Genomic DNA, 69,301 nt, shown 5'->3' with positions numbered 1-69,301 from the left:
GCTGCAGAGTCACAGACTGATTTTGTGGGTCCTTTCATGCAGGTGTGTCCATGAGAACAAGTGTCCCAGCTTTCCTCTAACCTTTGTGGCTGTGGGCAGTGCAGTCTGTGGGGCTGGAGAATAAGCTGGTTTTCCCTGAATCAGATGCCATCATTAGGACACTTGGCTATCTCCCTGAGGTTTTCTTCCAAACTTCCCTCCAGGATGCAAACCAGCCCTTAACAACTTTGTGTTATCTGAAATCCCCATGGAGAAGTGGAGAGATGCTATGACAGAGAACATTCTTTTGGGTTTGTGAAATGAGACCTGTGTGTCCTGGGCTAGAAGTGGGGTGCTGAGACCTTGAGAAAGGGTGAGGCGTTTAGTTGTCTGCACTGGATCCCTCTGCTCAAAGCAGTGTCTGGTTTTTTTTCAGGGTAACACAAGAGTGAGATCAGCCCCCATCTCATGGAGAACAAGCTCATAGCAGCTTTTAGGGAACAAGTCGTAGGGACAGACCAGCTCCCCTCAGTCTCCACTAAGCCCCAGGCAATCCTTTTGCCTCACAGGACTCGCTCTGCTCTCCCTGAGTGCAGCAGAAATGCTGAGGGTTTCTGACATCCAAGAACACTCCCCAGGTGAGATGGGGGGAGCTTTAAAAACCCCAAACATTTCAAACTGCCATCCACTATCCCCATTCCTTAGCACTGGGAGTGCAGATGCTGACAGGCCCTTCTGCACTAGGAGCAGTTTGATCTGAGAAAGTTGAACACCAGGACTGGCCCCTGCCCCACCGTTCCCGTGAACCCACTGCTGCAGAGCAGGGCTGACTCCTCAGCAGCCAGCGGGCAGAGGCCCTGCTCCTCACAGCACACTCAGCCAGAGCTGCAGCCACAGAGCTGAAGGAAGGTCTCCTGTAACAGGAGTAAGTGGGGGGGTGGGGGATGGGGCAGAGTGTGTCAGAGTGAGGGTCTAAAAAAAAGCTTTGATTTTGCTCAGAGAAATGACCCCATCATTGACTCTTCCTGTAGGAACAGGACCCCACGCCCAGAGGCAGCAACCATCCAACAGCAGCACCATCACCAAGTTCCTCCTCCTGGCATTCACAGACACAGGGGAGCTGCAGCTCTTGCACTTCTGGCTCTTCCTGGCCATCTACCTGGCTGCCCTCCTGGGCAACGGCCTCATCATCACTGCCGTAGTCTGCAACCACCACCTCCACACCCCCATGTACTTCTTCCTCCTCAACCTCTCCCTCCTCGACCTGGGCTCAGTCTCCACCACTCTCCCCAAAGCCATGGCCAATTCCCTCTGGGACACCAGGGACATCTCCTACACAGGATGTGCTGCCCAGCTCTTTCTCTTTGCGTTCTTGGTAGTAGCAGAGTACTGTCTTCTCACCATCATGGCCTATGACCGCTACATTGCCATCTGCAAACCCCTACACTATGGGACCCTCCTGGGCAGCAAAGCTTGTGTCCACATGGCAGCAGCTGCCTGGGGCAGTGCTTTTTTCAATTCTCTCCTGCACACGGCCAATACATTTTCACTCCCCCTCTGCCATGGCAATGCTGTGGACCAGTTCTTCTGTGAAATCCCCCACATCCTCAAGCTCTCCTGCTCACACTCCTACCTCAGGGAAGCTGGGCTTATTGTGGTTAGTTTTTCTTTAGCATTTGGGTGTTTTGTTTTCATTGTGCTGTCCTATGTGCAGATCTTGAGGGCCGTGCTGAGGATGCATTCACAGCAGGGACGCCACAAAGCCTTTTCCACGTGCCTCCCTCACCTGGCCGTGGTCTCCCTGTTTATCAGCACTGCCATGTTTGCCTACCTGAAGCCCCTCTCCATCTCCTCCCCATCCCTGGATCTGGTGGTGGCAGTTCTGTACTCGGTGGTGCCAGCAGCAGTGAACCCCCTCATCTACAGCATGAGGAACCAGGAGCTCAAGGAGGCACTGAAGAAGCTCATTCAATCCGTAGCCTTTTAGCAGCAATAAGCTGCCCGTGTCTCTTCACCAGTGATTTCCAATGTATCTGGGGAACCTCCTGTGCTTTGGGAGTGTTATCTGTGATAATTCTCTTTCTCCAGGAATGTCTGCATGCAGTCCGCTTCTCCAGAGGCATGAACCCAGTCTGTCTGACCCAAAGGTCTTTGCACATGTGTCTGACCCAATGACACAGCTGGCCTCCCATGTCACATCTCTGTAATAAAAGGGGGTTTCGTCAGTGCCGGTGTCTGGAGGTTTGGCTCTTCTTCCAAAGCTGAGGTCAGGAACAGGCTGAAGGGATTGCCCCAACAATGTCATGCTGCTGTTCTGGTGTTCTCCATGGGCTGAGGGCAGTAGGGCTCAGGGCAATGTGTTAGGGAATGGGACTGGAGGGAGCTTTCTCTGGTGACCTCCCTATTTGGCCGCTCTCCACAGGTTTATGGCTGAGTTTTTCTGCATGGCCTTTTTTGCCTCCTCCTGCTAGGCTCAGGGCCTGCACTGGGGGAATGGCCAGCCCTGCTCGACCTCTCTCCTTGTCCAGACCCTGGCAGAGCCTGGGTCAGGGCTGTCTGTGAAATCCCACATGGGATGCAGATAGGGCTGGGTAGGTTCTAGGACGTGGGTGAGGCTGTGTCAAGTAGGAGGAACAGAGGGGGGACAGGGCACAAAGGGATGTCATGGAGATCATGCAAGAGAAACTGTTCCTCACACCAAATACACCCTTTGCCATGCTGTGCCTGCAGAGTGGGGCTGTGGGACCACATGGGAGGCAGCGGGGCTGGGCCGGCACAGGACAGGGCACTGACAGGGGCTACGAAGCAGCTGCCAGGGGGTGACCACCTGGAGTTGGTGGCTGCAGGAGAAGTCAGGAGCAAAGAGAAGAGCTTCAATTGCTGTGTTAGAGACCAAGGCTGAACAAGGCAAATGCAGGGCTGCTGCTGAACGAGGATGGTGATCTAATAAACAGGAGACACCAATGGGGCTGAGGAACTCAAGGCCTTCTGTGCCTGAGTCTTTCCTGAAATGTTCTCCCAGGTCTCTGTGCTCAATGAAGGGGTTCAAGGAGGAGAGCGCGTACTGGCAGGAACCTCATGAAATCCCACAAGGACAAATGCCAGTTTCTGCCCCTGCCGGGGACTCACCCTGGCAATGGCACAGGCTGGGGGCTGCCTGGCTGGGAGCAGCCCTGTGGGAAAGGTCCTGGTGGTCAGCGAGCTGGAGAGGAGGCAGCCGTGTGCCCTGGCAGCAAGGGAGGCCACCAGCATCCTGGGCTGTGTGATCAGGAACATGGTCAGGAGATGGAGGGAAGGGATTCTCTGGAATATTCCATCCAGATTTCAGATCCTCAATTCAAGAATGATATTGGGAAGCTGGAGTGGTTTTAGAAAAGGCCCCTCAGGACAGCTATGGACTGGAGCACTTTGCCAGTGAGGAGAGGCTGAGGGAGCTGGGCTTGTCCAGCCTTGAGAAGGGAAGGCTGAGGGGGACGTCATCCCAGCCTGCCAGTCCCTACGAGGAGGTCATGGAGAATACAGAGCCAGGCTCTTAATGATTGTGTTCTTAGTGATGGTTGGGAGGAAAAAACAATGAGCATTCAGCCTGGAGATAAGGAAAATGTTTTTCACCATGAAGCTGAGCTCCTCACTCCTGGGCTCTTCTTCCCAAGATGAAGTCCCTCCATGATGATGTGCCAAGTGTGGATCTGAGGCTAATTTGGCCTGAGGTACTCTCCTGAAAGTGAGGGACAGAAATCAAAGCGAGATTCAATGACTTTGAACTCCAATGCAGTCCAAAAAGGCCTTGCACAGGCATGGAAGAGGCCGAGGATCTCATTGCCTCACTTCCCCACCCCTTGCCTGGTAAGGTCTGCCCCCAAGTCTCCCTGGTCCTTGAGTCCCCCAGCAGCCTCTGGGGTAGCAAAGCTTCAGCCATGTGAGAGCAAGCTGCAGCTGGGGAGCACTAGTGCCAGCTGGACACAGGCAAGTGCCTGGGAGCAGAGGGGATGCACCCAAGGGGGCTGGGGGAAATGGCTGCTGTCATTGCAAGGCTGCTGCCCTTTGGCTTTGAAATGTCATGGCAGCTGGGGGGAACATAAGGATCCTTGTTAGAAAGTCCAACCGATGGCCAGTTTCTAGAGGCGTCCCTCCTGGAGAAGTGCTGGGGCCAGTGCTGTCTGACATCTTTAGTGGTGGCCTGGACAATGGGACAGAGTTCACCCTCGATGTGTTTCTGGATGACACATAACTGGGGGGAGCCCTCCATTGAGTCAGGGGCAGGGAGGGGAACTGGATGATGCCCAGAAATATCTCCCACATTGAATTACTCAATCAATCTTTACCTGGAGTTCTCTGTGAAGGCAAACTAGGTAGAGGAAGGAGAAAGGGCAGAGAGGCTGAAGAAGTGCTGGGAAATAGGTCACTATAGATAGAGTAGATTTTCAGAAGAAAATTTCTCCACTGAGAGCACTGGTAGGAAATGTATTTTGATGACCAGCTGCATATAAATATGTTGGCAGAGGGGAAGTAATGCACTGTGCTCATGTGGTCCTCCCAAATACAAAAATAAAAAGAAGAGAACAGCCAAAATACCTGACATTCTGCAAATGAAGAGTGTTTTGAGTTGTTGCCTAGAATAAGTTTTAAGTAGGTTTCAACTCAAGACTAAGACCTACGTTCAGGTCTGGATTCATTTCATAGAATCATAGAATCATAGAATCGTCAAGTTTGGAAAAAACCCTTAAGATCATCAAGTCCAACCGGTAACCTAACCCTGCCAAGTCCATCTATACCATGTCCTCAAGCACCACATCTATCCGTTCTTTAAATACCTCCAGGGATGGAGACTCAGCCACTTCCCTGGGCAGCCTGTTCCAATGCTTGACCACCCTTTTGGTAAAGAAATTTTTCCTAATATCCAACCTAAACCTCCCTTGGCGCAGCTTGAGGCCGTTTCCTCTCGTCCTATCACTCGTTACTAGGGAGAAGAGACCGACCCCCACCTCGCTATAACCTCCTTTCAGGTAGTTGCAGAGAGCAATAAGGTCTCCCCTCAGCCTCCTCTTCTCCAGACTAAACAACCCCAGCTCCCTCAGCCGCTCCTCATAAGGCTTGTGCTCCAGACCCTTCACCAGCTTTGTTGCCCTTCTCTGGCCACGCTCCAACACCTCAGTGTCCTTGTAGTGAGGGACCCAACACTGAACACAGTACTCGAGGTGCGGCCTCACCAATGCCGAGCACAGGGGCACTACCACCTCCCTGGTCCTGCTGGCCACACTATTTTTGATACAGGCCAGGATGCCATTGGCCCTCTTGGCCACCTGGGCACACTGCTGCCTCATGTTCAGGTGGCTGTTAACCAACACCCCCAGGTCCTTCTCCACCAGGCAGCTCTCCAGCCACTCCTCCCGCAGCCTGTAGCGTTGCATGGGGTTGTTGTGACCCAAGTACAGGACTCGGCACTGAGCCTTGTTGAACCTCATACAGTTGGCCCCGGCCCAACGATCCAGCCTGTCCAGGTCCCTCTGCAGGGCCTTCCTACCCTCCAGCAGATCGGCACTTCCACCCAACTTGGTGTCATCTGCAAACTTACTGAGGGTGCACTCAATCCCCTCATCCAGATCATCAGTGAAGATGTTGAACAGGACCGGCCCCAGCACTGAGCCCTGGGGAACACCACTCGTGACCGGCCGCCAACTGGATTTGGCTCCATTCACCACCAGTCTCTGGGCTTGGCCGTCTAGCCAGTTTTTAACCCAGCACAGAGTGCACCCATCCAAGCTGTGAACAGCCAGCTTCTCCACAAGAATGCTGTGGGAGACAGTGTCAAAGGCCTTACTAAAGTCCAAGTAGACAACATCCACAGCCTTCCCCTCATCCACTAAGCGGGTCCCCTTGTCATAGAAGGAGACCAGGTTACTGAAACAGGATCTCCCTTTCATAAACCCGTCCTGGCTGGGCCCACATGCAGAGGCTGTTACTATCTGAGCTGCCCTGGGGTTACAGATGTACCCATAAGGTGCTTGGAAATGTGACCCAGGGCTCCCTTCTGGAGCATTAGTTGGTCACCAGGAAATCTCCAGGCATCTCAGTTGAGACATCTTCTGTCTCTCCCTTTACTACAAAGGGAAGCCTAGACAACTCGATTAGAGGTAGACAGCTGCGTTGAGGTGTTTGGTGCTGGGTCAGAACAATCTTGTCCCTTTCTGCACCTAAAATAGAGTGACAATTCATGCACCGTGGAGGGAATGTGAAGGGAGTGTGTCTTGCTGATTTAGGGACTCCTTCCAGAAGTGCTGGTAACACAAAGATGTTGGCCATGCAGAAACAGAGCGTTTCCCTGAAGGCGGTCACCCTTCTTCTCTGGAACGGTTGAGAGAGCTCAGCCCCTCAGAGCGTGACCGGCTGTGTGAAAGGGCGAGCAGTGGCAAGGCCAGTCCTTGGCAGGGAGTGTTTTAGGGCACTGAACTCCATGTGAGACACAACCATACTGTTTTTAATGTTACAAGCCTGATTATGACAGAACAATTCAGAAAATGTCAAAAAATCAAATGAAGCAACGAAGAAATTAAGGAAACAATTTAAAGGGAAGGAAATGTTCTACTTCTGTGGTGGGGTGATGCTGGTTGGATGCCAGGTGCCCACCAAGCCACTCTATCACTCCCCCTCCTCAGCTGGACAGGGCGGGAAAAATATGACAAAAAGCTCGTGGGTCGAGATAAGGACAGGGAGATCACCATCAATTCCTGTCATAGGCAAAACAGACTCAACTCGAGGAAATTAATTTCTTTTATTGCCAATCAAAAGTCAGAGTAAGATAATGAGAAGTAAGAACAATCTTGAAACGCTTTCCCTCCCAACCCTTTCCTTCTTCCTGGGCTCAGTTTCCCTCCCAATTTTCTCTACCTCCTCCCCTGCGAGCAGCGCAGGGGGACAGGGAATGGGGGTTGTGGTCAGTTCATCACACGTTGTCTCTGCTGCTCCTTCGTCCTCAGGGGGAGGACTCCTCACACTCTTCCCCTGCTCCAGCGTGGGGTCCCTCCCATGGGAGACAGTTCTCCATGAACTGGTCACACAGCTCAGCTAACATTGGTGGTGTCCTCTCCTGGGCACTTTCCAGACCAGACCAGACCTTTCCTGGCTCTTCCCATCTCCCCTGCTCTCTCCCCAGCCCAGCCCATTCCAGTAGAGCAACCCAGCCTGGGCTGGCCCCACGACAGTGCCTGCCACAGCCCACAGCCCCAGCCCCTCTGAAGGGAACAGAGAAGGGTCAGCCTCCCCATCAGGCCCAGGGCTGGAGGCTCACCATGGCATGAGCAAATGGAGGTTAGGGAAACTGCAGGAAGCATGGTCTGTGGTCCAGGAGATGCCACAGACTGACCATGCCCCATCATTGCCAGTCCCCCTCCCCACGCCAGCACAAGAGTCCTGGTCAGGGCACAGAGCAGCCTGCCCCAAGTGGATGCCTGCAGAAAGAGGTTTCTCTTTCTCATGGATTCCTCCCTGCAGGCACAGAAATGCTCCCTTGCTCTTTTCCCTGGACATCCCTTTCCCCTGGCCAACTTGTCTTGGTTCCCACCCCGTGCTCTCCACAGGCCCCTGAGCTGGCAGTGCTGCTCTGAAGAGACCAGGTCCTGCTGTTGTCCACAGCCATGGCTCCAGAGAAGCAGCAGCCCCAACGTGAAAGTGGCAGAAAGGATCTGCCCACTGAGGCAGCAAGGGGCATCCCTGAGGTCCACGAGTGCCTGCTCCTCCATGTGGCAGCTGGGCTCGTGGCTCCTTGACCCCTCCTGTATTCTGGGGCTGCACCCCCAGCTGCAGAGGAGTTGTACGAGATGGGAGCAGAGTCAAAGAATTTTCTGCTGGATTCTTTATTGTGTCTACCTAAACAGGGAGCCTGGCTGTATATCTATGTGAGGTCTTTTACGTCAGAAAACAGTGGCAAGGCAGTAATAATATTCTTTAAGTGGAAGAAATATATGACGTAAAATAAACAAAGAGAAAACCAAGACACATATGATCAAAAGAGCATGCGAGCTTTTCCAGAGGATGATGACCACCTTACTGATGCTGCAGTACTCTGTGCTCAAAGAGTTTCTTCAGGGCCTCCTTGATGTCTGTGTTCCTCATGCTGTAGATGAGGGGGTTCACAGCTGGAGGCACCACCGAGTACAGAACTGCCACCACCAGATCCAGGGATGCGGAGGAGATGGAGGGGGGTTTCAGGTAGGCAAGCATGCCAGTGCTGACTAACAGGGAGACCACGGCCAGGTGAGGGAGGCACGTGGAAACGGCTTTGTGGCGTCCCTGCTCAGAGGGGATCCTCAGCACAGCCCTGAAGATCTGCACACAGGACAGCACAATGAAAACAAAACAAGCAAAAAAGAAGAAGGTGCTAAATATGACAAGCCCAACTTCCCTGAGGTAGGCATCTGAGCAAGAAAGCTTGAGGATGTGGGGGATTTCACAGAAGAACTGGTCCACAGCATTGCCTTGGCAGAGGGGGAGTGAAAATGTATTGGCAGTGTGCAGCACAGCATGGAGAAACCCCGTGCCCCAGGCAGCTGCTGCCATGTGGACACAAGCTCTGCTGCCCAGGAGGGTCCCGTAGTGCAGGGGCTGGCAGATGGCAACATAGCGGTCGTAGGCCATGATGGTGAGAAGGCAATACTCTGCTGACATCAAAAAGACAAACAGAAAGAGCTGGGCAGCACATCCCATGTAGGAGATGGCCCTGGTGTCCCAGAGGGAATTGGCCATGAATTTGGGGACAGTGATGGAGATGCAGCCCAGGTCGAGGAGGGAGAGGCTGAGGAGGAAGAAGTACATGGGGGTATGGAGGCAGTGGTCGCAGGTGATGGCAGTGATGATGAGGCCATTGCCCAGGAGGGCAGCCAGGTAGATGCCCAGGAAGAGCCAGAAGTGCAAGAGCTGCAGCTCCCGCCTGTCTGTGAATGCCAGGAGGAGGAACTCGTTCATGGAGCTGCCATTGGACATCTGCTGCTTCTGGGCATGGAAACTGCCAAAGGAGATAAACCAGAAAAATTCAGAGAAGCTTCTCTTAGCAAAATTTGATTCCTTCATTGTGAAATAACTAAGGGAGCTTTTCTTTCCTGGGGGAGTGTTATGCAGCTCCGAGGCTTCAGCTCTGGTTTGTGCTGGCTGAGTGTGCTGTGCAGAGCCGTGCCCTCTCCCCAGGGGCTCCTTGAGGGTCAGCCCTGCTTTACAGCAATGACCCATGGAGGCAGCAACAGCCCAGGGTGTTTGGAGGGAGGGTTCCTGGGCAGGAGTCCCCTGTGCTGCACTAGAGCGCAGGGGGCAAGCTCCGAAGGACGCTTTCTTCCACAGAGGAAGGTGGGAGATGAGGTGCAGCAAATGTATCTCATTACACTGTGTTTTAGTATTCAGACACCCCCATCCCACTTGGGAAATACTCTGGAAAGGGTAAAATTCCCCCGTTGCCCCATTGCTCTCAGTGTAAACCTGCGTCAGTGCTCCCATCCAGGAGGGCTGCTCTGTCCATCAGCCTGGTGCCCAGCTGCTCTGGGCTTGCACCACTCCCAGCTGGAGGAGGACTGCACACAGAGGTTGCTCTGAAAAAGCCACTGGTCTGTACTGGGAGCAGAGGGGTCTTGTTCAAGGTGCAGATTTCAAAACACCTCTCCTTTCCAGCACAGCTCTGCGGAGTATGATGAAGAGGACAGGACAAGGATGCTGCTTTGTTTGAGTAGCTAAAGTGCTCTCAGACATCACCAGGGTCCTACAGGAGAGCTGTGCCCTTCTGGAGTGATGCTCACAGCCCCACAGGACTCCCTGTCCAGCCTGATCAGGTGTCTGAAGGTGATGTCTGCGAAGGGAAGCAGGGTCTCAAGCCAGGAAAATGAAGAGAGGGCTTGGGCACCTTGGTCCCATGGAAACACCTCCAGGGCAGCGCCCTCCAGGTCAGGGCCAGAGCAGGCACTCAGCACCCCCACCCCTTGCCCCACACCACCACCGTTACTGCCAGGGAGCCCAAGAGCAGGAAGAAGAGCAGCACAAGCAGGTGGAGGAACAAAGAAAAACCCTGTGACTCTCCTCCTAAGGGAAGCAAGGAGAGGAGAGGCAGCCGGGCACTCAGGAAAGCCTTCTCCTCACCCAGCAGGGCACAGCACCTCCCGGTTAGCAAAAGCCCAGGGCAGTCGCTCTCAGCCCCTTTGCCCTGCAGAGGGAAGTGGCCCTGTGTCAGGGGAGACGCCCCTCTGCTGTGCCAGAGCTCTGGCTGCAGAGGAGGCACCTCCTGCCCTGGACCACACAGCCTTGAGGGCAGAGGCTGTGCTGGGTGGGAGACGAGAGCAGGGGTCTTGCTCAGAGGAAGGTGTCTGCACTGGAGGGGATGACAGTTAGCTTTCCAAAGTCTCCCTCCCATGACATTGCTGGTTGGAGTTTCCTACAACACTCTGCCCATGTGTTTGCAGCCTGGAGCTATCCCTGGTGGGAACTGTTTTCTCCCTCCAAGTTTTCCCTGTCAGGGATCACAGACCCCATCACCCACTCCTGTCTGCTCAGCTCTGACCTGAAGAAACCTCCCAGTTCCAGGCACTCTCTAGAGGTACTCCCCGTTTGCAGGCAGTGAGGAGCAGGGCAGACAAACCCTGCTGAGGCCAGCAAAGGTGATGCTGGTGCTCTCTGGAGGTAGAGGAGGGGATGGAAACAGTTGATTTGCCTCCCACCAGACCTCCTGATCTCTCAGGGTGGCAACTCAGGACTCTCAGTCTCCCTCTCCAAACGCAGCAGCGTCTTTCCCCTTTTTCCAGAAACAGCAGGAAACGGAAAGCACAGCCTCAGGAAAGGTCTTTACCTTCAAGGGATCCCCTGCCTTGCTCTTCCTCTGGAAAAAGCTCTGGCTGCACACCCGGCCTTCACCCCTTCACCCTTGTCTACCATGAGCCCCTGGGCTGACAGAGCCCGTAGGCTGTAGGCTGTGATAGCTTTAGGAGACCCTTCCAGGAACGGCAGCTGCATTGCCCTGCACCAAGAGACTTACCGTGACAAGGGCTGGAAAGGTTTCTTCCCTTGCAGCTCTCCTCTCTCCTCCCGCTCCAGGCTGCCTTTAATCTCTCTCTGCCCTACTCCTTTTCCCAAATCCCTGCCACGCTTGGCAGAGGAGTTGCTCCTTGGCCGAGCTGTCTCTCTGCACTGCTGCCTGCTTCCCAGGAGCTCCCTCCATCCCAGGAGCCTGTCTCAGCCCAGGAGGAGGGGACCTGCCCAAGACGTCACTTGCTCTGCCCCCCACCCCACTCGGTGCTCCCTCCAGGTGTCCCTGGGGCTCTCCAGGAACCTCCTTGGAAGGAGACTGAAGGAATCACCGATGCTGCCTGTCTCACCTCCGCAGAGACGTTGCTTTGCAGCAGTGCCCTTTCTCCTCTCCAAGACACAGTTAGGTCTGAGAATCCCCCTTCCTTGGCCCATCATGAGACAGGACACCTGGACACTGGCAGGGAGGCATCTCCTTTACCCATGCTGAGGGAAGGCAATCAGCTGAGGCAATGGAGGCATCTCCTCCTGGAGCTGTAGTCCTGCAGCTGGAAGGGACCTCAGCTCCCTCCCGTGCCTGCCACAAACCCACAGGAGGTGAGATTCCTCTTGCTTCAGTCATGGTGTCTGCTAAAAATAGGCACCTGCACTCCTTTTCTGTGGTCCCATGGGCATTGATGGAGATGGAGACCAGGAGTTCAAACAAAAACACCTGGTGACATCTGAGGTGCCAGATGTTGTCCATGGTAATGGAGCAGTACTGAGAGATTAGGAAACATCTGGGGGCATCATCCTGCAGCCTGGTGAGGATGCCAGCTGAAATGACGCCAGATGCCCACATTTAGGACATCACCCCCTGTCCCTACTCACGCTGTTCAGGGCCGCCTAGAGAGGTGTCCAGCTGACCAAATGGAGTTCTGTGCCAGAGGGAGAGGGAAGTCTTTCTCTTTCTCCCCTCCTTTAGCTGTATTGACGAGCTGTCCGTTGCCTCTAACAAGAGTTGTCTCACACAGCCCCACAGAGCCTAACCTAATTCAGGGCAGCTGCTCATTGAATGGCCAAACACAGGCCTGTAGGGCTCTGTGAGACGCCAAGGCTCTCCACCAAAACTGACTGTGGGTGGCAGGGACAGCACAGGACCTGCAGGAAGGCCATGTCCACTCAGAGCGGGTGCATGATAGACAGCCCAGGGACCATCTCAGATTCCTTCAGTGCTTGTGTGCAAGTGACTGATTGCCACCCCTGTCCCATCTCTATCCAGCAGATGCAAGGCACCGCATGAATAAGAAGCACATTGCACTGGGCTCTCCACTTGTGGGCCTATGTTCTCAGCTTCTTCTAGTTCTCCTCTGCCCCATCCTTTACTCACCCTCTTGACGATACAGTCTTCAAAGAGCCCAGTGAATTTCGAGTGTGCCTAGATCACAGGATGTCCACACCCAAGGACGCTTTCAGCAGCACCTTGTCCTTCCAGGAGATCAGTGCCTCTCTCCACCAAAGGCCCTGCAGGGCTGCAGAGACACCGCAGACAGCAATGCCCTCTCCTGCCAGGGCTGCCCAGCCCAGCCCTGTTTCTCTCTGACCTTGGGGACAGCAGGCATTGCTCTCTATTGGGGCACCTCAAGTCTTTCTTACAATGCCGTCTGCCATCCACTCCAGCATGTCTCTGCCATGCAGCAAAGCTTTTGCGTACATGGGCTCTTGGGTGCTTGGTGTCCCTGTTCACCATGACAAGGCTGAGGTTGGCCTGGAGCCACAACTCACGGGCTGCAGCCCACATGTGCAACACTCTCCTCTGACTGGGAACAGGCAGGAGGAGCTGGAGCCCCGAGGTCTGTCACAAGCTGTGACTTCTGAGGCACAGTGGGACACCTCAGCCAGTTAGGGCAACATCATGATGGGAGATAAAGAACTGGTGATCAAGGGGAGGAGGTGGACAAGCTCTTACTTAAGCCACTCCAGGAGGTCTCCAGGTCAGTGACACGGGGCTCTTTCTGGGGATCTTTATGACCCTGGCATTCATTGGAGGGGGAACACAGCACTGTGAAAACAGACCAATAGGTTTCTGGAAGGTGTTGGAGCAATTTCTTTGCAAAGCCACCAGCTGGACCAACAGAGATGATGCTCACCTGGATCAGGTCCTTGCAAACCATGAAGAGAGGTCAGGGACGTGAAAACGAGTGTCATCCTTGACTGTATTGACCATGAAAAAGGGGGGTGCAGCTCTTGAGCAGCCTGAGGAGGGAAAGGAGCAGAGTGTAGGTGTCAGACCTCAGAGGAGAAGACTTTGGCCTGTTCAGGGGGCTTTTAGTGGGGATCCTGTGGGCAGCAGTGAAGGGCAGCACAACTCAGTACAGCTTGTCTTTAACGAGAGAATCACCCACAAACAGCAGCATTGAGTACACAGCTGACAAGACCAACTTGGGTGAAGAGGGAACTCATGAGGAAACTCAACAGGTAATGGAAGCAGAGAGGAGGAGGGTGCAGAGACTCACTTCAGAAGGAGGAATTTAGAAGTAGGAGTGGCTTTTTCTTTTTTTTTAAGAACAATTTTGGAAACCAGGGTGGGTTGAGTTACAGGAGCACAGATGCCTGGTGTCACCCTCCATCTGCAGTTTCCATTGGAGGATCCAGGTCTCCCACGGCCCCTTGTGGTCACTCCCAGTCCCAGGTGAGTGTATCAGGCACACCAGGACCTCCTGAAGTGGCACTGGAGGCTTCTGGTCAGGAACTGAGCTCGGCCTGCAAAGATGAGGCAACTTTCTCAACATTTATGTAGTACGGGAACATTTTCATCAGCTGAAATGTTTGAATACTTTTCATAGAGAGAGAATGTTTTCCTGTGCTGCCATCATGAAACTCTCCAGGATGCTAATGGCTCTTGGGAGAAGAAACCTTGATCTTCCTGGCACTTGCTTGACCACTGCTCTGTCCAGTATGGAGTGTACAGAATCTCACTAATCTTCTACCTATTCCCACATGTCCTGATTCAACTGACCCTTTCTCAAGTCATCTTCTCCAGCAGATTGTCTGCACAGATGCCTTTTTGAGTGTCCATCTGGTTTTCTTCTTCCCGTTACTCTCCATTCCCTCAGACCCCTCCCAAGTACCCAGGTGCTGCTTGGAGCTTCAGGCAGTTGAAAGCTTGCTGCTCCTGTCTCCTGACTGTCTCTGTAGCCAGCTCCTTCATTGCCTTTCTCTCTGTCCTTTCCTACTAATCTCACTGCAGATTTTCCCCTCCAAAGAACAAGTGGGATTTAGTGGAGGCAACGTGGACTTCATGGACAGCTGACGAATGTTTTTTATTCTTCACTGAACCACTCTTCCTTTTTTTGTTTTTGTTCTTGTTAACGAAGAGAAATGCTGTGTCTCTGTGCAGCCACTTCTCCAAGGAAAGCAGAAGGAAATGGAGGCTGAGACATTCAGCTCCAGCCTGAGTGGGAAAAGCTTCGAATTTTAACATGAGTGATGTGAGTTTTTGGTGACCGGTGAGAGAAATGGCAGGTTGGGGTGGGGTGGGTGGGATGAAGAGTGTCTCTAGAGTGTCTAACAGAAAGGGTCTGGCTTTTCCCACATGGTCATACTTCATCATGAGACCCTTCGGATCTATATGACTTGGAGATTGTCAATATTGTTTATTCTGTAAGAAGAAAAACAATGAAAATGCACAAATCTTTTTAAAATGTTATTTCTTTTTGACATCTTCTCATTTAGACTCTACTCCTGAACTGTCCCTAATGAACCACACAAGAAGGGAGGCATTAAAGAAAACTGCAGAGTGCCATGGCACGTTAGGGTATCTGCATTTCCATGGGCCCTCTGCTGCCAAGTTCCTGAACTGCAGCTACCGGAAGGATAATGAACAAGCTGCTGAAGAAGCCTTCAAAATCTGATTAAAATCTCCAGGACTCTGAGGGTGTCAGTGGGTTCCCTGAGGGCCATCACAGCTGAAGCCATGAAGGGAAGCAGGGGTGGAGGTACCGCTCCCCGGGGGCTGCCTTAAACTGGCAAGAGGTCAGCACTGGTTCCAGGTGACAAAGGCAATGGGCAGGTGGCTCTGCTGCCACGTCAGCCCTTGATGGGTTTCATCCAGAAGGATGGGCAAGCTCTGATCCCTGGCACCTGGGAAGGGAGATCCTTTTCCTCATGCATTGCTCAGGGCTCTTGATGGAGCAGTGTGATGTGGGGGTGGGTGATGACGAGTGCAGGACAACCCTAGGAACGCCTGGACTCTGTGGGGGAGCACTGAGGCCATGGGACTGTAAGGAAATGGTGTCCCCTCATGGCTCTTGGTGGCAGTGACAATGCCAAGGTGAGAGGAGAGAGATCTTGGTTGTGTTGGGCAAGTCCCAGCCCCACCAAGGCCCTTAGTCATCTCCAGCACGGGCTCTCCCATGCTGTCCCATGCCTTTAGCAGTTCTCCTGCAGACTTTGGCCACCCCCCTGCTTCCCCACCTCACTGTGTACCTAGGCTTTACAAATGTCTTTTTGTCCTCCCTGCCTTTTGCTTCTAACACAAAGCTGTGGTTTTCTGGGGATTTGCCAAAGCTGTGAATCCCCAAGCAACACATCCAGCTGCTTTCAAAGCTAATGCTCCTCAGTCACCTAAGATATCCCAGCACTGTACTTACTTATCATAGAATCATAGAAAGAATCATAGAAGCATAGAATGGTTTGGGGCCATCTTCAGCTAGATCAGTTTTAAACTAAAAGAGGGGAGATTCAGACTAGATATAAGAACTTTTTTTCGATGACGGCAGTGAAACACTGGCACAGGTTGCCCACAGAGGCTGAGGAGCCCACAGAGGCTGAGGAGCCTCCATCCACGGAGGTATTGCAGACCCACCTAGACAAGGTCCTGAGCAACCTGCTCTAGCTGACCGTGTCGCAGCTGGGGGGTTGCACTTGAACTCCAGAGGTCCCTTCCAATCTCAACATCTCTGTCATTCTGTGAGTGTGAAGGAGAAAAGAAAGATGGAAAGAAATGAACAACACATAGCCTTGATGGCAAACACAGTGGGATCCTGTGGAGAGGGCCCACGCTGGAGCAGGGGAGCAATGTGAGGAGGAAGGAGTGGCAGGGATGTTCTGTGCTGACCATAGCCCCCATTCACCATCCCCCCAGCTCCTCTTGGGGTTGGGATGGGTAGAAGAATTGGGAGCAATGGAGTAATTTGAGCCTGGGAAGAAGGAGTGGGGTGGGGAAATGGTCCTGAATATTTTTGCTATGCTTTCTCTCTATCTGAATCTCTTCTAATTGGCAATAAATTCACTTGATCTTCCCCAAGTCAACTCTTCTTTGCCCATGACAGTAATGAGTAAGTGATCTCCCTGTCTTTATCTTGACCCATGAGCTAGTCCATCTTATCTTCTCCCTTTGTCCTTTTGAGCTGGGGGTGCAAGTGAGCAGCTGGGTGGGTGTCTGGCTGCTGGCCAAGGCGAACCCACTACAGGACCACCACAGCAGGACTGCTGTGTCCAGCCTGGGGCTCAGCAGCACAAGGAAGATCCTGACAGACTGAAGCAAGTCCTGCAGAGGCCGGAAGGATGGCTGGGGCCTGGAGCAGATAATGGACAAGGAGAGGCTGAGAGAGCTGGGTTTATCAGAAATCCCTCAGAGCCGAACACCAGAGCAAAGACCCAGGCCACCTGGTAAAATCTCTTTTAATGGAGATTTTCAAAATTGGTCGAGAAAAACGCCTGATTGAGCCGGAGCTGTCTGAGAAGAGGCTTGGCTGAGAGTCCAGCTCTTGCAAGAGCTGTGGGGTTTGGTGTGTAATGGCTGTCAGAACCTGCTTCCCTTTGTATTACTAATGGCAGTGGAGTTGGGTGTCACTGAGCCCCAGAGGAGGATGGGGGTGACCATGCAGCAAAGGTCCTTCCTGAAGGCTGGATTATTGTGCCCAGAGATGGAAATGGCCGGTGGGTGGGACTGGTCTGGGACAATTTTCCTGGGGCAGCTTTCCCAGGGTGTCCTGGAAACATGGCACAGACCAGGACCCTCTCTTCTGCACCTTGGATGCCTTGCTTCCTTCACCATGACACCTGGCTCTGCACTGGGAGTGCTGGCTGCCCCTACCCCGCACACTCACACACCTGAGCTCTGCACTGGTGGTTTTCTCTCCCGGGCTCTTTCCAGCCCAGTCCAGACCCTCCCCACCTCTCCCCACTCCCCTGCCCTCTCCCCAGCCCAGCCCAGCCCAGCCCAGCAGAGCAGCCCAGCCTGGGCTGGCTCCATGGCACTGCCCAGCGCAGGCTGCTGCAGAGCTCTGGGCACTCACCCCACAGCCCCAGCCCCTCTGAAGGCCACAGCAGCTGCTGGGGGGCAGACAGCGGGGTTCAGGCTCCCCATCAGCCCCACAGCTCATGCTGGCCACAAGGCCATGAGGAAACAGAGGCTAGGCACTCGCTGCTCTCCTGAATTCATCTTGTAGGTGATCCTCAAGCCTCACTGAACTTGCTCCCTCCTCTGCTCGCACCAGCCCCACTCCCCAGGGCAGCACCAGAGTCCTGGCCCTGGGGGTCCTCAGGCAGCTCCTGCAGCTCTCCACTCTCCCTTCCCAGTGTCTTTAGGGTTCCCAGTGACCCCCATGAAACTGCAGAGTCCTCGATTTAGTGCTGTAGTGTGTATTCCTCGATTTAGTGCTTTACTTTTGCGGGACTTCACCTCTGAGGGTGTTTCACCTTCTGAGTCTCCATTCATTCCAACCCCAGGGCACGTGGTGAGTCCCATCCTCTCCTGACCCCTCCAAATTCATTTACACAGAGTCGGGTACATGCCATCTGTCCAGTCATGCATGAAGCAACCTGAGGAGATAATGGGGAGCTGATGCACCATCTCCACTGCATTGAACACCAAGAAGAGAGCCTTTAAAAGCAGAACACTTGGTCCAGTGGAAACCAACCTTACCATGAGCTTATTCCCAAAACCACTGAGAACACAAGGAGAACAGAAACTTTAAAAGACCAATTCCTTGGACATTTTCTTGGCATTGCACCCAAGAGATCCCCTTTAATTGAAGAGCTCCTGTCTGACAGGCCAGACACAACAGGATCAAAACTCCACAGGAGTAGGAACCCAGAAAATTATCTCTAAATAGAATGATTGCAAGAGAAAAAAGCAGACTAATGACCTAAGATAAACTCTAGGAAATGTGGAGAGGAGGGGAGGCAGGTTATTGTCAGTGAAACAGCACCCATTGGATCAGTTTCCATAAGGCATCCCTGAGGTCCTGGTTCCTCATGCTGTAGATGAGGGGGTTCACTGCTGGAGGCACCACTGAGTACAGCACTGCCACCACCAGGTCCAGCAAAGGGGAGGAGATGGAGGGGGGCTTCAAGTGGGCGAACACTACAGTGCTCAAAAACACAGAGACCACGGCCAGGTGAGGGAGGCACGTGGAAAAGGCTTTGTGGCGTCCCTGCTCAGAGGGGATCCTCAGCACAGCCCTGAAGATCTGCACATAGGACACCACAATGAAAACAAAACACCCAAAGCCCACAAAGACACTAACCACAAGAAGCCCAGCTTCCCTGAGGTAGGCATCTGAGCAGGAGAGCTTGAGGATGTGGGGGATTTCACAGAAGAACTGGTCCACAGCATTGCCTTGGCAGAGGGGTATGGAAAATGTACTGGCAGTGTGCAGGAGAGCATAGAGGAAGCCAGTGCCCCAGGCAGCTGCTGCCATGTGGACACAAGCTCTGCTGCCCAGGAGGGTCCCGTAGTGCAGGGGTGTGCAGATGGCAACGTAGCGGTCATAGGCCATGACAGTGAGGAGATACAATTCTGCTGACATCAAAAAGACAAACATAAAGACTTCGGCAGCACATCCCAAGTACGAGATGGCCCTGTTGTTCCAAAGGGAACTGGCCATGGCTTTGGGGACAGTTGTGGAGATGGAGCCCAGGTCAAGAACAGAGAGGTTGAGGAGGAAGAAGTACATGGGGGTGTGGAGGCGGTGGTCACAGGTTACAGCAGTGATGATGAGGCCATTGCCCAGGAGGGCAGCCAGGTAGATGGCCAGGAAGAGCCAGAAGTGCAAGAGCTGCAGCTCCCGTGTGTCTGTGAATGCCAGGAGGAGGAAGTAGGTGATGGAGCTGCTGTTGGACATTGTGTCCATCTGCTCATGAGGATCTGTTCAAGGAGGCAAAGGAAGGGAGAAGTTAGGGCTGAGTGCTTTCAGGAAAATCTACTCACTTTCTTATATGAAGCCTCCAAAGAGCCTTTCACTTTTCGGGAAGAGCTTTGGTGAGCTGTGGTTGGTGCTGGCTGAGGGTGCCCCAGGGAGCAGCAGGCTCTGCTGGGGGCTCTGCAAGGGTCAGTCCTGCCCTACAGCAACAGGTAAATAGGAACTCGGGGTGATCTCAGATTAAATCCAATCCTGATATCAAAGAGCTTTTCAGCATTGTGGCTCCCACTTCACCTGACTGCAGAGCAGAGCTGTGGGCAGTTTGGGTTGTGCCTTCTGCTCTAGTTGCCCCAGCACAGCTGAGGAGCGGTTGCAATGCAGCAATGCCTGGCATTTCTGCTGCACTGCAAGGGAAACCTTGTGGGTGCTGAGCTTGGGCACAGGGACTGTCCCTTAGTGCAGAGTGAGGACAGCCGCTCTGTCCATCAGCCCTGCTCTCAGCTGCCCTGTGCTGGCAGCTCTTCCACCTGGAGGACTCGGGTGTTCCCCCCAGAAGAAAGAGGCCAGTGCTGGGAGCAAAGGAATCCAGTTTCACATGCAGTGCAGATCTCCAGCCCCCTCACCCCATCCCATCGTACCTGAGGAGGATCTCAACTCTGCCCTCCCAACCAGGGACACAGAGGGCTCATTACAGCTGCCCGCATGCAGCATCCCAGCAGCATTTCAATGGCCTTAGCACCGAGGTGTCTTCTCCATGGGGCTCCTGCAAAACACAGAGATGCCCTGGGAGAGCTGTGCCCTATGGGATGGCAGCCTGCAGCCCAGCAGGACCTCCCAGGGACAGAGTCAACTGTCCTGCATTTGTTACATCCTGAAGGGAGGGTGAGATCCGTGCCAGCCGCACACACTGCAGTACCCAGAGCCCCACAGGTGAACAGGGTGCGACCTGGATGCTTTTCCTCCATTGCCATATGTGCATGACAGCACACGCAGCGTTGGTGTCTGAGCTGCACTTGAACCCTCACCCCCCACACTAGTGAGTGTAACAGTAAGAACAAGGGCGGCAGGGAGAAGAGGAGAACATGCCAAAGGAGCCCTGCCAAGGGGGGCAGGAGAGGGAGACACAGTCACACACTTGAGTTTTTCTCCTCTGTGGTCATCAGCTGCTTGGAAGAAAACTCATGGCCAAGTCCCCATGACATTAAGGGCAGAGGCTCTGCTGTGTGAGTGAGGAGACCAGGGGGTTGCTCCATGGGAAGCACCTGCACTGCAGGGGGTGGCAGGGAGATGCCTGAATCCCTCCTCCTACAGCATTGCTGGCAGCAGGTCTCCCTTCCTTCCCACGGCTCTGCAGCCTGGAGCTCTTGGCCAGTACTTGTTTGTCTGTCCCCAAGTGTCCTCCCTCTCCATGCTCAGAGCCCATCCCAGGTGCTGTGTGCTCAGCTCTGCCCTGCAGGCACCTCCTGGCAGCAGGGCACTGCCCAGGGGCATCTCTGGGTGTGCAGGGGCTAAGGAGCAGCTCAGACAAGTCCTAGCAAGAACTGGGTCCTCATTGCCTACTCCAGACAGAGAAATAAATTCCCATTTCCCACTGCCCAGCTAGCCAACCAAGAGAACACCACTCAAAGCAGAGATTTTTTCCCTTTCAAGTAGTCCCTTGTCTTGACATCCATCTTTACAACGAACCTGTGCAAATATCCTCTGAGTGATGTAGAAGTCTGAGCAGCCCTGACCCACGCTGCACCCTCTGGACAGCAGAAGGTTCCTGCCCTGCCTGGCGTCCCTCCTTCCAGAGAGCTTTTCCCCAAAGTGCCGTGGAAAACTCCGCGGGCAGGCTGAGTGCTGACCCGGTCAGAGAGCAGAGTCCCTGCCCCAGCACACAGTCCCCTGGGGTGCAGTGACCCTGCTCTGAAGGACAGCCCTGGGCACACAGAGGTGCACACCGAAACCCCGGAAGGTGGCCTTTTCTTTCTGATAGTGCAGCAGGCAAGTCCTCCTCTGAAGCACGTCCTCCTCCTCTACATTACAGAAACTGTGAAAGTCCTCCTGAAAATCCCACAGGCTGTGGGATGTAGCAGCCTTTGGAGATCCCTCCAGCAACACCAGTTACATTGTCCTGCAACCAGAGACTTACCATGTAGAGGGCTGTGAAGATCTCTCCCATGCAGTGAGCTCTCAGCATCATCCCACTCCACACTGCCTTACAGTCTCTCTGCCTCACTCCTCTCCTCTCAGCACTTGCAGACAGTGCCATCAGCCCTGCTGCGCTTTGCAGAGGAGCTGCTCCTGGGCAGAGCTGTCTCTCTGCAGTGCTGCCCACTTGCCAGCAGCTCCCTCCATGCCAGGAGCCCAGCCCAGCTCAGCAGCAGAGGCCCAGCCCAAGGCACCACTTTCTCTGCCCCTCTGGGCTCCCTCCAGGTGTCCCTGGGGCTGCAGGGGAACCTGCTGGGAAACAGGCTGAAGGCATCACTCATGTTCCCTCCCTCAGCTTCTCCCCTGCAGTGTCATTACTCCTATTAGAAAAATAGTTGGGCATGAGAATTACTTTTTTTGTCCCATCCTTAGAGAGGACACCCAGGAAGGTGCCAGGGAAGGATCTAATTTCTCCAAGGTGGTAGGATGTGTTTGGTTGAGTGAATTTAGGCATTTCATCCTGGGTCCTTAGACCTGGGGCTAGTAAGACATGCAGCTCTCTTTTGCCCATGCCATCTCTGCTTTTGCACAGACGGGTTCTTGGACACTTGGTACCAGGTTTCTTTACGGCAAATATGAGTTTGCTGGGTCCCACAGCTTTGTTGCTTCAGTCCAAATGTGTGCCCGTGCCGTCAGCCAGGAGCACAGACAGGATGAGTGGGAGCCGTTAATGTCAGAGACAGAGCTGTGATACTGATGGAATAAACTGCCAAGGTATGGTGGCGTCCCAGGTTTTGGTTCCCTGCAATGCCAGAGAGACATCGGCAAGCTGGAGGATCCGCAAATTTCAGTGGCGGGCCACAGAGATGGCCCAGGTTGGAGCACTGGTCCTGTTAGGAGAGGCTGAGGGATCTGGGCTTGTTCACCCTGGAGAATGGAGGGCTTTGCGGGGAGGATGGAAGAGACTTGCATTGCCTACGGTGAGGTTCCCAAGAAGACACTGTGGTGCAAGGCAGGAGCACAGGAGGCAACGAGCTGGAACACGAGGGGGTCAGGCTCAATATAGGGAGAAACTTTTGCAAGGTGAGGACAGCCAGACATGGGAAGCCATTTCCCAGAGCGTGTGCGCTGCCTCCATCCCTGGAAGTTTCTCAGACCCATCTGGATAAAACCATGAGCAACCTTGTGTGATCCTGCGTTGAGAAGGATGTTTTCTACAGGTATCTAGCCAGGTCCCTTCCAGTCTGAATGACATTCTCATTCCTCACAGCTCTGTGTCCTCAACATGAGGGAAAGCCCTCAGGTTCCCTCTGACTGTGGAAATAATTCACATCAGGTAGAAGGCAGCAGCACAGGCACCTCAAACAGTCCCGATGCCATCCCCGGCCTCATCTTTAATTTACTGCTTCCCTTTTCCCCCCCTCTCAAATTCTTCACTGTTCTCATTTTCACACCTTCCAAAAAGGCCAGCCTGCCCTGGCTGGCTGGGAGGGAGCTTATTGTCTTCATAGCAGCCCGTAGGGTTCCACGTCTAGGATTTCTGACCAAAATCTTTTTAGCTATTCTATGTTTCTCACGCTGTCCTTCCAATGAGTGGGCTGTGGTTTTGGCTAGAAGTTAGGAGGGGAAACTGCCAGGACAGCCGACCCCAAATGACCAAAGGGATGTCCCACACCATATGACATCATGCTCAGCAATAAAAGCTGGGGGAAGAAGGAGGACGACGTTTTGGCATTTCTCTTCCCAGGTAATTGTTACTCGTGATGGAGCCCTGCTTTCCTGGAAATGACTAAACACCTGCCTGCCAATGGGAAGGAGCGAATGTATTCCTGATTTTGCTTTGCTTGTGGGCACAGCTTTTGCTTTACCTGTTCAAGACTCCTCATCTTGACCCATGAGTTCTTCTCACTTTGCCATTCCAATGCTCTCCCAACCCCTCAGGAGAGGGGAGTGAGTGAGTGGCTGGGTGGGGGCTTAGTGGCCACATTACAGACTTATTTCTGTTTTCATTAAAAGCAGTAACAGTACCATGCTCTAAAATTTCTTCTTGAGGATGATAAATTTAATTTCTTTCATTTTATTTTTGTCATTCATTCTGAATTCACAAGATAGCTGTAACTTAAGAGTATTTAGATTCTGGCATGAAATTTTTAGAACAGTGCTTTTTCTCTCATTGCTAACCCTTTCTTACCATTTCATGGTAATACCTGTCAGACAATGTTGCCCTTAATTCAATTCTGCTGTCTGTCTTTCATCCTCCTTTGACGTGTGTGTGTGTGAAGAGTTCATTGTTTTACCAAAAAATGTCAAGGGGCAGATCCCAAACTGCTGAAATGGATAAAGCAAGGCAAATTTTTCTATGGTGGACACTGACACAACACCGTTATCTCCATTTGGCATCTCTGAAGACCTAACCCTTCCACAGAGTGCCTGGAAGGTCTGGAGTGCCTCCATCTGCCCTGTCCGTCAGCATCAAAGGTGAAATTACTCCAGTAAGAGGTGTTGTTTTCATTCTTCTCCAGCCTAAACCACCACATGGGTCAGGAGATATTCCAGGACTTCTCAAGGGGCATCATATTCCTCTGGACCAAAAAGTGGAATCTCAGGGGTCATGGCACGCCAATACTTGTGTTCAGGGATCTGCTCAAATGACCCCTCTCCATTTCTGTAATGTTGCTTGAGTTTACTCAAGGAACCCTTGAATGAATCCCCATCCACTGCTGGTTGTCGTCCTCCACAGGAGGAGAAAAACAGGGGCATCCCCTCAACACAGGGAGCATCCCCCAGACTCATCCTCTCTGCCCATCTCTCCAGCAGAGCCTGTTTTCCTCCACTGCAGAAACCCACATGAGCAAGCTGTCCCACCACATCTCATTTCATCCCAAACCATCACCGTTGTGTGCCAAGCCACGGGGGTCCAGCTGCTCCTGCCTGCGACCCACCTCCTCCTGGCTGTGCACGGTTTGGCCGCAGCAGCTCAGCTGTGGCACCAGGGTGGAGCGCAGACTTCTCCCAGGGAAACCTGAGCAGTGATCCTGACCAGAAGACCACGCTACAGTCAGTGGTGCTGCGCTGCACGTACAGCCTGGCCTTCACGCCTGTGCTGTGCTGCACAGATCCCTTGGCCGCAGGACAACCTCAGCAGCTCATTGTCCCAAGGGGCCTGCAGGCAGCTCCCACTCAGTACCAGCCCTTACGCCTCCTGCGTGGCCTTGTCTGTACCTAACAGTGCAGCAAGGAGTTCTCATGAGAACATCCTTTCTCTCTGACTGTAGAGATGAGGAAAAGAGTTGTTTTCTTGTAAGAAAATCTAAGAGCAGCTTGAATGACTCCTTTGGCATGTTCTCCTCTTCTCCTTCCCACCCTTCTTCTTACTGTTACACTCACTGGTGTGAGGGGTGAGGATTCAAGTACAGCTCAGACACCAACGCTGCGTGTGCTGTCATGCACATATGGCCATGGAGGAAAAGCATCCAGGTCGCACCCTGTTCACCTGTGCGGCTCTGGGTACTGCAGTGTGTGCGGCTGGCACGGATCTCACCCTCCCTTCAGGACGTAACAAATTCAGGACAGTTGACTCTGTCCTTGGGAGGTCCTGCTGGGCTGCAGGCTGCCCTCCCGTAGGGCACAGCTCTCCCAGGGCATCTCTGTGTTATGCAGGAGCCCCATGGAGAAGACACCTCGGTGCTAACGCCATTGAAATGCTGCTGGGCGGCCGCATGTGGGCAGCTGTCATGAGCCCTCTGTGTCCCTGGTTGGGAGGGCAGAGTTGAGATCCTCCTCAGGTACGATGAGGTGGGGCGAGGGGGCTGGAGATCTGCACTGCATGTGAAACTGGATTCCTCTGCTCCCAGCAGTGACCTCTTTCTTTTGGGGAGAACACCCGAGTGCGATAGTTCTCCAGGTGGAAGAGCTGCCAGCACAGGGCAGCTGAGAGCAGGGCTGATGCACAGAGCGGCTGTCCTCACTCTGCACTAAGGGACAGTCCCTGTGCCCAAGCTCAGCACCCACAAGGTTTCCCTTGCAGTGCAGCAGAAATGCCAGGCATTGCTGCATTGCAACCACTCCTCAGCTGTGCTGGGGCAACTAGAACAGAAGGCACAACCCAAACTGCCCACAGCTCTGCTCTGCAGTCAGGTGAATTGGGAGCCACAATGCTGAAAAGCTCTTTGATATCAGGATTGGATTTAATCTGAGATCAGCCCGTGTACCTGTTTACCTACTTGTGTAGGGCAGGACTGAGTCCTGCAGAGCCGCCAGCAGGGCCTGCTGCTCCCTGGGGCACCCTCAGCCAGCACCAACCACAGCTCACCAAAGCTCTTCCCGAAAAGTGAAAGGCAGTTTGGAGGGGCTTCTATAAGAAAGTGAGTAGATTTTTCTCAAAGCAGTCAGCCCTAACTTCTCCCTTCCTTTACCTCCTTGAACAGATCCTCATGAGCAGATGGACACAATGTCCAACAGCAGCTCCATCACCTACTTCCTCCTCCTGGCATTCACAGACACACGGGAGCTGCAGCTCTTGCACTTCTGGCTCTTCCTGGCCATCTACCTGGCTGCCCTCCTGGGCAATGGCCTCATCATCACTGCTGTAACCTGTGACCACCGCCTCCACACCCCCATGTACTTCTTCCTCCTCAACCTCTCTGTTCTTGACCTGGGCTCCATCTCCACAACTGTCCCCAAAGCCATGGCCAGTTCCCTTTGGAACAACAGGGCCATCTCGTACTTGGGATGTGCTGCCGAAGTCTTTATGTTTGTCTTTTTGATGTCAGCAGAATTGTATCTCCTCACTGTCATGGCCTATGACCGCTACGTTGCCATCTGCACACCCCTGCACTACGGGACCCTCCTGGGCAGCAGAGCTTGTGTCCACATGGCAGCAGCTGCCTGGGGCACTGGCTTCCTCTATGCTCTCCTGCACACTGCCAGTACATTTTCCATACCCCTCTGCCAAGGCAATGCTGTGGACCAGTTCTTCTGTGAAATCCCCCACATCCTCAAGCTCTCCTGCTCAGATGCCTACCTCAGGGAAGCTGGGCTTCTTGTGGTTAGTGTCTTTGTGGGCTTTGGGTGTTTTGTTTTCATTGTGGTGTCCTATGTGCAGATCTTCAGGGCTGTGCTGAGGATCCCCTCTGAGCAGGGACGCCACAAAGCCTTTTCCACGTGCCTCCCTCACCTGGCCGTGGTCTCTGTGTTTTTGAGCACTGTAGTGTTCGCCCACTTGAAGCCCCCCTCCATCTCCTCCCCTTTGCTGGACCTGGTGGTGGCAGTGCTGTACTCAGTGGTGCCTCCAGCAGTGAACCCCCTCATCTACAGCATGAGGAACCAGGACCTCAGGGATGCCTTATGGAAACTGATCCAATGGGTGCTGTTTCACTGACAATAACCTGCCTCCCCTCCTCTCCACATTTCCTAGAGTTTATCTTAGGCCATTAGTCTGCTTTTTTCTCTTGCAATCATTCTATTTAGAGATAATTTTCTGGGTTCCTACTCCTGTGGAGTTTTGATCCTGTTGTGTCTGGCCTGTCAGACAGGAGCTCTTCAATTAAAGGGGATCTCTTGGGTGCAATGCCAAGAAAATGTCCAAGGAATTGGTCTTTTAAAGTTTCTGTTCTCCTTGTGTTCTCAGTGGTTTTGGGAATAAGCTCATGGTAAGGTTGGTTTCCACTGGACCAAGTGTTCTGCTTTTAAAGGCTCTCTTCTTGGTGTTCAATGCAGTGGAGATGGTGCATCAGCTCCCCATTATCTCCTCAGGTTGCTTCATGCATGACTGGACAGATGGCATGTACCCGACTCTGTGTAAATGAATTTGGAGGGGTCAGGAGAGGATGGGACTCACCACGTGCCCTGGGGTTGGAATGAATGGAGACTCAGAAGGTGAAACACCCTCAGAGGTGAAGTCCCGCAAAAGTAAAGCACTAAATCGAGGAATACACACTACAGCACTAAATCGAGGACTCTGCAGTTTCATGGGGGTCACTGGGAACCCTAAAGACACTGGGAAGGGAGAGTGGAGAGCTGCAGGAGCTGCCTGAGGACCCCCAGGGCCAGGACTCTGGTGCTGCCCTGGGGAGTGGGGCTGGTGCGAGCAGAGGAGGGAGCAAGTTCAGTGAGGCTTGAGGATCACCTACAAGATGAATTCAGGAGAGCAGCGAGTGCCTAGCCTCTGTTTCCTCATGGCCTTGTGGCCAGCATGAGCTGTGGGGCTGATGGGGAGCCTGAACCCCGCTGTCTGCCCCCCAGCAGCTGCTGTGGCCTTCAGAGGGGCTGGGGCTGTGGGGTGAGTGCCCAGAGCTCTGCAGCAGCCTGCGCTGGGCAGTGCCATGGAGCCAGCCCAGGCTGGGCTGCTCTGCTGGGCTGGGCTGGGCTGGGCTGGGGAGAGGGCAGGGGAGTGGGGAGAGGTGGGGAGGGTCTGGACTGGGCTGGAAAGAGCCCGGGAGAGAAAACCACCAGTGCAGAGCTCAGGTGTGTGAGTGTGCGGGGTAGGGGCAGCCAGCACTCCCAGTGCAGAGCCAGGTGTCATGGTGAAGGAAGCAAGGCATCCAAGGTGCAGAAGAGAGGGTCCTGGTCTGTGCCATGTTTCCAGGACACCCTGGGAAAGCTGCCCCAGGAAAATTGTCCCAGACCAGTCCCACCCACCGGCCATTTCCATCTCTGGGCACAATAATCCAGCCTTCAGGAAGGACCTTTGCTGCATGGTCACCCCCATCCTCCTCTGGGGCTCAGTGACACCCAACTCCACTGCCATTAGTAATACAAAGGGAAGCAGGTTCTGACAGCCATTACACACCAAACCCCACAGCTCTTGCAAGAGCTGGACTCTCAGCCAAGCCTCTTCTCAGACAGCTCCGGCTCAATCAGGCGTTTTTCTCGACCAATTTTGAAAATCTCCATTAAAAGAGATTTTACCAGGTGGCCTGGGTCTTTGCTCTGGTGTTCGGCTCTGAGGGATTTCTGATAAACCCAGCTCTCTCAGCCTCTCCTTGTCCATTATCTGCTCCAGGCCCCAGCCATCCTTCCGGCCTCTGCAGGACTTGCTTCAGTCTGTCAGGATCTTCCTTGTGCTGCTGAGCCCCAGGCTGGACACAGCAGTCCTGCTGTGGTGGTCCTGTAGTGGGTTAGCCTTGGCCAGCAGCCAGACACCCACCCAGCTGCTCACTTGCACCCCCAGCTCAAAAGGACAAAGGGAGAAGATAAGATGGACTAGCTCATGGGTCAAGATAAAGACAGGGAGATCACTTACTCATTACTGTCATGGGCAAAGAAGAGTTGACTTGGGGAAGATCAAGTGAATTTATTGCAAATTAAAATTGATTCAGATAGAGAGAAAGCATAGCAAAAATATTCAAGACCATTTCCCCACCCCACTCCTTCTTCCCAGGCTCAAATTACTCCATTGCTCCCAATTCTTCTACCCATCCCAACCCCAAGAGGAGCTGCGGGGATGGTGAATGTGGGTTATGGTCAGCACAGACCATCTCTGCCACTCCTTCCTCCTCACACTTCTCCCCTGCTCCAGAGTGGGCCCTCCCCACAGGATCCCACTGTGTTTGCCCTCAGGGCTATGTGCTGTTCATTTCTTTCCATCTTACTTTTCTCCTTCACACTCACAGAATGACAGAGATGTTGAGATTGGAAGGGACCTCTGGAGTTCATCAAGTGCAACTCCCCAGCTGAGACGCGGTCAGCTAGAGCAGGTTGCTCAGGACCTTTTCTAGGAGGGTCTGGAATACCTCCATGGACGGAGGCTCCTCAGCCTCTCTGGGCAACCTGTTCCAGTGTTTGACCACCCTGACAGTGAAAAAGTGTTTTCTTGGGTTCAGAGGGAATGTCATGTGTTTTTATCTGTGTCCATCACCCTTTGTCTTGTCAGTGGGAACTACTGAGAAGAATTTGGCTCCCTTGTCCTCATTCCTTCCCATCAGGTATTTATGCACATTCATAATATCCCCCAAGCAATGTTTTCTCCTGGAAAATTAGGGAAAAATTTATATTTTTTTCTAATTTTTCTCTGGAGTACTCCATACAGGATAGACATGGACCTGTCGGAGCTGGTACAGGGAAGGCCACAAAAGTGACCAGAGGGATGGAACCCTTCTGCTATGAGGAAAGGCTGAGAGAGTTGGCGTTGTTCAGCCTGGAGAAGTGAAGGCTCTGTGACTGCTGCCTTTCAGTAATTAAGGGGGGTTTATATGAACAATGGGGACAGACTTTTTAGCAGGGCCTGTAGTGATAGGACAAGGGGTGATGGTTTTAAACTAAAAGAGAGGAGATTCAGACTACATATAAGGACTTTTGTATGACGAGGGCAGTGAAACACTGGCACAGGTTGCCCGGAGAGGTGGTAGATGCCCCATCCCTGGAACCATTCAAGGTAAGGTTGGATGGGGCTCTGAGTAACCTGATCTAGTTGAAAATGGCCCTGCTCACTGCAGGGGGGGTTGGACTAGATGATCTTTAACTGTCCCTTCCAATCCAAATCATTCTATGCTTCTATGATTCTTTCTATGATTCTATGATAAGTACGGTGCTGGGATATCTTAGGTGACTGAGGAGCATTAGCTTTGAAAGAAGCTGGATGTGTTGCCTGGGGATTCACAGCTTTGGCAAATCCCTGCAAAACCACAGCTTTGTGTTAGAAGCAAAAGGCAGGGAGGACAAAAAGACATTTGTAAAGCCTAGGTACACAGTGAGGTGGGGAATCTGGGGGGGTGGCCAAAGTCTGCAGGAGAACTGCTGCAGGCATGGGACAGCTTGGGAGAGCCCATGGTGGAGATGACTGAGGGCCTTGGTGGGTCTGGGACTTGCCCAACACAACCAAGGTCTCTCTCCTCTCAGCTCTCAATATTGTCACTGCCACCAAGAGCCACACGGGGACACCATTTCCTTACAGCCCCATGGCCTCGGTGCCTCCTCATCCCCCCATAGAGTCCAGGCACTCCTAGGGTTGTCCTGCACTTGTCATCACACACCCCCACATCACACTGCTCCATCAAGAGCCCTGAGCAATGCATGAGGAAAAGGATCTCCCTTCCCAGGTGCCAGGGATCAGAGCTTGCCCATCCTTCTGGATGAAACCCATCAAGGGCTGACGTGGCAGCAGAGCCACCTGCCAATTGCCTTTGTCACCTGGAACCAGTGCTGACCTCTTGCCAGTTTAAGGCAGCCCCCGGGGAGCGGTACCTCCACCCCTGCTTCCCTTCATGGCTTCAGCTGTGATGGCCCTCAGGGGGCCCACTGACACCCTCAGAGTCCTGGAGATTTTAATCACATTTTAAAGGCTTCTTCAGTGGCTTGTTCAATCTCCTTCCGGTAGCTGCAGTTCAGGAACTTGGCACCAGAGGGCTCATGGAAATGCAGATACCCTAACATGCCATAGAGCTCTGCAGTTTTCTTTAATGCCTCCCTTCTTGTGTGGTTCATTAGGGAGAGTTCAGGAGTAGAGTCTAAATGAGAAGATGTCAAAAAGAAATAACATTTTAAAAAGATTTATGCGTTTTTATTATTTTCCTACTTACAGAATAAACAATATAGACAATCTCCGAGTCATATTGATCCCGAGGGTCTCATGATGAAGTATGAACATGTGGGAAAAGCCAGACCCTTTCTGTCAGACACTCTAGAGACACTCTTCATCCCACCCACCCCACCCCAACCTGCCCTTTCTCTCACCAGTCACCTGAAACTCACATCACTCATGTTAAAATTCGAAGCTTTTCCCACTCAGGCTGGAGCTGAATGTCTCAGCCTCCATTTCCTTCTGCTTTCCTTGGAGAAGTGGCTGCACAGAGACACAGCATTTCTTTTAGTTAACAAGAACAAAAACAAAAAAGGAAGAGTGGTTCAGTGAAGAATAAAAAACATTCGTCAGCTGTCCATGAAGTCCACGTTGCCTCCGCTAAATCCCACTTGTTCTTTGGAGGGGAAAATGTGCAGTGAGATTAGTAGGAAAGGACAGAGAGAAAGGCAATGAAGGAGCTGGCTACAGAGAGAGTCAGGAGACAGGAGCAGCAAGCTTTCACCTGCCTGAAGCTCCAAGCAGCACCTGGGTACTTGGGAGGGGTCTGAGGGAATGGAGAGTCACGGGAGGTAGAAAACCAGATGGACACTTAAAAAGGCATCTGTGCAGACAGTCTGCTGGAGAAGATGTCTTGAGAAAGGGTCCGTTGAATCAGGAGACGCGGAAATACCTAGAAGATTAGTGAGATTCAGTACGCTCCATACTGGACAGAGCAGTGGTCAAGCAAGTGCCGGGAAGATCAAGGTTTCTCCTCCCGAGAGCAGTACACATCCTGGAGAGTTTCATGATGGCAGCACATGAAAACATTCTCTCTCTATGAAAAGTATTCAAACATTTCAGCTGATGAAAATGTTCCCGTACTACATACATGTTGAGAAAATGTCCTCATCTTTGCAGGCCAAGCTCAGTTCCTGACTCTTCATGGTTTGCAAGGACCTGATCCAGGTGAGCATCATCTGTGCTATGGTCCAGCTGGTAGCTTTGCAAAGAAATTGCTCCAATACCCTCCAGAAACCTAGTGGTCTGTTTTCACAGTGCTGTGTTCCCCCTCCAATGAATGTCAGGGTCATTAAAGTCCCCACAGAGAGACCCATGTCACTGATCTGGAGACCTCCTGGAGTTGCTTAAGTAAGAACTTGTCCACCTCCTCCCCTTGATCACCAGTTCTTTTTCTCCCACCACAATGTCACCCTAACTGGCCTCTGCTCCGATCCTCGCCCACAAGGGCTCACCCAACCTGTTGACTTTCCCAGCAAGGAGCTCCCGACATCCAAGCAACTCCTTCACACAGAAAGTATTCCTCTTCTCATGCTCCCAGCCTGTGTCTCGTGAAGAACCTTTATCCATCCATTGCAGCACGCCAGCTGTGGGAGGTGTCCCACTGTGCCTCAGAAGTCACAGCTTGTGACAGACCTCGGGGCTCCAGCTCCTCCTGCCTGTTCCCAGTCAGAGGAGAGTGTTGCACATGTGGGCTGCAGCCCGTGAGTTGTGGCTCCAGGCCAACCTCAGCCTTGTCATGGTGAACAGGGACACCAAGCACCCAAGAGCCCATGTACGCAAAAGCTTTGCTGCATGGCAGAGACATGCTGGAGTGGATGGCAGACGGCATTGTAAGAAAGACTTGAGGTGCCCCAATAGAGAGCAATGCCTGCTGTCCCCAAGGTCAGAGAGAAACAGGGCTGGGCTGGGCAGCCCTGGCAGGAGAGGGCATTGCTGTCTGCGGTGTCTCTGCAGCCCTGCAGGGCCTTTGGTGGAGAGAGGCACTGATCTCCTGGAAGGACAAGGTGCTGCTGAAAGCGTCCTTGGGTGTGGACATCCTGTGATCTATGCCTACTTGAAATTCACTGGGCTCTTTGAAGACTGTATCGTCAAGAGGGTGAGTAAAGGATGGGGCAGAGGAGAACTAGAAGAAGCTGAGAACATAGGCCCACAAGTGGAGAGCCCAGTGCAATGTGCTTCTTATTCATGCGGTGCCTTGCATCTGCTGGATAGAGATGGGACAGGGCTGGCCTCACTGCAGGGGTGGCAATCAGTCACTTGCACACAAGCACTGAAGGAATCTGAGATGGTGCCTGGGGTGTCTGTCACACACCCGCTCGGAATGGACATGCCTTTCCTGTAGGTCCTGTGCTGTCCCTGCCAGCCACAGGCAGTTTTGGTGGAGAGCCTTGGTGTGTCACAGAGCCCTACAGGCCTGTGTTTGGCCATTCAATGAGCAGCTGCCCTGAATTAGGTTAGGCTCTGTGGGGATGTGTGAGACACCTCGTGTTACAGGCAACAGACAGCTAGTCAATACAGCTAAAGGAGGGGAGAAAGAGAAAGACTTCCCTCTCCCTCTGGCACAGAACTCCATTTGGTCAGCTGGACACCTCTCTAGGCGGCCCTGAACAGCGTGAGTAGGGACAGGGGGTGATGTCCTAAATGTGGGCATCTGGCGTCATTTCAGCTGGCATCCTCACCAGGCTGCAGGATGATGCCCCCAGATGTTTCCCAATCTCTCAGTAGTGCTCCATTACCGTGGACAACATCTGGCACCTCAGATGTCACCAGATGTTTGTGTGTGAACTCCTGGTCTCCATCTCCATCAATGCCCATGGGACCACAGAAAAGGAGTGCAGGTGCCTATTTTTAGCAGACACCATGACTGAAGAAAGAGGAATCTCATGTCCTGTGGGTTTGTGGCAGGCACAGGAGGGAGCTGAGGTCCCTTCCAGCTGCAGGACTACAACTCCAGGAGGAGATGCCTCCATTGACTCAGCTAATTGTCTTCTCTCAGCATGGGTATAGGAGATGCCTCCCTGCCAGTGCCCAGGTGTCCTCTCTCATGATGGGCCAAGGAAGGGGGATTCTCAGACCTAACTGTGTCTCGGAGAGGAGAAAGGGCACTGCTACAAAGAAACGTCTCTGCGGAGGTGAGACAGGCAGCATCGGTGATTCCTTCAGTCTCTTTCCAAGGAGGTTCCTGGAGAGCCCCAGGGACACCTGGAGGGAGCGCCGAGTGGGGTGTGGGGCAGAGCAAGTGACGTCTTGGGCAGGTCCCCTCCTCCAGGGCTGAGACAGGCTCCTGGGATGGAGGGAGCTCATGGGAAGCAGGCGGCAGTGCAGAGAGACAGCTCAGCCAAGGAGCAACTCCTCTGCCAAGCGCAGCAGGGCTCTGGGAAAAGGAGTAGGGCAGAGAGAGATTAAAGGCAGCCTGGAGTGGGAGGAGAGAGGAGAGCTGCAAGGGAAGAAACCTTTACAGCCTTTGTCACGGTAAGTTTCTTGGTGCAGGGCAATGCAGCTGTTGTTCCTGGAAGAATCTCCTAAAGCTATCATAGCCCACAGGGTCTGTCAGGAGGACTCCCAGTCCAGGGGCTGATGGTAGACAAGGGTGAAGGGGTGAAGGCCGGGTGTGCAGCCAGAGCTGCCCAGGGCATTTCAGAGGGGACTTTTGCAGAGGAAGAGCAAGGCAGGGGATCCCTTGAAGGTAAAGACCTTTCCTGAGGCTGTGCTTTCAGTTTCCTGCTGTTTCAGAAAAAGGGGAAAGGCGCTGCTACCTTTGGAGAGGGAGACTGAGAGTCTGACCTGCTCCTTACTGCCTGCAAACGGGCAGTACCTCTAGAGAGTGCCTGCAACTGGATGGTTTCTTCAGGTCAGAGCTGAGCAGACAGGAGTGGGTGATGGGGTCTGTGATCCCTGACAGGGAAAACTTGGAGGGAGAAAACAGTTCCCACCAGGGATAGCTCCAGGCTGCAAACACATGGGCAGAGTGTTGTAGGAAACTCCAACCAGCAATGTCATGGGAGGGAGACTTTGGAAAGCTCCCTGTCATCCCCTCCAATGCAGACACCTTCCTCTGAGCAAGACCCCTGCTCTCGTCTCCCAACCAGCACAGCCTCTGCCCTCAAGGCTGCGTGGTCCAGGGCAGGAGGTGCCTCCTCTGCAGCCAGAGCTCTGGCACAGCAGAGGGGCGTCTCCCCTGACACGGGGCCGCTTCCCTCTGCAGCGCAAAGGGGCTGAGAGCAACTGCCCTGGGCTTTTGCTAACCGGGAGGTGCTGTGCCCTGCTGGGTGAGGAGAAGGCTTTCCTGAGTGCCCGGCTGCCTCTCCTCTCCTTGCTTCCCTTAGGAGGAGAGTCACAGGGTTTTTCTTTGTTCCTCCACCTGCTTGTGCTGCTCTTCTTCCTGCTCTTGGGCTCCCTGGCAGTAACGGTGGTGGTGTGGGGCAAGGGGTGGGGGTGCTGAGTGCCTGCTCTGGCCCTGACCTGGAGGGCGCTGCCCTGGAGGTGTTTCCATGGGACCAAGGTGCCCAAGCCCTCTCTTCATTTTCCTGGCTTGAGACCCTGCTTCCCTTCGCAGACATCACCTTCAGACACCTGATCAGGCTGGACAGGGAGTCCTGTGGGGCTGTGAGCATCACTCCAGAAGGGCACAGCTCTCCTGTAGGACCCTGGTGATGTCTGAGAGCACCTGATCTACTCAAACAAAGCAGCATCCTTGTCCTGTCCTCTTCATCATACTCCGCAGAGCTGTGCTGGAAAGGAGAGGTGTTTTGAAATCTGCACCTTGAACAGGACCCCTCTGCTCCCAGTACAGACCAGTGGCTTTTTCAGAGCAACCTCTGTGTGCAGTCCTCCTCCAGCTGGGAGTGGTGCAAGCCCAGAGCAGCTGGGCACCAGGCTGATGGACAGAGCAGCCCTCCTGGATGGGAGCACTGACGCAGGTTTACACTGAGAGCAATGGGGCAATGGGGGAATTTTACCCTTTCCAGTATATATGTCCCAAGTGGGATGGGGGTGTCTGAATACTAAAACACAGTGTAATGAGATGCATTTGCTGCACCTCATCTCCCACCTTCCTCTGTGGAAGAAAGCGTCCTTCGGAGCTTTCACCCTGCGCTCTAGTGCAGCACAGGGAACTCCTCCCCAGGAACCCTCCCTCCAAACACCCTGGGCTGTTGCTGCCTCCATGGGTCATTGCTGTAAAGCAGGGCTGACCCTCAAGGAGCCCCTGGGGAGAGGGCACGGCTCAGCACAGCACACTCAGCCAGCACAAAGCAGAGCTGAAGCCTCGGAGCTGCATAACACTCCCCCAGGAATGAAAAACTCCCTTAGGTATTTCACAATGAAGGAATCAAATTTTGCTCAGAGAAGCTTCTCTGAATTTTTCTGGTTTATCTCCTTTGGCAGTTTCCATGCCCAGAAGCAGCAGATGTCCAATGGCAGCTCCATGAACGAGTTCCTCCTCCTGGCATTCACAGACATACGGGAGCTGCAGCTCTTGCACTTCTGGCTCTTCCTGGGCATCTACCTGGCTGCCCTCCTGGGCAATGGCCTCATCATCACTGCCATAGTCTGTGACCACCGCCTCCACACCCCCATGTACTTCTTCCTCCTCAACCTCTCTGTTCTTGACCTGGGCTGCATCTCCACCACTGTCCCCAAAGCCATGGCCAATTCCCTCTGGGACACCAGGGACATCTCCTACGCAGGATGTGCTGCCCAGCTCTTTCTGTTTGTCTTTTTGATTTCAGCAGAGTATTGTCTCCTCACCATCATGGCCTACGACCGCTATGTGGCCATCTGCAAACCCCTGCACTACGGGACCCTCCTGGGCAGCAGATCTTGTGTCCACATGGCAGCAGCTGCCTGGGGCACTGGGTTCCTCTATGGTCTCCTGCACACAGCCAATACATTTTCACTCCCCCTCTGCCAAGGCAATGCTGTGGACCAGTTCTTCTGTGAAATCCCTCAGATTCTCAAGCTCTCCTGCTCAGATGCCTACCTCAGGGAGGTGGGGCTTCTTATGGTTAGTCTCTTAGTAGCATTTGGTTGTTTTGTTTTCATTGTGCTGTCCTATGTGCAGATCTTGAGGGCCGTGCTGAGGATCCCCTCTGAGCAGGGGCGGCACAAAGCCTTTGCCACGTGCCTCCCTCACCTGGCCGTGGTATCCCTGTTTGTCAACACTGCCATATTTACTTACCTGAAACCCCCCTCCATCTCCTCCCCATCCCTGGACCTGGTAACGGCAGTGCTCTACTCGTTGGTGCCTCCAGCAGTGAACCCCCTCATCTACAGCATGAGGAACCAGAAGCTCAAGTGTGCTGTGTGGAAACTGATAACTGGATGTTTTTCTGGAGCAATAAACTGCCCATCGTCTTCTTCATAGCTGTTATAACGTAACTCATTACAGGCGCAGCCTGTCTTCTGTATTTTTTGTCGTTGGTGGTGGTTTTTTACTTGGGATAAAGCTGTTGTCCACTTTCTAATTCATTCTCTCCTTTGCTTTTCTGATTGAGTGGTAGTTAAAATGAGGAGCCATGCTCTCTGTGTGTTTAAACAAAATAAAGAGCACTTCAGTGACTATTTTTTTTTACCTGAGATCCTTCCTCCAAGGCCTTTTTGGAGCTGCAGGGAGAGTTCCTTTATGCATGGATGGAGGGGAAAAGAGTCCCGGCATGGCAGCACTGCCAGGGAGCACCAGCACTTGGTCTTCAAGAGCTGTTCTCTTGCCACTTCCAGACTCTCTTCCTGATTCCTTGTGTTGGTGTCAGCCCTGACAGCTCTGGCAGCGTGGTGACAGTCGTGCTGTGTGGTCATCCTCTGACCGCAGGCAGGGACAGGCAATGGGCAGTTCTGTGACAGAGCTGGCCTCCACAACAGCTATTCCATAAAGAAGTTTGATGTCCTCAGGGCAGTGTCTGAAGGCTTAGGTCTTCTTCCTAAGCTGCTGTCAAGAACAAGCTCAAGAAAGTGCCCTAGTGAGGAAAACACCAGTGAACATCTAATGTGTGTGAGTGTGCAGGGCTGGGGCACATAGCAGTGTCCCTTGCACAGCCAGGCCTCCAGGGACAGACTGGAAGGACCAGCAGAGCAGGGTCTGGTCTGTTCCCATGTTTGCCTGACACCCTGGGCAAGGTGCCCCAGGGCAATGGCCACAGACCAGCCCCTTGCAACCACCATTCCCGGCACTGGCCTCTCGCTCCAGCTCGGAGAGGTTCTTTGTCCCTCCATGGAAGGACACCGAATGACTAGGTCAGAAGTCCATGTTTGCATTGTACAGAGGAGATGTAAGCATGCACATCACATATGTGAGCTGAGATGGTCCTGAGTGAGCACAAATGCCATCAGCTCTTCCTTGGGGTTCCATGAAGGCCTGTGGGACAGACACTGCCTTCAGGCCACTTCTCGATGGGAGCAACATCCCATGGGAAACCTCCTGAATGCAGCAGTGGAATCTGCTTCCTTGAACTGAGGTCCCTGTGTCCATTCCTCGTGACAAGGGGCATCGCAGATGAATGCACAGCAGGGCCATACACCGCAGGCAGTGGCAGCAGGAGGCCTGAGAGGCATTATGCCTGCTGCAGTGCCCTGCCTCTATGTGTATGAGGGAAAGACTGTGTCTCTGAACAAACCTGGGTGCATAAGGAGTCCACAAGGCCAGCTCAGATGTGGACGCCTGACAGAACCCTGCCCTTTCTGTCTGTGACTCCAGGAACAAACCCCCCTGGCCCAGGGAGATTCATGTCACCTGCCTTGCACAGGCTCATTGCAAATGCTCCTGGCTGCTCATGTCACCCTTTCTGGATTGTGCCCTCAAAGGTGTCAGAGCCATCAGAGAGGTTCTGGGGTCCTCGGAAAAGGCAGACACCAAACCTTTCTTCCAGAAGTGCAAGGAGGAGGACTGGGAGAGTTACAGGCTGGTCAACGTCACCTCAGTCCCTGGGAAGGGGATGGGCCAAATACTGCTGCAGCCACTTCCAGGTACTTGTAGGACAAGAAAGGGATTGCTGAACCTGTGTGGGTAGGGGAAAGAGGGGGATGTTTTGTATGTGGGCCTTAGCAACGGTTTTGACATGGTTTCGCATAATCTCTTTAGAGCCAGATTGGTGATACCTGGACTGAAGCAGTGGGTGATGTAGTGGGTGGGAAGGTGGTTGGTGGATCCAGCCCAAATGTCAGCAGTGCTAGAGTCCTGCTGGTGGCCACTTCCCAGTGGCATCCCTCAGTGCAATTACTGGGGCCAACACTCTGGAGTGTCTTCATTAACTGCCTGGATAATGTGCCGGAGTGCCTTTTCAGCTCCTTTGTGGGTGATGCCAAACTGGGCACAGCCCCTGAGCAACCTCATCTTGTTCACCCTGCCTTGAGCAGGATAGCTGGACAAGGTGATGTTCAGGGGTCTCTTCCAAGCTGAGGTATTCTAGGATTCAAGGAATCTTTTCATTGGAGAGCTTTTTGAAGACAGAATAGACAGAGGAAGAAGGAAAAAACAGAGAGACAGGGATTAGATAAAACTGATGAAACAAGCTTACTTTTATCTGTTCAAATACTGGGCCACAAGGAGGGTGAGGGCTGGGTACGGTATCATGTGGTCAAATGTGTCTCAGGACCTCATAATCCGTTAGGAAGCCAATGGCTGTGAAGGGGGCTGTGAGGTCACTTCTGCCTCTAGAGGTGAGAGGCCAACAGCAGGAATGTGTCTGGGAAAGGCACTGTGAGGTCACTTCTTCCTGAAACAGCCGATAGGTCAGCCCTTGACTCATGGCTGGGATATGTGCTGCTAAACTCCCCTCTGCCAGTGTCTCTGACAGGGCAGCAGAAGGCACCTTGTTGGTGCATTGGCTGGGAGACCCCCTCTGCCGAAGGACCCAGGCTCACTCCAGGAAGGGGGCTTGTATTTTGGCTGTCATGTCTCTTCTGCCTGAGTACAGGATGGGACAGCAGCAGCTACGCAGCTTGGTCATGTCTATCTAAGAAGCTGAAAGGCTCGCAGCCTTGGAAGATCATGGTGATGTTACTTGTGTCTGGTCAGATGAAGGGCTACAAGAAGGCTGATGGTTTTGCATGCCTGTTTGAAGGGTTATTTCCCAGATGGTGGAGCTTTCCTTGGAGGTAGGAAGGAGCAGGAGAGAGAAACAGTGCCACACAGTGCAGCTTGAATGGTGGAGACTGGACATGAGGAGGAAGAAATGTCACTGAAAGAACAGTACTGTGGTACATGAAGTCCTCCAGAAGGAGTATGAGGTCAGTCCATCTCCTTGTGTTTGAAGGAACAGAGTGTGAGGGTGGACAGACATCGGTGAATGTACGGAAATGGCAGGGTGAGAGCAAGGTGAGGAAGCGAGATGGGTGTCTGCAGCCTGCAGGGCAAAAGAAGTAGCTGTGGGACAGCGTAGGACAAGCTGTGGTGGAGACGGCAAAGAGTGGTGGCAAGGCTGGAAGTGGCCAAGAGAGCCCAAGTTCGTTCCCTTTAACTATGGCAATTGTGCCTGCCACCAAGGCCTATGAGGAGACATGTTGTCCTAAGGCACTGGGGGGCCTCATTGCCTCCTTGCACACCCCCAGTAAGGCTGGGAGCTGTCATAGCCTTGTCCTGCACTCAGCATCACCCCCCCACATCCCACTGCCCCAGGAAGAGCCCTGAGCAACGCGTGAGGGACAGGACCTGCCTTCCCCAGGGCTGGGGGTCAGCACTTGGCCTTTCTGCTTCATAAAACGAAGCCAGGGTTTCCTCAGCAGCTGAGCTGCCTGCCCATTCCCTTTGCCTGCCTGCAATCAGGGCCTCCAATTCTCTGCTCTAACGAGTCCCTGGGGAGGCTTTGCCAGTAATGGCCCTCAGTGGGGCTTATTAATACTTCAGGGTACTTTGGGTTTTGCTTTTGATGCTGACTCTTTGAGAGGTTTGTGCAATCTCTTCTCAATGCCTGAAGCTGAAGGACTCAGCAGAAATCCTCCATGGGGCTCACTGAAATAAAGCAAGCCCTAAGGAGCCATCTCTCTTCTTGTAATTTTCATCAAGTCTTCAGGAGTTGTACAGATAATTGGAGCTGTTTCCTAGCGTAGTTATGGGGAAAGATTTCAAAGAGCTTCTAATAAACATAAGGTTTTATTTTCAAGGGTGTATTTTATTATTGTTCAGTTTAGAGAAGAGATGACAGCAGCATTCTCTAATTGATATTGGTGCAGGTTGTCTCCTCAGGAGGTCTGGACTGGTAGGAGAAGCTGTCCCTTGAGCTCTGACAACCTCCCACCTCACCTCCCCAACCCCACCATTGCTCTCCTTGCCCACCTGGGACTTTTCCTTACAGCAGACTTCTCCACTCATCTCTGCAGCTGGATGGTACAGCTCCTTTGCACCAGCTCCCCCCTGCTCTCCTTAGAGACCTGGCTGCACACAGGCACAGGAGGGTTTTTCCTATTTGCAAGCAAAGGAAAAGTCAAGCATGGTCAAGTTCCATAAAGAAAACAGACTCTGCAAGCATATGCTAAGTCCAAGCTGCCTCTGATGAGGTTGCCTTTCTACAGGGGATAATCTTAGGAGAACTATTTCAGGTAGGGAGATCCAAAGAAGAGACATATAAACAGAATTAAAGAGTTGGCTAAGGAGACAATTAGACTGCTGCAAGACAGGCAAACTTTTAAGTCCCTGATGTCAAAGCAGCAACTGGATGGGGGAGAGGAATCTGAATGAAGAAAGAGTAAGGAGAGGAGAAACCTGGAGAATAAGGGAAAGGGCTTTTGTCTAGGCAGTCTGCATCTGAAAAGATGACCTTAGAAATGGTTCTTCAATCAAGAGAGGTGAAAACATATGAAAGATAAAAATTAATTTAATATAAATCATTTTAATTTCTTTTAATAATTTAAATTTAAACTTAATTTAAATATAAATTCAATACACCGTATAAGAGGCAGAACACTGGTAATGACGTTACACTGGAAGATCAATATTTCTTTGGAATATCCCTTTTGAGAGGTTGCAAGATTGATAGAGATCTTTTGTGATTGCAGACAAACTGATGTTGCAGCCATCGTTGAAAGAGGCCAAAAGCGCAACCCCGGGAACCCCAGGCTGTACAAGCTCACTTGGGGGAGGAGTGAGCCTTCCCATGAGTGCTCTTGGGGGACCTTGCTGGGCACCTCAAAGAGCAGGAGGTGTCCAAATGCAGTCAGCATGGATTAGCCAAGGGTAAATCATGCCTCCCCAACCTGATGGAGGAACCGCTTTTATGCACGAGGGGACAACAGAACTTTTGGCATGGTCTCCCTCGATATCCTGGTACCCAGGTTAGGCCATTACAGTCTTGATGGGTCGACAAAGAGATGGGTGAAACAGCAGTTGGAGGATGAGGCTGAGAGCGCAGTGGAGAAGGGGTCACACCCTACCTGGAGGCCAGTGGGCCATACTGGGGCATTGTGGGGCAGCACAGGGGCCTCTCCTGAGCCCTGTGTAGTTTAGCACCTGTATCCATGACCCAGAGGAGGCAACTGTCACCACGTTTGTCAATGGCACTAAATTGGGAGGACCATTCCTGTGCCTAGGGATGCCATTGAGGGCAAACCTGACAGTCAGAAGGACTGTCCAGTCCAGAACATCTGGTGGGAGTAGAGGAGGGGGCAAATTCAGTCAGGGTTGGGTGTCACTGACAATATGAATTCAGGAGAACCAGAGAGTGCCTAGCCTGTGTTTCCTCATGGCCTTGTGGTGCTTGGGGACAGAAGGCCAAACATGACCCAGCAGTGCGACCTGGTAGCAAAGGCAGCCAGCAGAGTCCTGGAGTCTCACCAAAAGAGCGAGGGCAGTGATTGTCTCCCCCTGCTCATCGCTCCTTAGACCACCTGTACACAACCGTGTCCATTTTTGGGCCCCCACTGGGGAAGGGGAGGAGGGAGGGAGCGCCTGTGGGGCTGCTGGGCTCTTGGCCAGAGATCACCACCACAGCGAGGGAGGTGTTGGTAACTGGCGGGGAGTTGAGTGGTGAGTCATCGAGCTGCTGAGGGGCCGGAGCACTTGCCTGGGAGGAGAAAGGGGAGGAAAGGGCCTTGTTCAATCTGCAGAAGAGAAGGCCTTGGAACTTCATAGTGACCTGCTATTCCCAAGGGGGAGGTTTTCAGGAATATGAAACTGGTCTTGTAACAGTATGGCTTGGCAGGAGAATTATAGGCAACAGTCAGATGTTGAGATGAGGAAGTTTCCGGCCAGAGATAAGGCAATGAGATACCTGCAGAGCATGGGGTGTTCTGGGCTGTAAACAGAATGTAAACCAATCCCCTGACTTGGGATCTCATTCAATGGAAATGTTCAATATTTGTCCTGACAAGGCCATGAGCAGCTGACCTAGCTGGAGCTGCCTGAGAACGGGCTTGGCTGAGAGACCACCTGTGGTAAGAGCTGTGAGATTTGGTGAGTCCTGACTGTCCAATCAGAAAATGCTTCCCTTTTTATTAATTATGACAGTGGCATTAGGTATCACTGAGCCCCATAGGAGGATGGGGGTGACCATGCAACAAAGGTCTCTCCTCAGGGCAGGGCTGTATGGACAGAGATGGAAATGGCCAGTGTGTGGGACTGGTCTGGGACAAATTTCCTGTGGCAGCTTCCCCGGGGTGTTCAGGGCACATGGCACAGACCATGACCCTCTCTTCTGCACCTTGGATGCCTTGCTTCCTTCACCATGACACCTGGCTCTGCACTGTGAGTTCTGGATGCCCCAGGGCACGTGGGAGTCCCCATCCTCTCCTCTCCTGACTTCTCCAAAGTATTTGCTAGAGAGTCTGGTACATGCCATGTGTCCTGTCATACAAGAAACAACCTGGGGAAAGAATGGGGAGCCGATAGACCATCTCCACTGCCATTAGACACCAAGAAGAGAGCCTTTAAAACCAGAACACGTGGTCCAGTGGAACCAAAGGTTACCATGCGCTTAACCCCAAAACCACTCAGAACACAAGGAGAATAGAAACTTCAAAAGACGAATTCCTTGGACGTTTTCTTGGAAGGAACTTTGGAAGAAGAGCCCAGCCTTCAGGCACTGCAGCCAGGAGGCTCCCTTTTATTGAAGAGCTACAATGTGATGGGCCACATGTGACACAGTGTTGTGCGAGGGTCAGACACAACAGGATCAAACCCCCACAGAAGGAGTATAAACCCAGCAAATTATCTCTAAGTAGAATTATCATGAGAGAAAAAAGCAAAATTGTGGCATAAGATAAACTCTGGGAAACATGCAGAGGAGGGGAGGAGGGTTATTCTCAGTGAAACAGCACCCATTGGATCACTTTCCACAAGGCATCCTTGATTTCATGGTTCCTCATGCTGTAGATGAGGGGGTTCACTGCTGGAGTCACCAGTACAGAGTACAGCACTGCCACCACCAGATCGAGGGATGGGGAGGAGATGAAAGGGGGCTTCGGGCAGGCAAACACTGCACTGCTGAGAATGACACAGAGACCACATTCAAGTGAGGGAGCACGTGGAAAAGGCTTTGTGGCGCCCCTGCTCAGAGGGGATCCTCAGCACGGCCCTCAAGATCTGCACATAGGACAGCACAATGAAAACAAAACACCCGAAGTCCGCAAAGACACCAACCACAATAAGCCCAAACTCCTTGAGGCAGGAGTGTGAGCAGGAGAGCTTGAGGATGTGGGGGATTTCACAGAAGAACTGGTCCACAGCATTGCCTTGGCAGAGGGGGAGTGGAAATGTATTGGCCGTGTGCAGGACAGAATCGAGGAACCCAGTGCCCCAGGCAGCTGCTGCCATGTGGACACAAGATCTGCTGCCCAGGAGGGTCCCGTAGTGCAGGGGCTGGCAGATGGCAACATAGCGGTCGTAGGCCATGATGGTGAGAAAGTACAATTCTGCTGACATCAGAAAGAGAAACAGAAAGAGCTGGGCAGCACATCCCATGCAGGAGATGTCCCTGGTGTTCCAGATGGAATTGGCCATGGCTTTGAGGACAGTGGTGGATATGGAGCCCAGGTCAAGAACAGAGAGGTTGAGGAGGAAGAAGTACATGAGGGTGTGGAGGTGGTGGTCGCAGACTACAGCAGTGGTGATGAGGCCATTGCCCAGGAGGGCAGCCAGGTAGATGGCCAGGAAGAGCCAGAAGTGCAAGAGCTGCAGCTCCCGCCTGTCTGTGAATGCCAGGAGGAGGAAGTGGGTGATGGAGCTGCTGTTGGACATTGTGTCTCTCTGTTCATGAGGATCTGTTCAAGGAGGTAAAGGAAGGGAGAAGTTAGGGCTGACTGCTTTGAGAAAAATCTACTCACTTTCTTATAGAAGCCCCTCCAACCTGCCTTTCACTTTTTGGGAAGACCTTTGTTGAGCTCTGGTTGGTGCTGGCTGAGGGTGCCCCAGGGAGCAGCAGGCTCTGCAGGACTCAGTCCTGCCCTACAGCAATAGGTAAATAGGAACTTGGGGTGATCTCAGATTAAATCCAATCCTGATATCAAAGACCTTTTCAGCATTGTGGCTCCCAATTCACCTGACTGCAGAGCAGAGCTGTGGGGAGTTCGCTTTGTGCCTTCTGCTCTAGTTGCCCCAGCACAGCTGAGCAGTGGTTGGAATGCAGCAATGCCTGGCATTTCTGCTGCACTGCAAGGGAAACCTTGTGGTGCTGAGCTTGGGCACAGGGACTGTCCCTTAGTGCAGAGCGAGGACAGCCACTCTGTCCATCAGCCCTGCTCTCAGCTGCCCGGTGCTGGCAGCTCTTCCAGCTGGAGGACTATCGCACTCGGGTGTTCCCCCCAAAAGAAAGAGGCCAGTGCTGGGAGCAGAGGAATCCAGTTTCCAAGTGCAGATCTCCAAACCCCTCACCCCATCTCATCGTACCTGAGGAGGGTCTCAGCTCTGCCCTCCCAACCAGGGACACAGAGGGCTCATGACAGCTGCCCACATGCAGCCACCCAGCAGCATTTCAATGGCCTTAGCACCGAGGTGTCTTCTCCATGGGGCTCCTGCAAAACAGAGAGATGCCCTGGGAGAGCTGTGCCCTACGGGAGGGCAGCCTGCAGCCCAGCAGGACCTCCCAAGGACAGAGTCAGTTCTCCTGAATTTGTTAGGTCCTGAAGGGAGGGTGAGATCAGTGCCAGCCGCACACACTGCAGTACGCAGAGCCCCACAGGTGAACATGGTGTGAGCTGGATGCTTTTCCTCCACGGCCATATGTGCATGACAGCACATGCAGCGTTGGTGTCTGAGCTGCGCTTGAATGCTCACTCCCCACATCTGTCTCCCTTCCTTTCTGCCCATGGCTCTGCTGCCTGGACCTCTTCTTGGCCACAACCTCTTTCTCTATTCCCACGTCTCCTCCCTCTCTGTGCTCACAGAGCCCATCCCACCTGCTGTGTGCTCAGCTCTGCCCTGCAGGCACCTCCTGGCAGCAGGACACTGCCCAGGGGCATCTCTGGGTGTGCAGGGGCTAAGGAGCAGCTCAGACAAGTCCTGATGAGAACTGGGGTCTCATTGCCTCTTCGAGAGCAGAGAAATATATGCCCATCTCTCACTGCCCTCCCAGCCAACCAAGAGGAGAAAACTCAACGCACAAACACCTTCCCTTTCATGTAATCCCCTACCTTGACATCCATCTTTAGAATGACCCTCTGCAAATGTCCTCAGGGTCATTTAGAAGTCTGAGCTGCCCTGACCCACACAGCAGCGTCTCAACAGCCGAAGGACCCTGCCTTGCTGGGGATCACTCTTTCCACTCACAGCTTCTCCCTGCAGAACCATGGGGAGCTCTGTGGTCTGGCTGAATGCTGACGCTGGCAGGCAGCAGAGTCCCTGCCCCAGGACACAGTGTCATGGGGTGCAGGGACCCTTCTCTGAAGGACAGCCCTGGGCTCCAGCATCACATCCCTGCAGCCGAGAGAAGGCACCCATCATGTCCTGTCCTCTGACAGTGTGGCAGGGTATCCCTCTTTTGGAGCATGTTCCTGAGAGCCATCCTGCCAATTGCTGTCTGCAGCATGGTGTGCCATGTCTAGAAGACACCTCCAAGACACTCATGTGGATTTCCCTACTGCCAGACACTTACTGTGTTAAGCGCTGTGAAGATTTCTCCTCCAGTGAGGTCTCAGCATCATCCCACCTCATGCAGCCAGTAACATCCCTCTTACTTCTCTGATTTCCCCTCAGTGCCTGCAGGCAGTGCCCTCAGCCCTGCTGCCCTTTGCAGAGGAGCTGCTCCTGGGCAGAGCTGTCTCTCTGCAGTGCTGCCCACTTGCCAGCAGCTCCCTCCATGCCAGGAGCCCAGCCCAGCTCAGCAGCAGAGGCCCAGCCCAAGGCACCACTTTCTCTGCCCCTCTGGGCTCCCTCCAGGTGTCCCTGGGGCTGCAGGGGAACCTGCTGGGAAACAGGCTGAAGGCATCACTGATGTTCCCTCCCTCAGCTGCAGAGAGACACTTACTTCCAGCAGTGTCATTTCCCCTATCACGAAAAGATGTCGGCATGAGAATCCCCTTTTTTTGTCCCATCATTAGGCAGGACACCCAGGAAAGCTACAAGGAAAGATCTAATTTCTTCAAGCCAGGGGGACTTATCTTCAATTCAGTCAATGAGGCATATCATGCTGGGTCTTTAGACATGGGTTTAGAAAGACATGCAGCTCCCTCTTGTCCATGCCACCTTTCTGCTCTGAAGCAAAGCCTTTGCAGCCATGAGGTCTTTGAGACTTGGTACCAGATTTTCTTATCGCAAATATGAGCTTGCCTGGTTGCACAGCTGCAGTGCTTCAGCCCAAATGTGCAGCAGTGCCCTCAGCCAGGGGCACAGGCAGGAGGAGCTGGAGCTGTTCCTGAGCAGACAGAGCTGTGACATGGTGGCAGAGCTCAGGACAGCTGCTCTTCAAGGACAGCATCCTCCAAGCTCCGCAAGGGTCCAGATCAAAACTCAGTCTAAACCTGAGAGGCAATTGAATAATGAGTGTTTCAGGAACAGTTAAAGAAGAAACAAAGATCCTGTGTGGCCACTGCTGAATTTAGGAAGAGCAGGTGCAGATAGATCTGAGATTCTCGGTGTCCTCTTTGCCTCAGACTTCCCCAGCAAGGTCTCCCAGGCATCCAGGGCAGGACTCTGGAGATCAGCTACCAGTGGATGGGGATCAAGTCGGGGATCAAGTCAGGGATGACATGAGCAAACTCCATCTTTCCCAGTGTATGGGACAGGAGGGGCACCATTGCAGGGAGCTGAGTGAGCAGGCCAATGTCACAGTGAAGCCACTCCATCATCTTTCAAAGGTCATGGAGACTGGGGGAACTCCCTGACGATGGGGAAAGTGCAAACGTTGCATGCGCCTTTCAAAATGCCCAAAGGATGTGCAGAGGAGCAAATGGCTGTGCCCCAGGTCATGTTCACTCGGATCCTGTTTCTGGGTGTCTGAAAGAGAAGGATTTACCTAGGGCAGCTTGTCTTTCACTGTCTTTTTCGCTTTCTGTGCTGAAAGGAGAGGATTGCTGGACTCAGGCAGAGCAGTGGTTGTCTTTTAACCTGGAAGTCAGTGAAGTTTTCAGCATCATCCCCCTCACCCTCCCAATATTCTTGTGCCCAAGTTAGGATATTCTGGTCTGCCTGGCTGGATAAATAGACAGGTAAATAAACAGATGGGTGGTGGGGCTCAGAGGGACATAGTCAATGTGTGGTACTGTGCATGGAGGCACCTAGCTAGTAGGGTCCTGCAGGGGTCTGTCCTGCCACCTGCCCTGTTTACAATGTGTTTAAAGACCTGGAGGAGATGAGAGAGTGCTTTTTCATAGCATTTGTAGATGACACCTTATTGAGGAGAGCAGACCTCCCATCCCAAAGCACAAAGACAGGCCAGACTGATGGGCAAAAAGGAACATCATGATGTCCAATAAAGACAAATTTCAAGCCCTGCCTTGAGGCTCACTAATCCCATGCAATGACAGAGGCCAGGGGCTGTGTGGCTGGGCAGCAGGTCTGTGGGGAAGGCTCTGGTGGTCCTTGGATTTCATTAGGCAAAACATGAGCTACCAGCAAAGAAGGTCAACAGCATCCTTTGCTTCTCTCTTCATTCCTTGAAATTACAAGTGCTTCTCTTTTACTATCCTAGTACCCCGTAAAAGGAACAGCCTGCCCTATTAAACCTTCCCCCATTGGCCATGCATTTCTTGTTTCGTGCCCTCTGTTGGCATTTGTGAGATGGTTGCTGTGGTCATTTTCAACCTTGGGTAGCAGCTCCATTAAGTACGTCGTTCTCTTTCCGTACTTGTAGTGTCCTGCAATTCCCCATAGTGTTACCTTGTTTGAGACACTGGCCCACAAACCTCAAATGCTGATGTGCCAGAGTTTCAGTCCAGAGGGACCTCAACACACGTAGGGACTTGGCCAACAGAAACCTCCTGAAGTTTTACAACGCAAAGAGGGCAAGGTGTGCACTGGGGGCAGAATAACCTCGTGCATCAGGACAGGCTGGGACCTGACTGGCTGAGGATTGTTCTGAGGAGAAGGGCATGGGAGTTATGATGGACGCCATACGAGCCCATGGGTTTCCATTTTGAAAAGAGCATGGAGAAACTGGAGAAGGCCCAGAGGAGGTCTGTTACGATGGGCTTAGGAGCCTAAAGCACATGAGCTGTGTGGAGAGGCTGAGGCAACTGGGCCTCGTTAGTCTGCTGACGGGGAGGCACAGGGCAGCCTAAAAGCGGGTGACACCTGCCTGGAGAGGTGGTGGAGCCAAGCTCTTCTGCGATGGCAGATGGTATGGCAGAGACCACAGCCACAGGCTTCTTCCCGGGGTCTTCAGACTGGGCCTCGGGAAAAACTGACTAGGAGGGTGATGCTGCACTGCAGCAGGACACCCAGAGCCTCTCTGTGATCTCCATCTTTGGAGGTTTTCAGCTTTCAGCTCTGCAAAGTCACAGCCAACCTGACCCGCATTTGGTGATTCCCCACCCTTTGGTGGGAGCCTGGACCGGACACCCCTGTAGTCCCTTTTCCCACCATCTGTTCCACGCACTTGCGCCTTGCAGTGTGCCCCAGGAGAAAGGATTCAGCTGGAAGTGAGGGTCTCCCCAGCACTGGCTCCTGGGACAATTCAGGGGGGAATTGTTCTGTATGCAGGAGGTCTCTAGTCCTTCCTTTGGTTCCAAGCAGGGCCAGCTCTGAGGTCCAAGCAGGTTGCTCAATGAATGTCAACATCCCTGTACGCAGTCTGCACATGAGCCAGGCATCGATGCCACCATTGCAGCAATGGAGATGAGGCACTGGACCAGCTCCCTGAACCCAGGAATCGGTGTGCCATGCCTCCTGAGATTCCTGGGAACACCTCAGCATTTTGTCCAGAGAAGCGTACCTTTTCTTTAGATGTCCTGTGAGAGATGTCCCATGAGCTCACCTTGCTCTCCGTCCCTCCTTCACTCCCCACACTTGCCTGAACCTCAGGAAACATCCATGAGCCTGAAGGATGGATAAGCCTCTTGGGCTGAGGTGAAACAGGTTGAGTTTTGATTCCGAGGCAGCAGGAGAAGGAGGATGTGCAGTTCAGTGTTGGGATATGGCGATAAAGAGAGGATTCAAGTGAGTCTGTGGGCTGGGACATCTTGGGTGATCAAGGAGCATTAGCAGGGCTTTGGAAGAAGCTGCTCAGGTTACGGGGAACTCAGAGCCATTGGCAAAACCTCAGAAGACCACAGCATGGAGACCACGGTGTGATGTTCCTCCTAGTCATGGAGTGCCCTACATCCACTGGATAGAGAAGGGACAGGCCTTGCCCCACTGCAGAGCTGCCAATCAGTTCCTTGCACCAAGGCACCGAATCTGCCTGCGATGCTGCCGCGTCTCTGACACACGCTCACTCTGAATGGGGATGGTTTTCCTGTACAGGACCATCGCTGTCCCTGCCAAATGCCTGTGGCTGCGTGTCAGAGCCTTGGCACCTCACATGACATTATGGGCCTGGAATTGGCATTACACGGAATAACTGCCCTGAATTTGATCAGGCAATGTGAGAATGTTCTTGACACCACCACCGTTAGACTCAATGGAGATCCAGTAAACGTGGCTGATGAAAAGACAGAGGGAAACTTAGCTCTGCCTATGGTACATGACTCCATTTCAGCAGATGAATCCCTGCATAGGCTGCCCAGAAGGTAACAAATAGAGACAGGTTCTATCGTCCTGAAAGGGGGCATCTGATGTCATTTCATTTGGCCAAAGATTCCCCACCAGCCTCCAAGAAGATGTCCCCAGATGCTGCCCTGTCTCTCAGCATTGCTCCACGAGGGCTTGCAGCTGGCTCCACGTACCTTGGAGCACCTCTGGAACTTCAGGGGTCACCAGGTCTTTGCATCTGAACGCCTCAGTCCTGGCCTCCATCTCCATTCATGAGCAGGGGAGCTGAGCCAAGGAGCTCACATGCAGGTGCCTATTGTGTGCGCACCTGAACTGAGGCAAGAGGAATCCCACCTCCTGTGGGTTTCTGCTGTGCATGGGGGAAGCTGAGGACTACAGACATGAATGGAGGCTGAATCCCTTCCCTCAGCAATGGTAAATGAGATCATTCCCTGTCCTTGCCTTGGTGTCCTGCCTAAAGGTGGGACAATGATAAGGTGATTCTTGGACCTAACTCTTCTTCAGATGGGAGAAATGACACTGGTGGAAAGCAGCGTCACTCCCCAGCTGAGGGAGGGAACATGAGTGATGCCTTCAGCCTGTTTCCCAGCAGGTTCCCCTGCAGCCCCAGGGACACCTGGAGGGAGCCCAGAGGGGCAGAGAAAGTGCTGCCTTGGGCTGGGCCTCTGCTGCTGAGCTGGGCTGGGCTCCTGGCATGGAGGGAGCTGCTGGCAAGTGGGCAGCACTGCAGAGAGACAGCTCTGCCCAGGAGCAGCTCCTCTGCAAAGGGCAGCAGGGCTGAGGGCACTGCCTGCAAGTGCTGAGAGGAGAGGAGTGAGGCAGAGAGACTGTAAAGGCAGTGTGGAGTGGGAGGATGCTGAGAGCTCACTGCATGGGAGAGATCTTCACAGCCCTCTACGTGGTAAGTCCCTGGTTGCAGGACAATGTAACTGGTGTTCCTGGAGGGATCTCCAAAAGCTGCTACATCCCACAGCCTATGGGATTTTCGGGAGGACTTTCACAGTTTCTCTAATGTAGAGGAGAAGGACGTGCTGCAGACGAGGACTTCCCAAGTGCACCGCCAGAAAGAAAAGTCAATACAGCTCCCTTCTTCTGGGGTTTTGAAGATCAGTGTGCACCTGTGGCTGCCCAGGGCTGTCCTTCAGAGCAGGGTCACTGCACCCCAGGGGGCTGTGTGCTGGGGCAGGGACTGTGGTGTCTGACCGGGTCAGCACTCAGCCAGCCCAGGGAGTTTTCCACGCCACTGTGGGGAAAAGCTCTGTGGAAGGAGGGACCCCCAGGCAGGGCAGGATCATTCTGCTGTCCAGAGGGTGCAGCGTGTGTCAGGGCTGCTCAGACTTTTACATCACCCAGAGGACATTTACAGAGGGTAATTTTAAAGATGGATGTCAAGATAAGGGATTACCTGAAAGGGAAGAAATCTCTGCTTTGAGTGGTGTTCTCTTGGTTGGCTGGGTGGGCAACGGGAGATGGAAAGTTATTTCTATGCTCTGGATTAGGCAATGAGAACCCAGGTCTCATCAGGACTTGTCTGAGCTGCTCCTTAGCGCCTGCACAGACAGAGATGCCCCTGGGCAGTGCCCTGCTGCCAGGAGGTGCCTGCAGGGCAGAGCTGAGCACACAGCAGGTGGGATGGGGTCTGTGAGCATGGAGAGGGAGGAGACGTGGGCACAGATGAAGAGGTAGTGGCCAAGAAGAGTTGCAGGCAGCAGGGACATGGGCAGGGAGGAAGGGAGAACTGCTGCCAGAAATGCTGTGGGAGGAGGGATTCAGGCATCTCCCTGCCATCCCTGCAGTGCAGGCTGTATACCTGGAGCAGCCCACTGGTCTCCTCACTCACACAGCAGAGCCTCTGCCCTTAATGTCATGGGGACTTGGCCATGAGTTTTCTTCCAAGCAGTTGATGACCACAGAGGAGAGAAACTAAAGCGTCTGACTGTGTGTCCCTCTCCTGCCTCCCTTGGCAGGGCTCCTTTGGCATGTTCTCCTCTTCTCCCATGCATGTCATGCACATATGGCCATGGAGGAAAAACATCCAGCTCACACCCTGTTCACCTGTGGGGCTCTGGGTACTGCAGTGTGTGCAGGTGGCACTCATCTCACCCTCCCTCCAGGACGTAACAAATTCAGGAGAACTGACTCTGTCCTTGGGAGGTCCTGCTGGGCTGCAGGCTGCCCTCCCGTAGGGCACAGCTCTCCCAGGGCACCTCTCTGTTTTGCAGGAGCCCCATGGAGAAGACACCTCGGTGCTAAGGCCATTGAAATGCTGCTGGGTGGCTGCATGTGGGCAGCTGTCATGAGCCCTCTGTGTCCCTGGTTGGGAGGGCAGAGCTGAGATCGTCCTCAGGTGCGATGAGATGGGGTGAGGGGTTTGCAGATGTGCACTTGGAAACTGGATTCCTCTGCTCCCAGCACTGGCCTCTTTCTTTTGGGGAGAACACCCGAGTGCGATAGTTCTCCAGGTGGAAGAGCTGCCAGCAGAGGGCAGCTGAGAGCAGGGCTGATGGACAGAGCGGCTGTCCTCACTCTGCACTAAGGGACAGTCCCTGTGCCCAAGCTCAGCACCCACAAGGTTTCCCTTGCAGTGCAGCAGAAATGCCAGGCATTGCTGCATTCCAACCACTGCTCAGCTGTGCTGGGGCAACTAGAGCAGAATGCACAAAGCGAACTCCCCACAGCTCTGCTCTGCAGTCAGGTGAATTGGGAGCCACAATGCTGAAAAGGTCTTTGATATCAGGATTGGATTTAATCTGAGATCACCCCAAGTTCCTATTTACCTATTGCTGTAGGGCAGGACTGAGTCCTGCAGGGCCTCCTGCTCCCTGGGGCACCCTCAGCCAGCACCAACCAGAGCTCAACAAAGCTCTTCCTGAAAAGTGAAAGGCAGTTTGGAGGGGCTTCTATAAGAAAGTGAGTAGATTTTTCTCAAAGCAGTCAGCCCTAACTTCTCCCTTCCTTTACCTCCTTGAACAGATCCCCATGCGCAGAGGGACAAAATGTCCAACAGCAGCTCTATCACCCAGTTCATCCTCCTGGCCTTTGCAGACACACGGGAGCTGCAGCTCTTGCACTTCTGGCTCTTCCTGGGCATCTACCTGGCTGCCCTCCTGGGCAACGGCCTTGTCATCACTGCTGTATCCTGCTACCACCGCCTCCACAGCCCCATGTACTTCTTCCTCCTCAGCCTCTCTGTTCTTGACCTGGGCTGCATCTCCACCACTGTCCCCAAAGCCATGGGCAATTCCCTCTGGAACACCAGGGACATCTTCTACGCAGGATGTGCTTTCCAAATCTTTCTGTTTGTATTTTTGATGTCAGCAGAATTGTATCTTCTCACCATCATGGCCTATGACTGCTACATTGCCATCTGCAAACCCCTGCACTACGGGACACTCCTGGGCAGCAGAGCTTGTGTCCACATGGCAGCAGCTGCCTGGGGCACTGGGTTCCTCTCTGCTGTGTTGCAGACAGCCAATGCATTTTCACTGCCACTCTGTCAAGGCAATGCTGTGGACCAGTTCTTCTGTGAAATCCCCCACATCCTCAAGCTCTCCTGCTCAGATGCCTACCTCAGGGAAGCTGGGCTTCTTGTGGTTAGTGTCTTTGTGAACTGTGGGTGTTTTGTTTTCATTGTGCTGTCCTATGTGCAGATCTTGAGGGCCGTGCTGAGGATCCCCTCTGAGCAGGGACGCCACAAAGCCTTTTCCACGTGCCTCCCTCACCTGGCCGTGGTCTCCCTGTTTATCAGCATTGGCATGTTTGCCTACCTGAAGCCCCCTTCCATCTCCTCCCCATCCCTGGATCTGGTGGTGGCAGTGCTGTACTCGGTGGTGCCTCCAGCAGTGAACCCCCTCATCTACAGCATGAGGAACCAGGGCCTCAATGATGCCTTATGGAAACTGATCCAATGGGTGCTGTTTCACTAACAATAACCTGCCTCCCCTCCTCTCCACATTTCCCAGAGTTTATCTTAGGCCACGAATCTGATTTTTTCTCTTGTCATAATTCTACTTAAGGATCATTTTCTGTTTTTCTGCTCCTTCTGTTGAGGATTGATCCTGTTATTTCTGCCCCTTGCACAACACTGTGTCATGTGTGGCCTGTCAGACAGCAGATCTTCAATGAAAATGGACCTCCTAGTTGCAGTGCCTGAAGGTTGGACACTTCTTTTAAAGTTGCTTCCAAGACAAAGTGCAAGGTATTGGTCTTGTGAAGTTTCTATTCTCCTTGTGTTCTCGGTGGTTTTGGGACTAAGCTCATGGTAAAATTCGTTGCCATTGGATAAAAAGGTCTGGTGTTAAGGGAGTTCTTCTTGGTATCCAATGGCAGTTCAGATGTTCCTTTAGCTCCCCATTATCTCCTCAGGTTGCTTCATGTATGACAGGACTCATGGCATATACCAGACTCTCTGGAAATGAATTTGGAGGGGTGAGGACAGGATGGGGACTTCCCACATGCCCTGGGGTTGGAATGAATGGAGACTCAGAAGGTGAAACACCCTCAAATGTGAGTCCCCCAAAAGTAAAGGAGCAAATCGAGGTATCTAAGAAAAAGGACTCTGCAGTGGCATGGGAGTCAGTGGAAACCCAGCAGGCACAGGGAAGGGAGAGTGGAGAGCTGCAGGAGCTGCCTGAGGACCCCCAGGGCCAGGACTCTGGTGCTGTCCTGGGGAGTGGGGCTGGTGGGAGTAGAGGAGGGCGAAAATTCAGTCAGGGTTGGCGATGACATACAAGATGAATTCAGAAGAGCCAGAGAGTGCCTAGCCTCTGTTTCCTCATGGCCTTGTGTCCAGCAGCAGCCGTGGGGCTGATGGGGAGCCTGAACCCTGCTGTCTGCCTCCAAGCAGCTGCTGTGGCCTTCAGAGGGGCTGGGGCTGTGGGGTGAGTGCCCAGAGCTCTGCAGCAGCCTGCGCTGGGCAGTGCCATGGAGCCAGCCCAGGCTGGGCTGCTCTGCTGGGCTGGGCTGGGCTGGGGAGAGGGCAGGGGAGGTGGGGAGAGGTGGGGAGGGTCTGGGCTGGGCTGGAAAGAGCCCGGGAGAGAAAACCACCAGTGCAGAGCTCAGGTGTGTGAGTGTGCAGGGTAGGGGCAGCCAGCACTGCCAGTGCAGAGCCAGGTGTCATGGTGAAGGAAGCAAGGCATCCAAGGTGCAGAAGAGAGGGGCCTGGTCTGCGCCATGTTTCCAGGACACCCTGGGAAAGCTGCCCCAGGAAATTTCTCCCACACTAGTCCCACCCACCAGCCATTTCCATCTCTGTCCATACAGCCCAGCCCTGAGGAGGATCCTTTGCTGCATGGTCACCCCCATCCTCCTCTGGGGCTCAGTGATACCCAACTCCACTGCCGTTATTAATAAAAAGGGAACCAGTTTCCTCCTGACACTCATTACACACCAAATCCCACAGCTCTTGCCACAGCTGGACTCTCAGCCAAGCCTCTTCTCAGACAGCTCCAGCTCAATTAGGTGCTTGTCTCGAAAAATTTTGAAAATCTTCATTAACTGAGATCTCCCCAGCTGGCCTGGGTGCTTGCTCTGGTGTTTGGCTCTGAGGGATTTCTGATAAACCCAGCTCTCTCAGCCTCTCCTTCTCCATTATCTGCTCCAGGCCCCAACCATCCTTCTGACCTTTGCAGGACTTGCTTCAGTCTGTCAGGATCTTCCTTGTGCTGCTGAGCCCCAGGCTGCACACAGCAGTCCTGCTGTGGTGGTCCTGTAGTGGGTTCGCCTTGGCCAGCAGCCAGACACCCACCCAGCTGCTCATGTGCACCCCCATCTCAAAAGGACAAAGGGAGAAAATAAGGTGGACTAGCTCATGCGTCAAGATAAAGACAGGGAGATCACTTACTCATTATTGTCATGGGCAAAGAAGAGTTGACTTGGGGAAGATCAAGTGAATTTATTGCCAAATAGAAGAGATTCGCATAGAGAGAAAGCATAGCAAAAATATTCAAGACCATTTCCCCACCCCACTCCTTCTTCCCAGGCTCAAATTACTCCATTGCTCCCAATTCTCCTACCCACCCCAACCCCAAGAGGAGCTGGGGGGATGGTGAATAGGGTTACGGTCAGCACAGAACATCCCTGCCACTCCTTCCTCCTCACACTGCTCCCCTGCTCCAGCGTGGGCCCTCCCCACAGGATCCCACTGTGTTTGCCATCAAGGCTGTGTGTTGTTCATTTCTTTCTGTCTTACTTTTCTCCTTCACACTCACAGAATGACAGAGATGTTGAGATTGGAAGGGACCTCTGGAGTTCATCAAGTGCAACTCCCCAGCTGAGACACGGTCAGCTAGAGCAGGTTGCTCAGGACCTTTTCTAGGAGGGTCTGGAATACCTCCATGGATGGAGGCTCCTCAGCCTCTCTGGGCAACCTGTTCCAGTGTTTGACCACCCTGACAGTGAAAAAGTGTTTTCTTGGGTTCAGAGGGAATGTCATGTGTTTTTATCTGTGTCCATCAGCCCTTGTCTTGACAGTAGTAACTACTGAGAAGAATTTGGCTCCCTTGTCCTCATTCCTTCCAATCAGGTATTTATGCACATTCATAATATCCCCCAAGCAATGTTTTCTCCTGGGAAATTAGTGAAAAAAATATGCATTTTCTCATTTTTCTCCAAAATACTCAGTACAGGGAAGACTAGGAATGATCTAAGGGAGGGCCACAAAAATGATCAGAGGGATGGAACCCCTCTGTTGTGAGGAAAGGCTGAGAGAGTTGCGGTTGTTCAGCCTGGAGAAGTGAAGACTCTGCAACTGCTGCCTTTCAGTAATTAAAGCAGGCTTAGAAGAAAGGTGCGGACAGACTTTTTAGCAGGGCCTGTAGTGATAGGACAAGGGGTAATGGTTTTAAACTAAAAGAGGGGAGATTCAGACTAGATATAAGAACTTTTTTATGATGAGGGCAGTGAAACACTGGTACAGGTTGCCCAGAGAGGTGGTAGATGCCCCATGCCTGGAACCATTCAAGGTCAGGTCGGACGGGGCATTAGCTTTGAAAAGCAGCTGGAGGTGTTGCTTGGGGATTCACAGCTTTGGCAAATCCCTGCAAAACCACAGCTTTGTGTTAGAAGCAAAAGGCAGGGAGGACAAAAAGACATTTGTAAAGCCTAGGTACACAGTGAGGTGGGGAATCTGGGGGGTGGCCAAAGTCTGCAGGAGAACTGCTGCAGACATGGGACAGCATGGGAGAGCCTGTGGTGGGGAAGACTGCAGGCCTTGGTGGGGCTGGGACTTCCCCAACACAACCAAGATCTCTCTCCTCTCAGCTATCAATATTGTCACTGCTACCAAGAGCCATGAGGGGACACCATTGCCTTACAGTCCCATGACCTCGGTGCCTCCTCATCCCCCCATAGAGTCCAGGCACTCCTAGGGTTGTCCTGCACTCGTCATCACACACCCCCACATCACACTGCTCCATCAAGAGCCCTGAGCAATGCATGAGGAAAAGGATCTCCCTTCCCAGGTGCCAGGGATCAGAGCTTGCCCATCCTTCTGGATGAAACCCATCAAGGGCTGACGTGGCAGCAGAGCCACCTGCCCATTGCCTTTGTCACCTGGAACCAGTGCTGACCTCTTGCCAGTTTAAGGCAGCCCCCGGGGAGCGGTACCTCTACCCCTGCTTCCCTTCATGGCTTCATCTGTGATGGCCCTCAGGGAACCCACTGACACCCTCAGAGTCCTGGAGATTTTAATCACATTTTAAAGGCTTCTTCAGCAGCTTGTTCCATCTCCTTTCGGTAGCTGCAGTTCAGGAACTTGGCACCAGAGGGCTCATGGAAATGCAGATACCCTAACATGCCATGGTGCTCTGCAGTTTTCTTTAATGCCTCCCTTCTTGTGTGGTTCATTAGGGAGAGTTCAGGAGTAGAGTCTAAATGAGAAGATGTCAAAAAGAAATAACATTTTAAAAAGATTTATGCATTTTCATTATTTTTCTGATCACAGAATAAACAATATAGACAATCTCCAAGCCATATTGATCCCGAGGGTCTCATGATGAAGTATGAACATGTGGGAAAAGCCAGACCCTTTCTGTCAGACACTCTAGAGACACTCTTCATCCCACCCACCCCACCCCAACCTGCCATTTCTCTCACCGGTCACCTGAAACTTATATCATTCATGTTAAAATCAAAGCTTTTCCCACTCAGGCTGGAGCTGAATGTCTCAGCATCAGTTTTCCTCTGCTTTCCTTGGAGAAGTGGCTGCACAGAGACACAGCATTTCTCTTAGTTAACAAGAACAAAAACAAAAAAAGGAAGAGTGGTTCAGTGAAGAATAAAAAACATTCGTCAGCTATCCATGAAGTCCAGTTTGCCTCCACTAAATCCCACTTATACTTTGGAGGGGAAAATGTGCAGTGAGATTAGTAGGAAAGGACAGAGAGAAAGGCAATGAAGGAGCTGGCTACGGAGACAGTCAGGAAACAGGAGCAGCAAGCTTTCACCTGCCTGAAGCTCCAAGCAGCACCTGGGTACTTGGGAGGGGTCTGAGGGAATGGAGAGTAACGGGAAGAAGAAAACCAGATGGACACTCAAAAAGGCATCTGTGCAGACAGTCTGCTGGAGAAGATGACTTGAGAAAGGGTCAGTTGAATCAGGACGTGGGAATAGCTAGAAGATTAGTGAGATTCAGTACACTCCATACTGGACAGAGCAGTGGTCAAGCAAGTGCCAGGAAGATCAAGGTTTCTTCTCCCGAGAGCAGTACACATCCTGGAGAGTTTCATGATGGCAGCACAGGAAAACATTCTCTCTCTATGAAAAGTATTCAAACATTTCAGCTGATGAAAATGTTCCCGTACTACATAAATGTTGAGAAAGTTGCCTCATCTTTGCAGGCCGAGCTCAGTTCCTGACCAGAAGCCTCCAGTGCCACTTCAGGAGGTCCTGGTGTGCCTGATACACTCACCTGGGACTGGGAGTGACCACAAGGGGCCGTGGGAGACCTGGACCCTCCAATGGAAACTGCAGATGGAGGGTGACACCAGGCATCTGTGCTCCTGTAACTCAACCCACCCTGGTTTCCAAAATTGTTCTTAAAAAAACCCAAAAAAACCACTCCTACTTCTAAATTCCTCCTTCTGAAGTGAGTCTCTGCACCCTCCTCCTCTCTGCTTCCATTACCTGTGGAGCTTCCTCATGAGTTCCCTCTTCACCCAAGCTGGTCTTGTCAGCTGTGTACTCACTGCTGCTCTTTGTGGGTGATTCTCTCGTTAAAGACAAGCTGTACTGAGTTGTGCTGCCCTTCACTGCTGCCCCTGGGATCCCCACTAAAAGCCCCCTGAACAGGCCAAAGTCTTCCCCTCTGAGGTCTGACCCCTACACTCTGCTCCTCTCCCTCCTCAGGCTGCTCAAGAGCTGGGACCCCCCTATTACATGGTCACTACAGTCAAGGATGACCCTGGTTTTCACGTCCCTGACCACTCTTCACGGTTTGCAAGGACCTGATCCAGGTGAGCATCATCTCTGTTGGTCCAGCTGGTGGCTTTGCAAAGAAATTGCTCCAACACCCTCCAGAAACCTATTGGTCTGTTTTCACAGTGCTGTGTTCCCACTCCAATGAATGTCAGGGTCATTAAGGTCCCCAGAAAGAGCCCCATGTCACTGACCTGGAGACCTCCTGGAGTGGCTTAAGTAAGAGCTTGTCCACCTCCTCCCCTTGATCACCAGTTCTTTCTCTCCCACCACAATGTCGCCCTAACTGGCCTCTGCTCCGATCCTCACCCACAAGGGCTCACCCAGCCTGTTGACTTTCCCAGCAAGGAGCTCCATACATCCAAGCAACTCCTTCACACAGAAAGTATTCCTCTTCTGATGCTCCCAGCCTGTGCCTCATGAAGAACCTTTGTCCATCCATTGCAGCACGCCAGCTGTGGGAGGTGTCCCACTGTGCCTCAGAAGTCACAGCTTGTGACAGACCTCGGGGCTCCAGCTCCTCCTGGCTGTTCCCAGTCAGAGGAGAGTGTTGCACATCTCGGCCGCAGCCCCCGAGTTGTGGCTCCAGGCCAACCTCAGCCTTGTCATGGTGAACAGGGACACCAAGCACCCAAGAGCCCATGTACGCAAAAGCTTTGTTGTATGGCAGAGACATGCTGGAGCGGATGGCAGACGGCATTGTAAGAAAGACTTGAGGTGCCCCAAAAGAGAGCAATGCCTGCTGTCCCCAAGGTCCGAGAGAAACAGGGCTGGGCTGGGCAGCCCTGGCAGGAGAGGCCATTGCTGTCTGTGGTGTCTCTGCATAGACTCTGGTGGAGAGAGGCACTGATCTCCTGGAAGGACAAGGTGCTGCTGAAAGCGTCCTTGGGTGTGGACATCCTGTGATCTATGCCTACTTGAAATTCACTGGGCTCTTTGAAGACTGTATCATCAAGAGGGTGAGTAAAGTATGGGGCAGAGGAGAACTAGAAGAAGGTGAGAACATAGGCCCACAAGTGGAGAGCCCAGTGCAATGCGCTTCTTATTCATGCGGTGCCTTGCATCTGCTGGACAGAGATGGGACAGGGCTGGCCTCACTGCAGGGGTGGCAATCAGTCACTTGCACACAAGCACCGAAGGAATCTGAGATGGCGCCTGGGGTGTCTGTCACGCACCCGCTCTGAGGGGACACGGCTTTCCTGCAGGTCTTGTACTGTCCCTGCCAGCCACAGGCAGTTTTGGTGGAGAGCCTTGGCGTCTCACAGAGCCCTACAGGCCTGTATTTGGCCATTCAATGAGCAGCTGCCCTGAACTAGGTTAGGCTCCGTGGGGCTGTGTGAGACAACTCTTGTTACAGGCAATGGACAGCTAGTCAATACAGCTAAAGGAGGGGAGAAAGAGAAAGACTTCCCTCTCCCTCTGGCACAGAACTCCATTTGGTCAGCTGGACACCTCTCTAGGCGGCCCTGAACAGCGTGAGTAGGGACAGGGGGTGATGTCCTAAATGTGGGCATCTGGCGTCATTTCAGCTGGCATCCTCACCAGGCTGCAGGATGATGCCCCCAGATGTTTCCCAATCTCTCAGTACTGCTCCATTATCGTGGACTACACATGGCACCTCAGACGTCACCAGGTGTTTGTGTGTGAACTCCTGGTCTCCATCTCCATCAGTGACAATGGGACTACAGACCCTATTTTTAGCAGACACCATGACTGAAGCAAGAGGAATCTCACCTCCTGTGGGTTTGTGGCAGGCACGGGAGGGAGCTGAGGTCCCTTCCAGTCCCAGCACTACAACTCCAGGAGGAGATGCCTCCACTGACTCAGCTGATTGCCTTCCCTCAGCATGGGTAAAGGAGATGCCTCCCTGCCAGTGTCCAGGTGTCCTGTCTCATGATGGGCCAAGGAAGGGGGATTCTCAGACCTAACTGTGTCTCGGAGAGGAGAAAGGGCACTGCTACAAAGGAACGTCTCTGCGGAGGTGAGACAGGCAACATCGGTGATTCCTTCAGTCTCTTCCCAAGGAGGTTCCTGGAGAGCCCCAGGGACACCTGGAGGGAGCTCAGAGTGGGGTTGGGGGCAGAGCAAGTGACGTCTTGGGCAGGTCCCCTCCTCTGGGGCTGAGACGGGCTCCTGGGATGGAGGGAGCTCATGGGAAGCAGGCGGCAGTGCAGAGAGACAGCTCGGCCAAGGAGCAACTCCTCTGCCAAGCGCAGCAGGGCTCTGGGAAAAGGAGTAGGGCAGAGAGAGATTAAAGGCAGCCTGGAGTGGGAGGAGAGAGGAGAGCTGCAAGGGAAGAAACCTTTCCAGCCCTTGTCACGGTAAGTCTCTTGGTGCAGGGCAATGCAGCTGCCGTTCCTGGAAGGGTCTCCTAAAGCTATCATAGCCTACGGGCTCTGTCAGGAGGCCTCCCAGCCCAGGGGCTCATGTTAGACAGATATGAAGGGGTGAAGGCCGGGTGTGCAGCCAGAGCTGCCCAGGGCATTTCAGAGGGGACTTTTGCAGAGGAAGAGCAAGGCAGGGGATCCCTTGAAGGTAAAGACCTTTCCTGAGGCTGTGCTTTCCGTTTCCTGCTGTTTCAGAAAAAAGGGGAAAGACGCTGCTGCATTTGGAGAGGGAGACTGAGAGACCTGAGCCACTACACTGAGAGATCAGGAGGTCTGGTGGGAGGCAAGTCAACTGCTTCCATCCTCTCCTCTACCTCCAGAGAGCACCAGCATCACCTTTGCTGGCCTCAGCAGGGTTTGTCTGCCCTGCTCCTCACTGCCTTCAAACGGGGAGTACCTCTAGAGAGTGCCTGGAACTGGGAGGTTTCTTCAGGTCAGAGCTGAGCAGACAGGAGTGGGTGATGGGGCCTGTGAACCCTGACAGGGAAAACTTGGAGGGAGAAAACAGTTCCCACCAGGGATAGCTCCAGGCTGCAAACACATGGGCAGAGTGTTGTAGGAAACTCCAACCCAAAATGTCATGGGAGGGAGACTTTGGAAAGCTCCCTGTCATCCCCTCCAATGCAGACACCTTCCTCTGAGCAAGACCGCTGCTCTCGTCTCCCACCCAGCACAGCCTCTGCCCTCAAGGCTGTGTGGTCCAGGGCAGGAGGTGCCTCCTCTGCAGCCAGAGCTCTGGCACAGCAGAGGGGCATCTCCCCTGACACGGGGCCACTTCCCTCTGCAGGGCAAAGGGGCTGAGAGCGACTGCCCTGGGCTTTTGCTAACCGGGAGGTGCTGTGCCCTGCTGGGTGAGGAGAAGGCTTTCCTGAGTGCCCGGCCGCCTCTCCTCTCCTTGCTTCCCTTAGGAGGAGAGTCACAGGGTTTTTCTTTGTTCCTCCACCTGCTTGTGCTGCTCTTCTTCCTGCTCTTGGGCTCCCTGGCAGTAACGGTGGTGGTGTGGGGTAAGGGGTGGGGGTGCTGAGTGCCTGCTCTGGCCCTGACCTGGAGGGCACTGCCCTGGAGGTGTTTCCATGGGACCAAGGTGCCCAAGCCCTCTCTTCATTTTCCAGGCTTGAGACACTGCAGTGAGTGCTTGGGCAATGAGAGACTGCTTCCCTTAGCAGACATCACCTTCAGACACCTGATCAGGCTGGACAGGGAGTCCTGTGGGGCTGTGAGCATCACTCCAGAAGGGCACAGCTCTCCTGTAGGACCCTTGTGATGTCTGAGAGCACTTGATCTACTCAAACAAAGCAGCATCCTTGTCCTGTCCTCTTCATCATACTCTGCAGAGCTGTGCTGGAAAGGAGAGGTGTTTTGAAATCTGCACCTTGAACAGGACCCCCCTGCTCCCAGGACAGTCCAGTGGCTTTTTCAGAGGAACCTCTGGGTGCAGCCCTCCTCCAGCTGGGAGCGGTGCAAGCCCAGAGCAGCTGGGCACCAGGCTGATGGACAGAGCAGCCCTCCTGGATGGGAGCACTGACGCAGGTTTACACTGAGAGAAACGGGGCAATGGGGGAATTTTACCCTTTCCAGTATATATGTCCCAAGTGGGATGGGGGTGTCTGAATACTAAAACACAGTGTAATGAGATGCATTTGCTGCACCTCAGCTCCCACCTTCCTCTGTGGAAAAAAAGCGTCCTTCGGAGCTTTCACCCTGCGCTCTAGTGCAGCACAGGGAACTCCTCCCCAGGAACCCTCCCTCCAAACACCCTGGGCTGTTGCTGCCTCCATGGGTCATTGCTGTAAAGCAGGGCTGACCCTCAAGGAGCCCCTGGGGAGAGGGCACGGCTCTGCACAGCACACTCAGCCAGCACAAACCAGAGCTGAAGCCTCGGAGCTGCATAACGGTCCCCCAGGAAAGAAAAGCTCACTTAGGTGTTTCACAAAGAAGGAATCAAATATTGCTCAGAGAAGCTTCTCTGAATTTTTCTGTTTTGTCTCCTTTGGCAGTTTCCATGCCCAGAAGCAGCAGATGTCCAATGGCAGCTCCATGAAGGAGTTCCTTCTCCTGGCATTCACAGACAGGCGGGAGCTGCAGCTGTTGCACTTCTGGCTCTTCCTGGGCATCTACCTGGCTGCCCTCTTGGGCAATGGCCTCATCATTGTCTCTTCAAAAACCTCTCCAAGGGAAAGAATCACTGAGCCAGAGAATAAATTGTGTCTGAAGAGAGCTCTGAACATCATCTTGCCTCACTCTCCTGCTCAAGGCAGAGTGAACCAGATGAGGCTGTTCAAGGCCTCCGCCCAGCTTTGCATCATCCAGAAAGGAGCTGAAAGTGCGCTCCATCACATCATACAGGCAGATAATAAAGACGTCGCACAGCGTTGGCCCAAGTGCTGGTCAGTGAGGGATGCCATCAGCAGCTGGCTGCCCAGAGGACTTTGTACCACTGGTGACATTTGGGCTTGATCATCCAGCCAGCTTCCCACCCAATGTTCACTTCTTCAGCCCAGATAGCATTTAATCTGGCTGTAAGGACACTACGGGAATCCATGGCAAAGGCCTTGCAAAATTCCGTATACACAACACACCTTTCTTTCCCCTGCCCTTTTTGGTTCAGCAATCCCTTTCTTGTCCTTCAAGTACCTGGAAATGGCTGCAGGAGGACATGTCCCATCCCCTTCCCAGGGACAGAGGCAGGCTGACCAGCCTGTAATTCTCCCAGTTCCCATTCCCGTCCTTCTTCAAGATGGGATTGACCTCTGCCTTTTCCAGGGACCTCAGAACGTCTCTGATTGCTCTGGCACTTTTGAGAGCACAATCCAGAATCACGGGCAAGGGTGACTTAGCAGACAGGAGCCCTTGCAAGGAGCCTGTCCCAGGCAGCTGAGATGAATCTCCCTTGGCCAGTGGGGTTTGTTCCTGGAGTCACACACAGGAATGGCAGGGTTCTGTCAGGCGTCCACATCTGAGCTGGCCTCGTGGACTCCATATGCACCCAGGGGTGTTCAGAGACAGAGTCTTTCCCTCTTACACACAGAGGCAGGGCACTGCAGGAGTCATAGTGTCTCTCTGGCCTCCTGCTGCCACTTCCAGAGGCTGGGAGGCACCTCAGCTTTGTGGTGTATTGCCCCGCTCTGCACTCACCTGAGATGCCCCTTGTCATGAGGAGTGGACATGGGGACCTCGGCTCAAGGAAGCACATCCCAGTGCTGCATTCAGGTGGTTTCCCATGGGATGTTACTCCCAACGTGAAGTGACCTCGAGGCAGTGTCTGTCCCACAGGCCTTCATGGAACCCCAAGGAAGAGCTGATGGCGTTTGTGCTCACTCAGGTTCATCTCAGCTCACATACGTGATGTGCGTGCTTATATCTCCTCTGTACAATGCAAACATGGACTTCTGACCTAATCATGCATTGTCCTTCCATGGAGGGACAAAGAACCTCTTCAGGCTGGGGTGAGAGGCCAGTGCTGGCAATGGTGGTTGTGAGGGGCTAGTGCAGGATGATTGCCCTGGGGCAGCTTCCCCAGGGTGCACAGTGAAACCGGGCGCAGACCAGACCCAGCCCTGCTGGTCCTTCAGGTCTCTCTCAGGAGGCCCAGCTGTGCGAGGACGCTGCTGTGTGCCCAAACCCTGCACACTCACATTCTTTAGCTGTATACTGGTGTTTTCATCTGTGGGCTGCTTTCTTGAGCATGTTCTTGAAAGAATCTTTGGAGGAAGACCTAAGTCTTCAGGCACTGCCCTGAGGAGATCACCCTTCTTCATGGAAATGCTGTTATGGAGGCCAGCTCTGTTATGGAAGTGGCCACTGCATGTCCCTGCCTGTGGTCACAGGACGACCACGCAGCACGACTGTCACCACGCTGCCAGAGCTCTCAGGGCTGACACCAACACAAGGAATCAGGAAGAGAGTGTGGAAGTGGAAGGAGAACAGCCCTGGAAGACCAAGCGCTGGTGCTCCCTGGCAGTGCTGCCATGCCAGGACTCTTTTCCTCTCCACCCATGCACCCAGGAACTGTTCCTGCAGCTCCAAAAAGGCCTTGGAGGAAGGATCACAGAAAAAAAGAATGTCACTGAAAGGCCATTTATTTTGTTTAAACACACAGGGAGCATGGCTCCTCATTTACACAGCCACTCGGTCGGAAAACAAAAGCAGACAGAGAATTAGAAAGGAGATGACAACATTATCACAAGTAAAAAACCACCACCACCAACAAAAAATACAGAAGTCAGGCTGGTCCTGCAATGAGTTACATTATAACTTCTAGGCAGAAGGTGATGGGCAGTTTATTGCTTCAAAAAAACATGCAGTCATCATTTTCCACACTGCATGCTTGAGCTGCTGGTTCCTCATGCTGTAGATGAGAGGGTTCACTGCTGGAGGCACCATCGAGTACAGCACTGCCACTACAAAGTCCAGGGATGGGGAGAAGATGGAGGGGGGCTTCAGGTAGGCAAACATGCCAGTGCTGATAAACAGGGAGACCACAGCCAGGTGAGGGAGGCACGTGGAAAAGGTTTTGTGGTGTCCCTGCTCAGAGGGAAACCTCAGCACGGCCCTGAAGATCTGCACATAGGACAGCACAATGAAAACAAAACATCCCAAAAAAAGAAAACCACTACCCACAAGAAGCCCAACTTCCCTGAGGTAGGAGTGTGAGCAGGAGAGCTTGAGGATCTGAGGGATTTCACAGAAGAACTGGTCCACAGCATTGCCTTGGCAGAGGGGGAGTGAAAATGTATTGGCTGTGTGCAGGAGACCATAGAGGAACCCAGTGCCCCAGGCAGCTGCTGCCATGTGGACACAAGCTCTGCTGCCCAGGAGGGTCCCTTATTGCAGGGGTTTGCAGATGGCAACATAGCGGTCACAGGCCATGATGGTGAGGAGATAAAACTCTGCTGACATCAAAAAGACAAACAGAAAGAGCTGGGCAGCACATCCTGCGTAGGAGATGGCCCTGGTGTCCCAGAGGGAATTGGCCATGGCTTTGGGGACAGTGGTGGAGATGGATCCCAGGTCGAGGAGGGAGAGGTTGAGGAGGAAAAAGTACATGGGGGTGTGGAGGCCGTGGTCATAAGCTATAGCGGTGATGATGAGGCCGTTGCTGAGGAGGGCAGCCAGGTAGATGGCCAGGAAGAGCCAGAAGTGCAAGAGCTGCAGCTCCCATGTGTCTGCGAATGCCAGGAGGAGGAACTGGGTGATGGAGCTGCTGTTGGACATTTGCCGACTTTGGGCATGGGGCACTGTGAGAGGAGGAAAAGACTGTGACAAGTTAGGAAAGACTTCTCTCAGCAAAATCAAAGCCATTTCTCATACACCCTCACCCTGCTACATGCAGACATTTTCCTTTTCTAGGAGACCTTCCTTCAGCTCTGTGGCTGGAGCCCTGGTTGGTGTTGGCTGAATGTGCCATGAAGAGCAGGGCCTCTGCCCGCTGGCTGCCGAGAGGTCAGCCCTGCTCTGCAGCAGTGAGATCATGGGAACGGTGGGAGCAGGGGCCAGTCCTGGTGTTCGACCTTGTCTCATGAAACTGCTCCTAGTGCAGAAGGGGCTGTCAGCATCTGCACTCCCAGTGATAAGGAACTGAGGTGGCAGAAAGCAGGTTGAGAGGTTTGGGTTTTTTTACATCTCCTCTTTCCCTCGCACCCAGGGGAGTGTTCTTGGATGTCAGAAAGCCTCAGCATTTGTGCTGCACTCAGGGAGAACAGAGGGAGTCCTGCGAGGCAAGAGGAATGCCTGTGGCTTAGTGCAGATGAGGGGACCTGGTCTGTCCCTCCATCTGGCTCCCAGCTGCCCTGGGCTTGCCCCTTTCTGAGGTGGAGGGTGATCACACTCCTATATTACCCTGAAAAGCCACCAGGCACTGCTGAGAACAGAGGGATCTATGACCACTAAATGTCTCACCCTTTCCTAAGGTCTCAGCACCCCACTTCTAGCCCAGGACACACAGGGCTCATGTCACAAACCCATCAGCATCTTCTCTGTCGTAGCATCTCTGATCTTATCCATGGTGCCTTCAGATAACACAAAGGTGCTATACGACAGGTTTGCATCCTGGAAGGAAGCTCACAGCTTGGAAGGAATCCTCAAAGCAATAGCCAAGTGTCCTAATGATGGCATTTGAGTGAGGGAGATTCAGCTCATTCCCCAGACCCACAGACTTCATTGCCCACAGCCTCACAGGTTGGATGAAAGTTGGGACATGGGTTCCCATGGACACAAATGCATTTAAGGACAAGGGGGGCTTGCTCAGAGGAAGGGGTCTGCATTGGAGGGGATCATACAGAGGTTTCTGCATTCTCCCTCCCACAACATTTCTGGGCTTAGTTTCCTCTCATTCCCTCATCATCTCCCTGCTCCCTGGAGATTTTCCTGCTGGGAGATGTTTCCCTGTCCCATGGCTTTTCCCTGTCAGCAATCACAGACCCCATCTCAACCTCTGTGCACTCACCTTGGCCCTCCAGAAACCTGCCTGTTTGCAGGGCACCGGCTGGGTGCATGCTCCTGTTTGCAGGTGGAAAAGGGCAGGTCAGAAGAACCCTGATGGGTCCAGCAGAGGTGATGCTGGTGCTGTGCATAGGCAGAGCAGTGGCTGAGGGCACTTTAGGAGGCTGCTATCAGGAGTTACTGATCACTCGCTCAGGAGTCTCCCTGACTTCTTTAAAGTCAATAGATCCTTTTCCATTTGTCCCTTTTCCACTACCCCCCAACCCAAAATAGGAAACTGAAAAGACAAATTCAGGAACTCTTCATTGTCTTTATGGCAGTTCTCCCCACAGCGCCGCTGGGAGCTCCCCGGGCAGGCTGAGCACTGACCCTGGCACACAGGCCGCTGGGGCACAGGGACCCTGCTCTGAAGCACAGCCCTGGGCATCCCTGGCTGTGCACCCAGCTTAACATT

General features: G+C 53.1%; 5 protein-coding genes and 1 pseudogene across 5 annotated transcripts; 3 read left to right on the top strand and 3 right to left on the bottom strand.

The window, feature by feature from the left end:
- Positions 1-8,022: 8,022 nt before the first annotated feature.
- Positions 8,023-8,958, bottom strand: LOC148051737 (olfactory receptor 14A16-like). The gene has a single exon (XM_087735424.1). It carries the CDS (start codon positions 8,956-8,958, stop codon positions 8,023-8,025), a length of 936 nt encoding a protein of 311 aa, XP_087591550.1.
- A 9,197-nt stretch (positions 8,959-18,155) lies between these two features.
- Positions 18,156-19,085, bottom strand: LOC148051736 (olfactory receptor 14A16-like). Its single transcript, XM_087735425.1, has one exon. The coding sequence runs from the start codon at positions 19,083-19,085 to the stop codon at positions 18,156-18,158; it is 930 nt and encodes a 309-aa protein (XP_087591551.1).
- A 6,601-nt stretch (positions 19,086-25,686) lies between these two features.
- LOC148051735 (olfactory receptor 14A16-like) lies at positions 25,687-26,616 on the top strand. Its single transcript, XM_087735428.1, has one exon. It carries the CDS (start codon positions 25,687-25,689, stop codon positions 26,614-26,616), a length of 930 nt encoding a protein of 309 aa, XP_087591554.1.
- A 9,328-nt stretch (positions 26,617-35,944) lies between these two features.
- Positions 35,945-36,901, top strand: LOC148051734 (olfactory receptor 14C36-like). Its single transcript, XM_087735402.1, has one exon. The coding sequence runs from the start codon at positions 35,945-35,947 to the stop codon at positions 36,899-36,901; it is 957 nt and encodes a 318-aa protein (XP_087591528.1).
- Positions 36,902-53,601: 16,700 nt separating this feature from the next.
- LOC148051733 (olfactory receptor 14A16-like) lies at positions 53,602-54,531 on the top strand. Its single transcript, XM_087735415.1, has one exon. It carries the CDS (start codon positions 53,602-53,604, stop codon positions 54,529-54,531), a length of 930 nt encoding a protein of 309 aa, XP_087591541.1.
- A 12,132-nt stretch (positions 54,532-66,663) lies between these two features.
- On the bottom strand, positions 66,664-67,620 carry LOC148051732 (olfactory receptor 14C36-like; annotated as a pseudogene).
- Positions 67,621-69,301: the final 1,681 nt, after the last annotated feature.

The sequence above is a fragment of the Nipponia nippon genome, unplaced genomic scaffold (assembly GCF_047370975.1).
Source record: "Nipponia nippon isolate SJK-2023a ecotype South Korea unplaced genomic scaffold, ASM4737097v1 scaffold_56, whole genome shotgun sequence".
In the NCBI taxonomy this organism is placed as follows: Eukaryota; Metazoa; Chordata; class Aves; order Pelecaniformes; family Threskiornithidae; genus Nipponia; species Nipponia nippon.
Note: the sequence above shows the minus strand (reverse complement) of the source record. Positions and strands in the feature narration are given on the sequence as shown.

Excerpts from the sequence above, each read along its gene's own strand:
- LOC148051736 (XM_087735425.1), bottom strand. The coding sequence starts at position 19,085 with ATGTCCAACAGCAGCTCCATCACCTACTTCCTCCTCCTGGCATTCACA.
- LOC148051735 (XM_087735428.1), top strand. The coding sequence starts at position 25,687 with ATGTCCAACAGCAGCTCCATCACCTACTTCCTCCTCCTGGCATTCACA.
- LOC148051734 (XM_087735402.1), top strand. The coding sequence starts at position 35,945 with ATGTCCAATGGCAGCTCCATGAACGAGTTCCTCCTCCTGGCATTCACA.
- LOC148051733 (XM_087735415.1), top strand. The coding sequence starts at position 53,602 with ATGTCCAACAGCAGCTCTATCACCCAGTTCATCCTCCTGGCCTTTGCA.
- LOC148051737 (XM_087735424.1), bottom strand. The coding sequence starts at position 8,958 with ATGTCCAATGGCAGCTCCATGAACGAGTTCCTCCTCCTGGCATTCACA.